This window comes from Musa acuminata, chromosome BXJ2-4 (assembly GCF_036884655.1).
Source record: "Musa acuminata AAA Group cultivar baxijiao chromosome BXJ2-4, Cavendish_Baxijiao_AAA, whole genome shotgun sequence".
Taxonomy (NCBI): Eukaryota; Viridiplantae; Streptophyta; class Magnoliopsida; order Zingiberales; family Musaceae; genus Musa; species Musa acuminata.
This window is the reverse complement of record NC_088341.1, coordinates 24329511-24401450: the sequence shown is the minus strand read 5'-3', so window position 1 is coordinate 24401450 and position 71940 is coordinate 24329511. Positions and strand designations below refer to the sequence as shown.

Genomic DNA, 71940 nt, shown 5'->3' with positions numbered 1-71940 from the left:
ATTGCATCCAAACCATTATACATAATAAAATTTTATTATACCATGCATGATCATCATCATACCTTCTCCCCCTTTATCATCAACAAAAAGGAGAAGTGCAACTAGCAAGATTTTGAGATATAATTTCAAATCATTACATTTATCATCATGCAAGCTAGCAAGTTTTTCATGTTAGGATCAAGAGCACTAAGAGGGAGGGGTGAATTAGTGTAGCGAAAAACTTTCGACGATTTAAAATGATATTTGTATGATGAAATCATTTCCGAAGTAAAACCATTTTCAGAAACTTAACTTGAAAGCGAGTTCGTAAAGGAGTGCAGCAAAAGTAATGAGGAAGTAAAGCACATATGGAGGTTTGTAGTAAGGTAAGTAGCAAGAATAAATATAAACAAGAGAGCACCGTAATTTTAGAGTAGTTCGGTCAATCTTGACCTACATCCACTTTTGGCTTCCTCCTCCGACGAGGTCACCGACATCCACTAGAGGCCTTCCTTCAATAGGCGAAGGCCAACCACTCTTTTACAGTTTTACTCCTTTTGACAGGCTTAGGAGACAACCCTTACAGAATTTTCACTCCTCTCTTGAATGATCGAAACTTGGAAGAAAAGAGGGAGGAGAACTTTTAGCTTATACAACACTTTTGAGCTCTAAAAATCACAGAGTAAGATTGTATTTTCGGTGCACTTTCATGCAGGAAAGAGTGGGGTTTATATAGGCTCCAAACTGGTTTGAATTTGGAGCTCAAAAATGTCATCTCCCGGATTTCCGGGGTCCTGGCAGTACTACTGCCATAACTGGGCAGTACTACCTCTCGGAGACCGAGCTCAAGCGATACCATTGCTTGACAGGGGCGGTACCATCACCTAGTCTCGCTCGGAGACTGAACCCAGGCGGTACCACCGCTTGACTTGGGCGGTGCTACCGCCGACCCAAGCGGTGCCACTGTCGGCCAAGAAATCTTGGTCCGAATGGGCTAATCCATTCGGCCCAATTTGGGTCTATTAAGGGCCCAATTGCCCCCAGATTAAGTTAATGGGATCACCTCCCATTCCTAGTTTAATCTACATGCTAACTACGATATTTCTTAAGACATTTACTACAACTTGCTTCGATGCGTCAATCGCTTCTTCCGATGAGCTTCTGGCGAACTTCCGGCGAACATCCGACGAACCCTCGGTAATGCTCCGGTGGACTTCTGGCAATCTCCTGGACTTGCAACGATCTACTTGGTGAGTTCCAACGAGCTTTTTTAGCAAACTCCTGGACTTCTCGGATTTATTCCCGCAGAACCTCCGACGACCGTCCGGACTTCCGTCGAACTCTCGAACCCCCAACGTGATCATGGTCTTGACTCTAGTGCAACTTTTGCTGCATGTCTTACTGCCATTGTAGTTAATCCTGCACACTTATCTCAACATAGGATTAGATAACAAATGATAATTGACTTCATTATCAAAATCTGAGATTCAACAATCTCTCCCTTTTTTATGATGATAATCAATTGATAACGGAGTTAACCTTAACTCCCCCTATCTATATGCCATACTTGAGATAAGTCATTCTTGAATTCAAAGCCTTTGAATTCAAGAGACATATTGATAAGTTAAGATTGTTTAACCTTATCAATACTCCCATCATGATTCCTATCATGATATATTTTTCTGAAAATGATGTCAATGCTTGATATCCATTTTCAGGTTTTACATTTCAAATGTGAAAGATAGAAATCGTAACAATTCATCATATGGTAAGATATCAACATGTAAAATTACGATGTAAGCTCTTGATATCTTAACATAATGTAAATATTTCAAGTGTTTAGCAATCATAGCATTTCATCACATGACAAGATATCAATTTGTAGAATTGCGATGTAAGCTCTAGATATCTTAACATAGTGCAAATATGGCAATAACATAGTGCAAATATAGCATAGTGCAAATATGACAATCATAGCAATTCTATCACCAATTTATCATATATTTCGATGCAAGCTTTTGATATCTCAACATAATTCAAAATTAAGTATGGCACTTATAGCATCAATTCATATATCATTAAATTCAAATATGGCACTCATAGCATCAATTCATATATTTCTCATTCAAATATGGCACTCATAGTATCAATTCATATATTTCTCCTCCTTTGTCATCAACAAAAAGGAGAACGATATAAGCAAATTTTAACTCAGTTTATGTCATTTTTCAACAATGAGGGATAGGATATCAATTATACAAATATCTTAAGGAAAACATGACATGGAGATAACTTTTATTACTTCTTCCTCTTTATTTGTTATTATCTTTTTGCATTAAGAAGGAAAGTCATTTATGAGCTTACCTGAATAAAGTTAAAATTGATAAGATATTAAAGCATGCTTCATTTTTACAAGGATCAAGATATGTGTGTGAATCAAATCCTTGCACATAAAACTATTTCTCAAAAGATATAAGAAGGAATCATCAAATCCATTTCTCGAAAGATATTTTTCACATGATAAGTCGATGAGAGATGCATTTGCTAGTTGATTTCATATGTCAAAAATCAATAATGTGAATCAAACTCGATATGACATATGTTTATTAAGTCTAGAAGAGAATAATAAATCGAGAAAATCCGATTGTTAGGATCAAGAAGATCCGAAAATGAAATTTAACACTCTCATGCATTCGGACAAGGTTTTGTTATAGATTTTCAAATTCAATCATGAAGATAAAACATGCTTATTATCATGAAAATTTTTGCATCTAAAACATATAATTTCCAATATGTAATTAAGGCATGTCATTGTGTAAAATCATCATGGCAATTAAATGATTTGATCATTAAATCAAAAAAGTTTAAAAAATAATCTTAACAAGTTCATGCATTCAGACATATTAATATTTCTAAATCTCTTCTAATGAAATCAAATTGTTCTTCACTTAGAGGTTTTGTAAAAATATCAGCTAGTTGATGCTTAGTATCAATTAACTCTATGATTACATCATGATTAGTGACATGATCTCGTATAAAGTGATGTCTAATATCAATATGTTATGTTCTTGAGTGTTGAATGAGATTTTTGTTAAACATATTGCACTTGTGTTATCACATTTAATGAGAATATTTTTAAGATGGACTTTATAATCTTCTAAGGTGTTTTTCATCCATACAACTTGTGCACAGCATGCACTAACTTCTAAGGTGTTTTTCATCTAGGTATTCTTTTAACCGCTTTGAGATGAGATATCTTAGGGTTCGATTGAAACCTAGCACAGAGTCCTACACTGAATATGATATCTGGTCTAGTTGCAATGAGATAAAGTAAACTTCCTATCATACCCATAAAAGTTTTTTGATCAAAGCTTTCTCCAATTTTATCAACTTCTAAATTAGTGGATGTGCTCATAGGAGTGTTAATAGCTTTTAAGCTATCCATATTAAATCTTTTTAGTAGATCTAAAGTATATTTAGTTTGACTAATAAAGATACCATTGCTTAGTTGCTTAATTTGTAGGACTACGAAAAAGGTTAATTCTCCCATCAAACTCATTTCAAATTCGAGACTCATGGTTTTAGTAAAAGATTCACAAAGAGATTCATTCGTAGAACCAAAGATAATATTATCAACATAAATATGAATAATGAGAAAATTATTTTTAAAATTCTTGATAAACAATGTAGTATCAACCTTGCCTTTTATGAAATTATTTTCAATAAGAAAAGTACTAAGTCTCTTATACCAAGCCCTTGGGGCTTGTTTTAAACCATAGAGAACTTTAGTTAATTTAAATACATGATTATGGAGGCTATTATTTTCAAATCCGGATGGTTGTTCAACATAAACTTCTTTAGAAATAAAACCATTAAGAAAAGTGCTTTTAACATCCATTTGAAACAACTTCAAATTATTATTACTAGCATAGGCAAGGAGCATCCTTATGGCTTCTAATCTAGCTACAGGAGCGAATGTTTCTTCATAATCGATACCTTCTTCTTGGTTGAAACCTTTGGCTACTAATCTAGCCTTGTTTCTAACCACGATACCATATTCATCTTGCTTATTTCTAAAGACTCATTTAGTACCAATAATTAAATGATCATTTGGGCTAGGAACAAGCTTCCACACCTTATTTATCTCAAATTGATTTAACTCATCTTGCATTGCGATAATCCATTAATCATCTTTCATGGCCTCATCAATACATTTAGGTTTAATTTGGGAGAGAAAAGCCACATTGGCACAAAAATTTTTAAGAGAAGAACGTGTTTGAACCCCCTTACATGTGTCTCCTAGAATTAGCTCCTTAGGATGAGCATCTACATACTTCCAATCCTTGGGTAAGGATATTTTGGAAGTGGATGCATCCAAGTTACTAGTTGGTGAAGGGGTTTCATTTAAATTCAAAGAATCGAAATTAACATCATCATCAAAATTATTTTTCTTGATTTTGGAAATCTCATTGAAAACAACATGAATGGATTCTTCTATAATTAAAGTTCTTTTATTGAAGATACGAAAAGCTTTAGAAACTAAAGAATAACCAAGAAAAATTCCTTCATCAGATTTAGCATCAAATTTTCCTAAGGCATCTTTTGCATTCAAGATAAAATATTTACACCCAAAAACTTTAAAATATGAAACATTGGGTTTTTTATTGTTTCATAACTCATAAGGAGTTTTGGTGAGTAAGGGTCTTATTAGAACTCTATTCAATATATAGCATGTAGTGTTTATGGCTTCGGCCCAAAAATATTTAGGTAGGCTATGTTCATTCAACATGGTTCTTGCCATTTCTTGTAAATTTCTATTCTTTCTTTCTACTATTCCATTTTGTTGAGGATTTCTTAGAGTAGAGAAGTTGTGGTTGTATCCAATAGATTCACAAAATTCTTAGAAATCACGGTTTTAAAATTCACCACCGTGATCACTTCGATTTGATAAAATCATAAAACCCTTTTAATTTTGAACAAGTTTACAAAACTTGGTGAAATATATAAAGCATTCATTTTTGTGTTTCAAGAAATAAGTCCATGTGTATCTACTATAGTCATTTACAATGACGAAGGCGTATTTGCTACCTCCTAGGCTTGATGTAAAGATTGGTCTGAACAAGTCCATATGGATCAATTGTAAGGGCTTAGAGGTGCTTATTTGATTCTTAGATTTGAAACTACCCTTAATTTGTTTTCCTAATTGACAAGCATCACACACATTATCTTTAATAAACTTGATATGAGGAATTCCTCGTACAAGTTCTTTGGATGATATTTGAGTGATTAGTTTCATGCTAGCATGACCTAATCTCCTATGCCAAAGCCAAGCATCCTCATTCAAAACCGAGAGACACATTTCATTGCAAAGATCATTGATGTGAATGGTGTATACGTTATTCTGTTTTAATGCAATCATAGATGTGTTTTTGTATGGTTTTTCAATGATGCAAGCATTAGATTCGAATTTGACGATATATCCTTTATCACATAATTGACTAATGCTCAAGAGGTTATATTTTAAACCATAAACTAACAAAACATCTTCAATAAAGAAGTTGGATTTGTAACCTATGGTTCCTTTGCCAATGATTTTACCCTTGTTGTTGTCTCCGAAGGTGACATAGCCTTCGTCTATGCCAGTGAGCTTAGAGAATTGAGATGGATCTTCGGTCATATGCCTTGAGCATCCACTATCAAGGTACCATCTCTTGCTCCTAGCTTGTGATGGTGTATATCTCTACAAGAAAAGATAACTTTTAGGTACCCATTTACTTTTGGGTGCCTCAAAAACTGATCTACATTGTTTATTATGTTGCATAGAGTTTATCATGGTTCCTTTAGGAACCCAAATCAGTTTGTTCGGTAATTTTCTTGAATGGACAATGATACGTTTTATGTCCATGTTTGTAACAAAAGTTGCATTTGCTTTGGTGCCGAACATGTAAGATAGGGCCTTTTATTAAGGTGGTTAGATTTTGGTGAGGACTTCTTACAAATCCGATTCCACTTCTTTTGGGAACGTAACCCTTATTTGTAAGGATCATGTTCAAAGACTTGCTACCAACCTCGAATTTCTTCAAGGTATCCTTAAGTAGCAAGTTCTCTTTTTGGAGAGTTTCTATATCATAGCATTTTATACACTAAGCTAAACTATCATGATATTCAGTTTTTAATTTATCGAAATTACTAATAAGACTATCATGCTCCTTTTTTAATAATTTATATTTTCTACTAATTATTTTGCATTCATCAAATAAGTCATGGAAGATATTTAATAATTCATCAAATAATAAATCTGCATCAATTAAATTTGTTACCTCCTCTCCGATGGCTATTAGGGCATAATGAGCAACTTGTTTGGTGTTGGACTCCTCTTCTTCGGACGCACTTGAGTCATCCCACGTTGCTTTGAGCGTCTTCTTCTTTGATGTTCTCTTCTTGACTTGGGGACAATCACTTTTGTAGTGTCCCTCGTAGCAAATGACTTGGTCCTTTTTAGGTTCAAATTTATTTTTTGTATCATTTTTAAACTTGTTTCTCTTAATGAATTTTTTGAATTTCCTTGTTAGAAGTGCTAAGTCATCATCACTATCCTCATCACTTGAGTTTTTTCTCAAGTGGTCATCTAAAGTTCTAAGTGTCATATCCTTTTTGTTCTTTGGAAGGATGTCTTCTTGCTCTTCATGAGCCTTGCAAGTTATTTTATAGGTCATTAATGACCCAATTAGTTCTTCAAGAGGGAAGTTATTTAAATCTTTAGCCTCTTAAATAATAGTGACTTTAGGGTCCCACCTCTTAGGAAGGGATCTTAGAATCTTATTTACGAGCTCAAAATTCGAAAAACTTTTGTTGAGTCCTTTTAGACCATTGATGACATCTGTGAAACGGGTGTACATGTCACTAATAGTCTCGCTCGGTTTCATTCGGAAAAGTTCAAAAGAATGTATCAAAAGATTGATTTTTGACTCTTTCACTCTACTTGTGCTTTCGTGAGTTACTTCGAGGGTATGCCAAATATCAAATGCGATTTCACAAACTAAAACACGATTGAACTCATTTTTATCAAGCGTACAAAATAAGGCATTCATAGCCTTTGCATTAAGAGCGAAAGTCTTCTCCAATTTATTCCAATCGATCATTGGAAGAGAAGACTTCGAAAATCCATTTTCGACAAGATTCCAAAGTTTAAAATCCATTGAAATAAGGAAGATCCTCATTCGGGTCTTCCAATAGGTATAGTCCGTCCCATTGAACATGGGTGGACGTGTAATAGAGTGGCCCTCTTGGTTTCTGGTGCTAGTCATAGGTGCCCAGCAAGTCAATCACATGAGTGATGGCACGTGTGACTTGATACAAAATCTTTTTGCTTATTATATTTTGGCGTATATCACTTTATAACTATTGCATAAATGCATATATATATATATATATATATATATATATATATATATATATATATATATATATATATATATATATATATATATATATATATATATATATATATATATTGTGATGTCCTTGGATTTATGCAATGGGAATCGGATCGTGATGAGATCATGATAATGAGATCGATTCACCTTTAAATACATATCCTAAATAATCCCGGTCATAGGTTACTCGAGAGGGACATCGTGATAACCGGACAGACCGGTGTGCTGTATACCCGTCCATATGATGGATGCAGTTGGTCTCATAGCTGCTCGTGTAGGGACACTAGGGATACAGTACAGGTGCTCATTGGAGAATGAGTTCACTGATTGATCCGCTAACGGAATGCTAGATGGTTGATGATGCCTTATTGTCAGACAGCGATTCCGTAGTCCTAGTGGTGTATTTGGTCCTTAGACTTGAGACACCAAGGATGTCCTGTATGAGTGATCCACTCTTTGATACCATACTTATAGGTTTGGCTGTCCCAGATCTAGTACAACTGGTCATTGGGAGTGGTAGTCGATCTTACGAGGGCTATTAAGTGTCGATAGAGGATCATCCACTCTCGACGTCATGAGAGGAATATCCCATGTGTTCTTGCTCAGACAAATCCCTGGCCAGAGTCATTCGGGTTGAGAGAGAAAGAGTTCTCCGAGAGAATCCGATTAGAGCGAGACTCGAGTAGAAACCGTATGGGTCTGACAGCACCTTGCTCGATATACGGTCTCTGGGATATTAGATGGATGAGGGACTATAGGTACATGGTAACTGAGGACAGATAGATCCAATGGATTGGATTCCCCTATATCGTCTAGGGACTACGGCGTAGTGGCCTAGTACGTCCGTAGTCGATGAGTCGAGTGAATTATTACAGAGATAATAATTCACTGAGTTAAAAGGAGTTCTGACAGGTATGACTCATGACCAGCTCGATATTAGGCCTAGAGGGTCACACACATATGGTAGGCATTGCGATGAGTAGAGGTTCGGATATGAGATATCCGACGGAGCCCTTGTCTTATTGGATGCAGATCCAATACCCACTAGGGGAGGACCCATTAGGGTTTGACAGGGGACCTCTATAAATAGGAGGGATTCAGAGCCTCATAGGCTAGAGTCTTTGCTTGCCTTTCCTATTCTCCTCTCCCTCTCCACCTAAGAGCAGGCCTGGAGTTTTGAGGAGCGTCGTCGCAACCCTACTGTGTGGATCGTCGCTAGAGAGTAGGACGCTTGACCTCCTTCACCCTCTCCTAAGGATCTGCAAGGAAACAGGGATATACGATCTCCCTATGTAACACAATCTACTCTATACGCAGTTTTGAATTTCGCGGATTTTGCGCACCAATCTTCGCACAACGACGAACATCATTTTGGGAATCGAGGATTTTGTTTTTTTGTTCTTCTTTTGTGCATGTGATGTCGCCCCCAAGATTTCGTATCAAAGCCAGGTTGTTTGTGCGAATGATTGGTTTTGAACTGCGTGTGTTGTGTTTAGGAAGAATTTTGATGTCAAAATCGTTGACGCAAAAACAAAGAAGGGCATCAACAGTTGATGCCCTCGATCTGCATGCGTGCAGCGCAGCCGAAGGCGGGCAGCACAGGGGCTGCGTCTGCAGCAGCCGGCCGGCTGCCTGCTTGCAGCAGGCTTGCGTCCGGCGGGGCTGGCAGCCCGCGGGCAGAGGCGCCTGCGGCCGCTTCTCCCGCGGGGTGAGACGCCGCAGGGCAGCGGCGCCTGCCGCCGCTGCTCCCGTGGGCGAAACCCCCCCCACAGGGGCGGCCGCCCGGCGGGACAGCATCGCCTGCGGGCGTTGCCTCACCGGCAGAATCGCCCGCGGAGGCAGCGGCACCCGCAGGGGCGCCTACCTGCAGCGGCAGCGCCGCCAGCGGGCGTGCCGCCTGCAGGCGAGGGCAACGCCCTCGCCCCGCCGCACAGGCCGCCGCCAGCAGGGTGGCGGCGCCGGCAGCAGTAAGAGGGAATTAGGGTTTTGGGCAAAAAGATAGTTTTGCCCCTGTGAATCTGAGAAATTCTAATTTCTGTCTTTTATCCAAATTATGAAAATACCCTTAGGAATTAAAAAATTCCCTACATGTCTCTGATTTCAAAAAATATTAATTAATTAAAAGGTTTAGTTGATTATTATTTTTATTATTATCTAGTAGTCCTACATTATAATGATTATTTATACATGTGATGTATGATGTGTGGACAGATGATCATGGACCGTGTGATGTGTGTACTTGTGATTATTATTATTGAGGTCTGCAAGCATCCATTATATTTCTTGTTTATTGTCGGGCCTGCGTGCCTATGATTAAGTTGTAATCACATGATGAGGCGCAGCGGGAGCGTGGATGCGATAGTAGGACCCACGAGATGGACGATCGTGATGCATAAAGATGCATCAAGATGTCGACGGAACCGACGAGGACGAGATGGACGATCACAGGGCATGGAGATGCACCGTTGCACACATAGATCTTGATGTGAGTGATTAGGCCTACTGGCTCGGGCCTAATCATATTAGGTTGTGGTCCATGATCATCTGACGTGATTGATTATACATATACTAGATATGTATATATATTTACATGCGATGTAGATATATATTAAATATGTATATATGTGACATGTCATATTAGGAGACCAAATCATAGAAACATCTCTCGATAATATTAAGTCGGTAAACGTGAGGCAATTAGATTGACCCACGTGGCCTTCCATCGTTATGAGTAGGAACCGATTCCCGGTGTAGGTTGAGTTTGTTAGGATCGGAGCGGCACTAAGAGGGGGGGGGGTGAATTAGTGCAGCGGATTAAAACTTCGATTTCAACAAAATCTTTCGTACGATAAGAACGGAACTTGAAAAGTTTAACTTGAAAGCGTATTCTTAAAGTTGCGCAGCAAGGGTAATAAGGAACTAAAGCAGTAAGAAGATTTGCAGTAATGTAAATGACAATAATAAAATGCAAACCAGATATTACGCCGATTTTTAGAGTGGTTCGGTCAAATGACCTACTCCACTTGCGATGCCCCTCTTCGATGAGGCTCCCACAGGTGCTGGACAGTGCAACCGCCCAGCCAAGGAGGTGTCACCGCCCAGCTCTCGGGTGCTGGGCGGTGCCACCGCCCAGCCAGGCGGTGCCACCGCCTGGCACTCCGATTTCACTAGTTTGGCTTAATTTAAGCCCAAACCATATCTGACTTTGGGCCTAGTTGGCCCCTAACCAGGATATAGGATTATCTCTTAATCCTAATCCTAATTACAAGTGAACTACATAACAAAAACACATCCTAAGTAAGCTTTCAACCGCGAACGTCGAGTCTTGTTTCGGCGAGCTTTCCGACGAGCTTCTTCCGACGGACTCCCATCAAGCTCCTGATCTTGTGATGACTTTAACGAGTAGCCGAGCCTTCTCGGTGATCTCCGTGAACCTCCGACGATCTCTTCGGCGAACTTCCGAAAATTCCGATAGGTTCCCGATTTCTTCTTGGTTGGTTCCGGTAGCATCTCCGACGATTCTTCGGACTCTTAAACGTCCATCGATCTTGACTCCGGTATTCTTGCTTTGTGTTTTCTGGTTATCGTAGTTAATCCTGGACACTTAACTCAATAATATGGATTAGATCAATTAACCCATCAATTGATTTCATCATCAAAATCTGAGATTCAGCAATCTCCCCCTTTTTTATGATGACAATCAATTGATGACGGAGTTAAACATAACTCCCCCTATCTATATGCCATATTATGAGAAGATGAAAACACTTGAATTTCATCCATTGAATTCAAGCATAAACCGATAAGTTCTAACCGTAGAGCTTATCGTTATTCTCATTAAGCAATAGTAAATGCGAAACTTCGATGAAAATCATAAGTCAAATGATATGGGACAATTTTTACTACGATAGGAGATAAAGATTTTCAACATGAATTTCATGATATCGATGTAAGGCATGCTTTCAATATGATCAATCAATCTTGTGATATTCTCAAGGATTTTGCAAGGCATATAAGACATTCATATCACACAAGCTTTTGCAATTCATATAAGTCATGCTATTAAAATGATACAAGTCATCACTTTTCTCCCCCTTTGTCATCAACAAAAAGGGAATGAGACTTGAAGCACATAATTTATCATACAAAGATTTTATCATTGATCATACATCACTCATCTATATTATCATTGATCATACAAAGATTTTATCATTCAAAATTAAGTATGCTAAAATATTTACGCAGAGTTCATCTTAAAGGAAAATTCAGCATTCATCCATATTATCAAATCTCTTCTTTTTATAAATAACAAAAATTGTAGATGTACAAAGAAGAGATTGGGATAAGAAAAAAAATTTTAAGTAGTAACTCCAATAAGTCAATATCATAATTCGAATACAAATCCATTCAAATTCAATTCGTCAACTTGAAACTCATAATCAAGCCATCAAAATCAATTTCGAGATTCAAAATATCATAAAATCATTAATCTTGATCAGATGGAAGCGGTGTTTGACTCAAGATAGGATAAGATAATTTAACAAGTCACCGAGGAACGGAGAAAGAATGAAAAATTTATGGAAAATCCATTCAAACAAGTTTATTCTTAGGGACAATTTAACATACCTAATTCCCTTCTAATGAATTCAAATTGGTCTTCATTCAAAGCTTTTGTAAATATATCTGCTAATTGATGCTTTGTGTCAATGAATTCTAGAACAACATCATTGTTAAGGACATGATCGCGTATGAAATGATGTCTAACGTCGATGTGCTTAGTTCTAGAGTGCTGAATTGGATTTTTATTAAGACATATGGCACTAGTATTATCACATTTTATGGGAATGTTTTTAAAGTGAATTCCATAGTCTTCTAATGTATTTTTCATCTAAATGACTTGTGCACAACATGCACTTGCAGCAATGTATTCGGCTTCCGCCGTAGATAGTGCAACTGAATTTTGTTTCTTGGAAGTCCAAGAAACAAGTGCATGTCCTAAAAATTGGCATGTTCCGGATGTACTTTTTCTATCTATCCTGCATCCGCCAAAATCGGCATCTGCATAAGCTATTAGATCGAATTTTTCAGATTTTGGATACCACAATCCTAAATTTAGAGTTCCTTTAAGATACCTAAATATTCTTTTAACACTCTTTAGATGAGATAATTTAGGATTAGTTGAAACCTAGCGTAAAGTCCTACACTAAACATAATATCTAGTCTAGTCGTGATGAGGTAGAGTAGACTACCTATCATTCCCCTATATGTTTTTTGATCGAAATTTTCACTATTTTCATCCATATCTAACTTAGTCGCAGTACTCATAGGGGTGTTTATTGCTTTTGAATTATCCATGTTAAATCGTTTTAACAATTCTAATGTATATTTGGATTGGTTAAGAAATATACCATCACTAAGTTGTTTGATTTGTAATCCTAAAAAGAAAGTCAATTCACCCATTAAACTCATTTCAAATTCATGACTCATACATTTGGCAAATGATTCACATAGTGATTCATCCGAAGAGCCAAAAATAATATCGTCAACATAAATTTGCACAATAAGAAAATTATTTTTGAAATGTTTAATAAACAATGTAGTATCAACCTTGCCTTTGGTAAAATTATTTAAAGTAAGAAAGGAACTAAGCCTTTCATACCAAGCTCTAGGAGTTTGTTTCAAGCCATAGAGAGCTTTAGTCAATTTGAATACATGATTAGGAAGACGAGAATTTTCAAATCCGGGAGGTTGTTCAACATATACTTCTTCGGAAATAAAACCATTCAAGAAAGCACTTTTGACATCCATTTGAAATAGTTTAAAATTATTACTACTAGCATAGGCAAGGAGCATCCTTATGGCTTCTAATCGAGCCACGGGAGCGAAGGTTTCTTTGTAATCGATACCTTCTTCTTGGTTGAAACCTTTGGCCACTAATCTAGCCTTGTTTCTAACCACGATACCATTTTCGTCTTGCTTGTTTCTAAAGACCCACTTAGTACCTATGACTAAGTGGTCACTTGGTCTAGGAACAAGCTTCCATACCTCATTCCTCTCAAATTGGTTCAATTCTTCTTGCATTGCAATGACCCAAAAATCATCTTTTAAGGCTTCGTCAATGCATTTAGGTTCAATTTGAGAAAGGAAAGCGGCGTTAGCACAAAAATTCTTGAAAGAAGAACGAGTTTGAACCCCTTTTGTTGTATCTCCTATAATTAGCTCCTTTGGATGAGCATCTACATACTTCCATTCTTTGGGTAAAGAAATTTCGGAAGAAGATGCATTCAAATGGCTATTTTGAGGAGGGGGTTCGTTTAAATTCAAATTATCAAAACCAAGATCATCATCAAAATCATTTTTCTTTAAATCAGAAATTTCATTAAAAACTACGTGAATAGACTCTTCTATTACTAAGGTCCTTTTGTTAAAGACACGAAAGGCCTTAGAAACGAAGGAGTAACCAAGAAAAATGCCTTCATCGGATTTAGCATCAAATTTACCTAGGGCATCCTTTTCATTTAAAATGAAGCATTTACAACTAAAAACTTTAAAATAAGAAATATTTGGTTTTTTGTTATTCCATAATTCATAGGGAGTTTTTGATAGAGATGGTCTTATTAGAACCCTATTCATGATGTAACAAGTCGTATTTACGGCTTCGGCCCAAAAATATTTGGGTAAACTATGTTCATTTAACATAGTTCTTGCCATTTCTTGTAGGTTTCTATTTTTCCTTTCAACTACTCCATTTTGTTGAGGATTTCTTGGAGTTGAGAAGTTATGATTGTACCCATTAACTTCGCAAAAATTTTGAAAGTCACGATTTTGGAATTCACCACCGTGATCACTCCGAATTGATGAAATCATGAAGCCTTTTTCGTTTTGAGTGAGTTTACAAAACTTAGAGAAACACTTGAAGCAATCACTTTTGTGAGCTAAGAAATAGGTCCAAGTGTATCTAGAGTACTCATCCACAATCACAAAAGCATATTTGCTTCCACCTAGACTTGTTGTATCAATTGGTCCAAATAAGTCCAAATGGATCAATTGTAATGGTCTAGTGGTGCTAATTTGATTTTTTGGTTTGAAGCTTGTTTTTATTTGTTTGCCTAGTTGACATGCATCGCATACCTTATCCTTAATAAACTTCATATTCGGAATCCCTCGTACTAATTCTTGAGATGAGATTTTAGATATTGTTTTCATGCTTGCGTGACCTAATCTCCTATGCCAAAGCCAAGCATCATTATTTACGGCGGAGAAACACACTTCATTACCTAGTTCATCAAGATTGATGGTATAGACATTATTTTGTTTTAAAGCAATCATAGTCATGTTATGATTTGGTTTTTCAATAATGCACATATTTGATTCAAATCTAACGATATAACCTTTATCACATAGTTGACTAATACTCAAGAGATTATGTTTTAATCCATCAACTAGTAAAACATCATCAATGGAAAAACTAAATTTGTTACCAATAGTTCCCTTGCCAATGATTTTGCCTTTGTTGTTGTCTCCGAAGGTGACGTACCCTTCTTCTTTGCTAGTGAGCATAGAGAAATGAGATGGATCTCCAGTCATATGTCTTGAGCATCCACTATCGAGATACCATCTCTTGCTCCTAGCTTGTGGGTTTGTCTACAAAAGAGGATGATTTTTAGGTACCCATTTGATTTTGGGTGCCTCAAAAATTGACCCACTAACCTTGTTATTTATTTTTGAATCCTTTATAGTTCCTTTAGGAACCCATATTAATTTTTGTGAACTAATTTTCCTAAATGGACATTTGTAGGCAATATGTCCGGATTTGCAACAGAAGTTGCATTTCATATAAGAGGAAACATGTAATGTAGGTCCTTTTATGAAAGTGGTAGGATTTTGATGTAATCCTTTTACAAATCCAATTCCATTTCTATTTGCGATGTGACCCTTGTGTGCAAGGATCATATCTAATCCTTTGCTACCAACCTTAAACTTGTTTAAGGTTTCCTTAAGAAGCAAATTTTCATTTTTTATAGCTTCTAAATGCTCACACTTAGAGCATGGAGGAGTTTGAAGACTATCAAACTTATCTTGTAGCAAAGCATGCTCTTTCTTTAAGATACTTAACTTCTTGCTAACAGTTCTACATTCATCAAATAATTCATGAAAAGCGATAGAGAGTTCTTCAAAAGATAAATCTTCATTAAATAAATCACATACCTCTTCTTCTAAAGCCATTAGCGCGTAATGAGCAACTTGCTCGGTGTTGGACTCCTCTTCTTCGGACGCGCTTAAATCATCCCATGTTGCCTTGAGCGCCTTCTTCTTTGATGTCCTCTTTTTGGCTTGAGGACAATCGTTCTTGTAGTGTCCCAGTTTTTTGCATTCATAGCAAATCACTTGGTCCTTCTTTTGTTCAAATTTATTTTTTATATTATTTTTAAGTTTGTTCTTTCTTAAATATTTTTTAAATTTTTGAGTCAAAAGTGCAATGTCATTGTCACTGTCCTCATCACTTGATGTTCCTTTCAAGTGGTCTTCTTGTGATTTGAGTGCCATATCCTTCCTGTTCTTTGGAAGGGGGTTCTCGAGCTCGTCATGAGCTTGACATGTCATTTCGTAGGTCATTAGAGACCCAATGAGTTCTTCAAGAGGGAATGCTTTAAGGTCTTTGGCCTCTTGAATGGCCGTAACTTTTGGATCCCAACTTTTAGGGAGGGATCTTAAGATTTTAGTTACTAGTTCAAAGTTAGTAAAATCTTTACCAAGAGCTTTGAGTCCATTGATGACATCCGTAAACCGGCTGTACATGTCTCCGATGGACTCACTTGGTTTCATTCGGAAAAGTTTGTAAGAGTGCACAAGGATGTTGATTTTGGACTCTTTCACTCGGCTAGTGCCTTCATGAGTGACCTCAAGAGTTCTCCAAATATCAAAAGCCGAATCACACATTGAAACACGATTAAATTCGTTTTTGTCTAATGCACAAAACAAGGCATTCATAGCCTTTGCATTTAAAGCAAAAACCTTCTTCTCCGATTCATTCCATTCGCTCATCGGAAGAGAAGATTTTTGAAATCCATTCTCAACAATAGACCAAAGCTCAAAGTCCATAGAAATGAGGAAGATCCTCATGCGAGTCTTCCAATATGTGTAATCCGACCCATTAAACAAAGGTGGTCGTGCAATAGAGTGGCCCTCTTGCATGCCGGAGTAAGCCATCTCTCTTGGGTATTAAACCAAATATGAGAGATAACCTGGCTCTGATACCACTTGTTAGGATCGGAGCGGCACTAAGAGGGGGGGGTGAATTAGTGCAGCGGATTAAAACTTCGATTTCAACAAAATCTTTCGTACGATAAGAATGGAACTTGAAAAGTTTAACTTGAAAGCGTATTCTTAAAGTTGCGCAGCAAGAGTAATAAGGAACTAAAGTAGTAAGAAGATTTGCAGTAATGTAAATGACAATAATAAAATGCAAACCAGAGATTACGCCGATTTTTAGAGTGGTTCGGTCAAATGACCTACTCCACTTGCGATGCCCCTCTTCGATGAGGCTCCCACCTTCCACTAGCAAATCTCTTGAAATGGAAGGGTAAACACCCCTCTTACAACCTTTTACAAGTAGCTCAACCTCTTGCAAATTTTCAATAAGAAAGGAGGAGGAGAACTCTCTAGCAAATTGAAAACAAGACTTGCTAAGACTTTCTAAGACTTTTCTCTCAATCAAAATGCTTTTCAAAAGTTGTTATCTCAGCTGAGATTTGAGGGGTATTTATAGGCCTCAAGAGGATTCAAATTTGGGCTCCAAAATTTGAATTCTCTTAGGGTTCCCGGTGCTGGAGGTGCCACCGCCCAGCCAGGCGGTGCCACCGCCCAGCCAAGCGGTGCCACCGCCCAGCGCTCGGGTGCTGGACGGTGCAACCGCCCAGCCAAGGAGGTGTCACCGCCCAGCTCTCGGGTGTTGGGCGGTGCCACCGCCCAGCCAGGCGGTGCCACCGCCTGGCACTCCGATTTCACTGGTTTGGCTTAATTTAAGCCCAAACCATATCTGACTTTGGGCCCAGTTGGCCCCTAACCAGGATATAGGATTATCTCTTAATCCTAATCCTAATTACAAGTGAACTACATAACAAAAACACATCCTAAGCAAGCTTTCAACCGCGAACGTCGAGTCTTGTTTCGGCGAGCTTTCCGACGAGCTTCTTCCGACGGACTCCCATCAAGCTCCCGATCTTGTGATGACTTTAACGAGTAGCCGAGCCTTCTCGGTGATCTCCGTGAACCTCCGACGATCTCTTCGGCGAACTTCCGAAAATTTCGATAGGTTCCCGATTTCTTCTCGGTTGGTTCCGGCAGCATCTCCGACGATTCTTTGGACTCTTAAACGTCCATCGATCTTGACTCCGGTATTCTTGCTTTGTATTTTCTGGTTATCGTAGTTAATCCTGGACACTTAACTCAATAATATGGATTAGATCAATTAACCCATCAATTGATTTCATCATCAAAATCTGAGATTCAACAGAGTTGGTCGAGTCCCTCGAGATTCACCTATATCGCGATTCGCTATCTTGCTTACGACATAGAGATGTCACCGGTGACCTGAGGGCATGGTATGCTTGGTCGAGTCCCTCGAGGGTATATCATCAAATCAGACTCATTTTGTAACGAAGGTGTTGACTTAACCGAGCATCATGGTTGGTCGAGTCCCTCGAGGCCATGGTGATTCGGAGACCAAACAGGACAGGAATCACAAGGAGTTGTGATCGGTAATTAGAAGCTATTAGGATGCTCCTTGCCTATGCTAGTAGTAATAATTTTAAGTTATTTCAAATGGATGTTAAAAGTGTTTTTCTTAACGGCTTTATTTCTAAAGAAGTTTATGTTGAACAACCTCCCGGATTTGAGAATGATAATTTCTCTAATCATGTGTTTAAATTGACTAAAGCTCTCTATGGATTGAAACAAGCCCCAAGGGCTTGGTATGAGAGACTTAGTTTATTTCTTATTCAAAATAATTTCTCTAAAGGCAAGGTCGATACCACATTATTTATTAAAAATTTTAAAAATTATTTTTTTATTGTTCAAATTTATGTTGATGATATTATTTTTAGTTCTACGAATGAATCTTTATGTGAATCGTTTGCAAAGAGTATGAGTCTAGAGTTTGAAATGAGTTTGATGGGGGAATTAACCTTCTTTTAGGTTTACAAATCAAACAACTTAATGATGGTATTTTTCTTAGTCAAACAAAGTATACATTAGATTTATTAAAACGGTGTAATATAGATAGTTCAAAGGCTATCAATACTTCTATGAGTACCTCCACTAAATTAGACATTGACGAAAATCGAGAAAGTTTTGATCAAAAAGCTTATGGGGGTATGATAGGTAGTTTACTATACCTCACTATAACTAAACCGAACATCATGTTTAGCATAGAACTTTGTGCTAGGTTTCAATATAATCCAAAGATATCTCATCTTAAAGTAGTTAAAAGAATTCTTAGATATCTTAAAGGAACCACTAATCTAGGATTATGGTATCCAAAATCCAAAAACTTTGAATTGATTGCTTATGCTGATGCAGATTTTGCTGGATGTAGATTAGATAGAAAAAATATATTCGGAATATGTCAATTCTTAGGTCATGCACTTGTCTCTTGGTCTTCCAAGAAACAAAACTCAGTTGCACTATCTACAACCAAAGCCGAATACATAGCTGCGAGTGCATATTGTGCACAAGTTGTGTGGATGAAAAACACTTTAGATGATTATAAGATTTACCTTAAGAATATTCTCATAAAATGTGATAACACAAGTATAATATGTTTAACAAAAAATCTCATTCAATACTCTAGAACTAAACATATTGACATTATCATTTTATATGAGATCATGTTTATAATCATGATGTAGTTTTAGAATTCATTGATATAAAACATCAATTGGCTGATATCTTTACAAAACCTTTAAATGAAGAATAATTTGATTTTATAAGAAGGGAGTTAGGAATGTTAAGTTGTCCAAATGCATGAATTTGATGTATATCTTTTCCGAACTTTCTCGATTCTTTAAAACTCTCCTGAAATTATTTTATAAATAAGGCTTTCATGAAATCTGATATATTAATCTACTAAGTATCAAATTTTTAGTGAGAAATGGATTTGATTTATGAAGGTTTATTAATGGAATATCTTTTTCATATGATCCTTCTTTCACATAAATTCTTCCTTACTCTTCTCATGAAAGAAGAATATTTATGAATTTTGAAGTACGAGATGATCACTTGCAAGAATGAGGATTTGATTTCACATGAATATTTTGATCCTTTTTCATGGATCCTTTCTTTTTGTCAAAATTGAAGCATGATTTAATGAAACTTATTTACTGTTTTTGACTTAATTCAAATCATTTTACAAATTTAATTCTTATTGGAGTCTCTCCTTACCTTCTTTCCTCTTCTTCATGCAAAGTTTTTGATGACAAAGGAGAAGTTGATAGAATCTATCATTTTAATGTTGATAAATTTTGATGTTGAGAATTTATGAATATTACCATGCAACGATGCAATATCAATTGGATAAATTAGTTTGATACTTGAAGTTTCTTTACCACACTTACATTATTAAATTGTTCTCCTTTTTGTTGATGACAAAGGGAGAGAAATAATACCAAAATATGGTAAATTGATGACAAATTGGCATTGTAGATATATGCAATATATCTTATCGTAAATTCTTATCATAAACACTTGTATGCTTTGTGGTATTCTTGAAATATAATTGGAATCGTCATATACATTGCAACACATCGCAAATGCTTGAAACATATCAAAATGTACTTCATATGCATTGTAGATAAATGTCTTTCATTATGATAAGATATCTTGAACTTAGCTTGCTATTTTACAATTGATATCTTGCCATGGAATGATGGATTGCTATCTTTGTCATCTTAATATGTTTCATATTTGAAATACGTATCAAACTTGAAAATGATGATTGTCTATCATTAGACTTGAAAATGGATGTCATGCCTTGATATTATTTTTATTGATAAATACGTGATATCATATTTTAAGAATATTAAATCATGATAGGAATCACGATATGCATATTGATAAATTTAAATGAACTTAACTTATCAGTTTGATACTTAAATTCAAAGGCCTTGAATTCAAGAATGTCTTTTCTCAAAGTATGACATATAGATAGGGAGAGTTAAAGATAACTCCCTCATCAATTGATTGTCATTATCAAAAAGGGGGAGATTGTTTAATCTCGGATTTTGATGATGAAATCAATTGTAAATTATTTGATCTAATCTATATATTGAGAAAAGTGTACAGGATTAACTATAATAGCAGTAAGATACAAAATAGGTGTTGTGCTGGAGTCAAGATCGAGATCTCGTTGGGAGTTCAAGAATTCGTCGGAAGTCCGGACGTTCGACAGAAGTTTTACCGGAACCAACCGAGAAGTCCAGGAGCTTGCCAAAGAGGCTCATCGGAACTCACCAAAAAGATCATCGTAAAGTTCAAGAGATTTTTGGGAGTTCGCCAGAACATTGCTGGTAGTTCGTCGGAAGTTCGCTGGAAGATCGCCAGAAGAGCAATTGACATATCGAAACAATAATGCTTTGTTAATTATCTTAATTATTGTAGTTAGTCCATAAATTGAGTTAGGATTTGGAGGTAATCTCACTAACTTAATTAGGGGCCAATTGGACCCTTAATAAGGTTGAATTGGGTCGGATTGAACAACCCATTTAGCCCCTAAATTCATGGCCAGTGGTGGCACCGCCTGGGAGACCCAATCTCCTACGTGGTTTAGGCAGTGGTACTACCCAGACTGGGCGATGGTATCATTGGCAATTAATGCTGCCAACGGTGGTACCACCCTTGTCAGGCGGTGGTATCGCTAGAGCTCAGTCTCCGAGCTTTGTTAGGCAGTCATACCGCCCAGTGTCAAGTGGCAGGCGATAGTACCGCCCAATAATGGTGGTGGTACTGTCAATACCCTGAAATCCAAGGATATACTTTTTGGCTCCAATTTTGAAGCCAATGGGGCCTATAAATACCCACCATTTTCTACATGAAAGGGCACGAAAGCATTGGAATAATCCTGAATTCTTGAGTATTAAAGTATTGTAAAAAGTGATAGAGTCGTCCTCCTCCCTTTCTAAGTATTGAGATCATTCAAGAGAGTTGTGAGACTTGTAAGGGTTGTCTCCTAAGCCCGTGAAAAAGAAAAAGCACTGTAAAAGGTGGTTGGTCTTCGCCTATTGAAGAAAGGCTATTAGTGGACACCGGTGACCTTGATAGAGGAGGAATCCGAAAGTGGATGTAGGTCACAACAGCCGAACCACTCTAAATTCTAGTTTGCATTTCGTCTTGAGCAATTTACCTTTCTTACAAGTTACTTTACCTTCTTACTACTTTCTCTACGCTCTCATATGCTTTCAAGTTAAAATCTTTACGAAATAATTTTCATCGAAATCGAGTTTAATCGAAATGAAGACTTTTGAAAACGGAAAGTTTTTCAGTTCACTAATTCACCCCCCCCCCCCCCCCTGTTAGTGCCACTCTTGATCCTAACATACACTAGCAATTCTTTCTCCCCCTTTGTTATTAGCAAGAAGAGGAGAATAATAAAACAATGATGTAATTCATTTCCCTTTATATCATTTTTAAACTATAACAAAGACAAAGTGTCATTCTAATTGCAACATATCATAATTGAGATAAATTTTGAATTCAAATTGAATTCAAGTCAAAGCAATTTTAATCATAATTCACATCATATGCAATACATCATGTACATCATCATAAGTATTGTATGTATCATTCCAAATCATAAATATTTCACATCATGATAGTATCAATTTGTCAAATTATATTATATCCTACTATGTATGATCATAACTTCTCATTTGAATACATCAACATAATATCATGCATAATTTCATACCGTCACATGAAAGATAATAAGAAAAATTTGGTGATGAGATATATTTCATGAATACAAGGAATTATAAAATACCAAGAAGTACAAAGAAGAGATCTTGAAAATTGATAAAGTAGGGATTGAGAAATTCTTTAAGAAAAATATTTTCCTTCCCTTTTTTGTTTGATTTATTTCACACAAGCATGCCCAATTTTTTTATGTCAAGTTAAAGCATGCATCATCGTTTAAGACCGAAAAATAAATTTCATCATCATGACACATTAAACATACAACTTCTTTAAACAAGAGATTTGATTTATCATTTTAATTCCAATGACGATACATTTTTCTTTTTATGTTTCATTTTAAGTGATTGATTTTATATAAATATATTTATTTTTTTATATGAAAACCATCCATCTTGTTTAAAACTGAAAAAGCAACTTTTATTGCGACAAAGATCAATAAGTCATACAGAAATCATCAAAATACACATTATTGCTTCTTATGAATATTCATAAGATTAATCTTATTTAGTGTACAAGCATTAGATTTATATCTAATATTTTGTTTATTTTCATAAAACATACAATTGTCGTTGTCATTTTCAAAATTACTAGCATGATCCCAAAAAAAATTATTTTTATTACATCATACAATTTTTTAAAAAAAATTTATATATAATTTTTCTAAACTAATTTAAAAACAACTCATGAAATGTATTATGTAATTTTGAAATAAAGCAAAGGGGTTTTGGTTACCTCGTCGTTGAAAGTCGTTAAGGCGTAGTTTTTCACCTTGTTTTCATTGGTTTGCTCCTCGTCTTCGGATGCACTCGTTTTGTCCCTAGTCACCTTGAGTGCTTTCTTGTTCTTTGACAACTTTTTCTTTTTAAGTTTATTTTTATTCTTAGCTTCATGTTTTATAAATTTTATAAATTTACTTGTAAGGAGTTCTATGTCATCATCACTTGAGCTTTCGCTCGAGTGATCTTCTTGAGTTCTAAGTGTCAAATCCTTCTTGTTCTTTAGAAAGTTGTTCTCAAATTCATCAAGTTCATCATACGTCTTGCACATTATTTCATAGGTCATTAATGACCCGATAAGTTCTTCAAGAGGAAAATAGTTCAAGTTTTTTTATTCTTGAATAGTCGTTACTTTCGAATCCTAATTTTTAGAAAGTGGTCATAAAACTTTATTCATAAGTTCAAGATTCAAAAAACTTTTTCCAAGAGCTTTGAGACTATTGACGACATCCGTAAAATGGGTGTACATGTCTCGAATAGTCTTACTTGGTTCCATATAAAATAATTCAAAATCATGCATCAAAATATTTATTTTAGAGTCTTTAACTCTACTAGTGCCTTAGTGTGTGATTTCGAGTGTGTGCCAAATGTCAAAAACCATTTTGTAAGTTGAAACTCAATTAAATTCATTTTTGTCTAAGGCGCAAAATAGAGCATTCATAGCTATAGCATTTAAAAAAAAAGTCTTCTTCTCTAAATCATTCCAATTGCTCATTGGAAAAGAAGACCTTTGAAATTTATTTTCAATGATATTCTAAATATTAAAATCTAAAGAAATCAATAAAACTCTCATTTGAGTTTTTCAATATGTGTAGTCCGTCCCATTGAACATGGGAGGATAAATGATAGAGTGACCCTCTTGAAATCTGAAAAGAGTCATTTCTCTTGGTGTTAAACCAAATGAGAAAAACCATGGCTCTGATACTACCTGTTAGGATCGTGTCAACACTAAGAGGGGGGGTGAATTAGTGTAGCAGATAAAAATCATCGGTTTCAAAAATCTTCATTTCGATTAAACCCGTTTCGGAAAGATATTAACTTGAAATCTCATTCGTAAGCATAGTGAAAGCAGTAAGTATGTAAGGTAGTTTGCAGTAAAGATAAATTTCAAGAATGAAAATGCAAACTGAGTTTTATAGTGGTTCGATCGTCGTGACCTACATCCACTCCGTCGATTCATCTTCCTTCGAGGCCGCCGGTATCTACTAATGATATTCCTTCAATGGGCGAAGATCAACTACCCTTCAACTCAATTCTCCTTTTAACAGGTTTAGGAGAGAAAATTTATAACCCCCTTCACTCCTCTCTTAAATAAGACTAACACTTAGAGTTTGAGAGGAGTTCATACAAGATTACAATAGCATTTTCTTTTCTTTTTCTCTCAGTTGTGTATTTGCTAACTAGGGATGAGATGGGTATTTATAGCTTTAAGTAGATTCAAACTTGGAGCCTAAAAATGTCTTATCTTGGGTTTCCTAGGTCTTGGCAGTACCATCACCTGTGTTGGGCGGTACCACTACCTGCAGCACTAAAACTAAGTGGTGCCACCACTTGACACCTTACCACTGGGTGGTACCACCGCTTGACAGTCTCTCAGAGATTGTGTCTGGGTGGTACCACCGCCTAGACTGGTGGTACCACCACCTAACATAGTCTCGGGGACTATGCCATAACGGTTCCACTTGTTGGGTCATTGTTTGGGCCTTTCACTTGGCCCAACACAACCTAAACTTGGGCCCAGTTGGCCCCTAATTAAGTTAGTTTAATTATATTCTAAACTGACTCAATTAGACTCTAAACTATCTCGATCTAGACATAATCGATTATAAGCCAATCCTATGTTGTCCGGCATATCATTGGTTCTTCCGGTGCTTCATCCAATCCTTCAATGCATCATCCTCTCCTTCGGCGTATTGCCCAATCAGCATGTTATCTTCTCACAACATCTGATCTCCTTGGTGCAAGTCTGATCTTCTTGGCCCGATGCCTGAATTCATGGACCGAAGCCTTCTACCGATATATCGATCGATCCTCCAGCTCGATGTCCGATCTTCTGACATGTTTGCTCCGGCCCAACATCTGATTCCTCCTGTTTTAATTGATTTACCTTTTCTGATCGAAGCTAGTTCTGCGTCACTTAAACGCATATCAGATAAACACTATCAATTGGTTTTATCATCGAAATCTGATATTCAACAGTCATTTTAGGTCTATAAATACCCCGACTATTCCTACTTGGAAAAAGCACGAATTAGAATAGAAACGGGTTGTTATTCTAGGTTGTAAAATTGCTAAGTGCCCTTCTCCTCCCTTTCTAATTTTGAGATTATTCAAGAGAGGTGTGAGGCTTATATGAATTGTCTCCTAAACCCATGAAAAGGAGAAAAAGTTGTAAGAGTGTAGTTGGTCTTCGCTAATTGAAGGAAGACCGGTAATAGAAGCTGATGGTTTCGAGTGAAGAGGAATCAGGAGTGGATGTAGGTCACGACGATCGAACCACTATAAAATCTTGTTTGCATTTACTTTATGCTTATCATTTATATTGTAAACTGATTACTTACTACTTTCACTACACTTATTACACTTTCGTACATATTATCAAGTTAACATCTTTCTTATACAAATTTTCGGGGTACTACTAGTACTGGGTGGTACCATCGCCTGCCAGACTAACAATTGTTGGGCAGTACTACCGCCTGACACATGGGAGACTATGTACTGCTAGTACCACCGTCTGACATTGGTGGTACCACCGGTGGGTCTTCCAAAAAATATAGACTTTGTACATTCCAGCTCATAGGTGATTACACCGCTTGACCTAACTTTTGGTCACTAAATGAGCCTCCCAATAGACCCAACTCAACCCTAGATCAGGCCCAATGGGCCTTTAATTGAGTTAGTAGAGTTACATATAAAACTAACTCAATTTATGACCTAACTACAATAATTAAGACCTAAACAATTACAAGACAAGAAATCTAAGTTGTCCGATATGTCATTGGTTCATCCGAACTCCGGATGAACTTTCATCATCTAAACCTTCGATGTATTGTTTGATCTATCGGCATGTTAACTCCCACAATGTCTGATCTTTGCGCAACATCCGATTCTTCCAGCCCTTTGCCCGATCTCTAACTCCGGCTCAACGTCTGATTCTTTTACTTTAATTATTTTATCTTTTCATGATCGAAGTTAATCCTGTATCACTTTTCTATGGTTAGATTATAAACTCATCAATTGATTTGATGATCAAAATCTGAGATTCAACAGGGAAAAGGTTACTCTTTGAATTGCTACCACTAGATAAAGGAAGAGGTTTAGGTAACATTATGTAGATCAACGAAAGTGATAAATTATTTTTATTTTTTTTAATAAACATTCAACAAATAAGAGGTCGATAATAGTGATCATATATTTATTCATAAAATTTAAGGTACAAATGAGGTAAAAAATATTTTAAAAAATAGTAAATATTACAAAATAATATTTTCTTATTTATAAGAAAAAAATATATTTCCATTGGAAAGTGGAGTCCTAAGAGAGAGAAACGATTTGATTACAAATTTAGACTTATGGTTACAAAACTTGTAACAAAAAAACCCGGGCGTAGTGAAAAAGAATGCGTAATTGATTAGGGCTTCAAATGATCTTAGCTGCTCACGATCAGTTCAATGGTCATTATAAAGCAAAGATTGCATCCATCGACTAAGTTGGCTTTGGAGTTCTGTGGCCCGAGGGTTCCGTTCTTGTTTCCGTTTGATCAACCTATGTTTTCTCTTATCTATGTGTTTGTACCTTTGTATGCAAATTGCTAATACTTTATAGTGAGCAGCTCCTTTCCGAATTTTGAAAGATGGGAGTGTTGTAATACTTTACTATCTTCTATTACTCTAACAATTACATGTGATGGAACCAAAAAAATAAAAATAGCATGCTGAAAATAAATGGCATACTTGACTACTTTCTATTACTCCTCTACTGGTCTTGCATGCCTAATGTTCCTTCATCACACTTCACCTACAAATTAATATTCGCTGTTACACAAGAAATGAGCCAGTAAATAAAACAAACACTTTGACCAGGAAGCAACATGATAACATAATTTACTTCATCCATTTTACATTTCTGAGTCAGTTGCACTGTTATGTGTGTGTATACTCAACACACGCACACGACACAATCTGAATTTTTAGGCATCAAAGGTCACATAGAGCAACCCTTTTTGGAGGCCATGGCTTCTTCATGGAAGGAGGTAGAAGTTCTATCCACTTGAACTGTATCATCATCATCATCGTCATCATCTTCAGCATACAAACAAGTACCTGCGGGGTTTTCGAGTGCATCACACACTCCGTTTTATCAAAGCGGTGACTTAACAATACATTAACAACAAGCATCTGCTACCTTAACCACACATCTCAAGTTCTTCTAAGAATCATCAATATAACTGGAGGTGAAAAAAAGGAATACTAATAATAATAATAAGCAAATCAAGTTTCTACCTATCTAGTTAACTCGCAATATTAATTCTAAAGAAGACAAACCACGCATACGCAAATCCAAACACCACGAAAGAAGAGTGAGATCGATCACAATAATATACAGCACACGTTCTGTACGCGGCATGGATCGGAGTCCCATCATCTCCTGGAACTGGAGCCGGGGGAGCATCCACAAACCGCAGTCACGGTTTCGACCTCTCTTCGGTGGAAGCTCCGGTGGCAGTTGCAGGCGGCGCACCTGAGGGCGTCACTCGTCCCCTCCTCTCCCGCCGCCATGAACTCCAGGCAGCCGTCGACGGCATATCCACCGACGTTAGCGGCATGGTTCTTCCTGCACTCCTTGTATCTCACCACCGATCTCTCCTTCTTCACCACCGGGCCACTAGAGGAGGTCTTCTGAGGCTCGTGTTGAAGGCCCATGCTGCTGGTTGGCTCTTTAAGCTGGTCGGCTGCAGTCGTCGCTCTTGGGTTAACAAGAAGAGAAGGGATTTGGCAGGCAAGAGTGAAGGAGGGATCGAAAGGAGTGCTGTCGCTTCACGTTATAGTGGACTTACATGGAAGTGGCGAGGCACTGAAGTAGGTCGGCTCGGTGGTTGCTTTGTCAAATTATGCTACTCTCCCTCTCTCTCTCTCTCTCTCTCTCCACACGTTGATAGACGACTTGCGATTTGGGTGATTCTCTTGGTGGCATAATCTAAAACTAGGATAGGTTTATATCACACAAGAAATGATGATGACTAGTTTGATTCCATCGTTTTTTGGTACACTTCCCATGGTATCAAATATCGCCCTTTTTTAGGGAGAAACTTAAATTATGGTCTGCTTTATCTAAAGTTAACTTTGGAACACTAATGAAGGAATTAATAATATGTTTTAGCATCAAAGGTTAACATCAAACACGGAGCTAACAACAGGAATTAGCGATGATTCGGTAACTATGGAATAATTAACTAAAAGCATCTAATCTCCGAGCTTTGGTACAATAATTTATTATCCTCTGGAACATCCTACACTCAAAACATTAGGAAAGTAAATCAACTTGCTTTTATTATCTATCTGAAAGATATGCTTTGGTAGACAGAGGAACTTATTCTTGAAACACCAACCTCGAATGCACGGTTTGGCATATATTCAACAATCATTAAGAAATAAGAGGTAAATTCAGATATTCTTGCACATACATTTAAGCCAACAAAGTCCATCGTATAGCCATTTACGTTAGACACAATGTGGTGGACACAAGTATGATGATACCTTTCCATACTTTAGCCTCACACCATCCTATTGTCAAAGTGTCGGCAATGGAGCATTGTAGTCAATAATACTACGACGAAGCACCTTAGTCAAATAGTGTGTTGCTTCGTGGACATGTAATTTAGGTCCACTCTTTACCATTCTATTTATTTGAAGATATATCAATCTTAACAATTGAAAATTGACCGCTAACAAGAACATTGATCTTCATCATTCCCGAGTCAATTTATTTTTTGTGACCTTGACTTTCTTCATTTGACCATGTGGTGAGTCTTCTAAGTATGCAAAATAAATTAATAATAATAATAATAATAATAAACGATAACACTGCATTCTTTGTTGACACACAGATCTTGTAAACTAGCAAATCCTGCTACTAAGAATCCCCAGATCCTTAGGAATACGTTTCTAATAAGAAGACAATAATGCACTTTTCTTTTATGTGTAGAGCAAGGCCACAAACATCAAAAGACATCCTAGTAATGTGTAGGAGCATGGAAAAGAAAATCAAACTAGAAGATAGATCATCATTTACCACAGAATCTAAAATAAAATATATAGCTTGTTGAAGTGTATTCATTCCTTTTTAATATAAAAATATCCCCCCCCTTTTTTTTTTTGAAGCCATGGTCCTGCAATCTACACAGTTCACAATTAGAGATGCACATTTTTATACACCAGATAAAGATAGGAATTTAGCCTTAGGACTTTGCCATTAATGCATGAGGTCTTTGCTAGCTAAGTTAACAGACACATTTTAGATGTGAAGCATTTAGTAAATAGCTCTCAATAGAAAATTTTCAGAAATTCAATCTTTATTTTGTAGGTGTGGAAACGCAATCAAACATTACCATCTGCTATGGAATTGACTAAATTATGCGTATATCTCTTCAACTACTGATGCTATTTTAAATTGGTCTTTAAACTACTTTTGGGTCAAACCGGACACTGAATTATAGCTCTCATAGCACTCGAATCCTTCCTTCGTCTGCCACAAAGTTTTTTGCTGGCTTGGCTTGGCTTCAAAAATTGGTATAGCATTCACATTTTGAAAACAAATACTTACTTTCCGAATTTTGATTTCAGAACTCTGAAAATTTGGCTTTTATTCTTTGCGTTTATTTAATTGATGATTGGCATGTCATGTGGATCGTTAAATCTAAGCCAACAAAAAAATAAAAAAGTGACCATGACATGGTAATTTAACATATAAAAGAACAAATGGAGATGACAAAATGTTAATCAATAATTTGAGGATCATTTTAGCACCAAAAATAACTAATTTGAGGATCAAATTGAAATATTATCCAGGCAAATCAGAGTACATCGATGAACACAACTAATAATGATGAAGCTAATAAGTGCATAACAAATCACAGACAGGCCAAGTGAGATAAATAAGGGACAGCAAAAATGTGAAAATTTTATACTGGTGCACTCCTCATAATAAAATAGTTTAACCATAATAAGCTATATTCGCTAGTGGGATTAACCATGATAACATAGCTTAAGAAAATCGACATAGCTAGTGGGGTGGCTTAAGACCCTAAACTCAGTTATTTATGACTTATGGGTCCTCTAAAAAGCTACTTTCCAATAAAATTAGGGGGAAAAAAAAGGAAATTTTTTGTGAAGTTTACATCATGACAATCAGTCTAGTCATGGTCGATATCTTAAAAGATTGATCGCTATTAATAAATCAGACAAAAATTTTAATGAAGATTTTTAGAGCAATAGCTAATTCAGTTTGCATGGCTTAGATCTGAGGGAATAGAAGCAGAAATGGTCTAGAATTTTGTCATCAGGATGCCAGAGTGATTTTGGGTTGCAAATAAACAATCTAAATTGTTGTGGAATTGAGAGATCAGTTTTCAGTACTTAATCCCAAATTTTGTTCTTCCTTTTGTCAATTTAACAAGCGAAAGATCAACTAGACATGGTTGGTGAGCATCCAATTGCAATGCCATAAAGGTAGTGTGGTTGGGCAGAATTAAGTACATAGATGGCCTTTGCTTGACACTTACTGCTTAGATATCCCTTACAATAACTGGTAGACTCGTTGGTAGATGGCAGTCCAGAAAGCAAAAGAAAGATTCCTCATGGAAGTGAGCATTGGAAGCAAAAGAAATTGACTTTACCAATATAAATTTTCTGGACTAGCTTAAAGCCATTAGTGTTGAGTGTCTTCTCCTATCATGCCATCAATTTGAGCAGCCAAACTCTGACAGACTAAAATCCAACCTGAGACTACATAATACACCTCCTAATTATGAAAGACACTGTTGCTACATTCACTTATGCTCCATGAGTTAATTTTATTTGGAAGAGCTTTGTGACCAAACAGACAGTACTACTGGAGCTCAGGGAAGAACAGTTCTTTAAGCATATGGTCTATAGAATACCTTTGGTAATTGAGGAAGTTGGTAAAGATTGAAGAATTAGGTTATCTTCCGTTTATATGTCCCACTTGATTGCTGTACAACCTGCGGTAGAGGACTTATGAATGACAATCAAGCATGTCATGTATTTTGAAATGGTATTATGAATTTAATTTTTAAGAATGATCATTATAGATAGGCTATATATATATACTTGAACCACTATTTCAATGCCACCAGTTTCTATGGACATCAACAAACAATGAGTCAACATGTTCTTGCCACAGCGAAGAATGAAGTCTGGAGGTCGACCAGGTCTACCCACTATGTCACGTACAAGAAATCGTTCTGCAGCTACTCTACAACATGATGTCAGTGACATTTCGCAGCAATTAAGCCCTTAGAAATTGCTTACGGAGTCAGCAGTCGCCCACCATTACTTTGCTTTGATTCCCATTGGCGCTTTAGCGATGAACTAGTTAACCTCGTAAAGGACGACCGAGTCTTAACCGTGAAGCACGTATTGGCTTCAAAGCTGAAGTTTTAGCGTCAAGCCCAGCTTAAATAGATGGACGAGATTTGTCCTGTGGCCATTAATGGGTTGGACCATCCAAATCAGCGCGGTCCCATCTTGATTACCAAGTTTTGACTCCAAAGTTCCTCGACACTGCGTGGAAGTTCACTGCTTGTTTCTCCACGATAAGACAACAAAGGACCCCTTCTCGGAAGATCGAAAAGAAAGCAATACGTACTGGTTGATTCTCTCTCTTTCCCTCTATATATATATAGATTGGCTACACAAGTCATTCATCATGCACATCTTATCCACGTTACTAGCTTGCTTAATTCTGTAACGAGAAGCATCGTAATGGTCATCTACCTGATTTTGCTGGTTGTGAATTCCGATTTCTTCTGCAACATAAGCCATATCTTCAGAGACTTCCTTCGATTTTGTGCAACCTTCATCTATCTGATGTCGTTGCTGATCAAGTTTGTCGTTCAAAGTGAGACTAGTACCAAGGAGGAAGAGGAAAAGGAAGAAAAACACAACGAAAGTCTGCCACAAGATGCAAAATGCAAATGGTGCAACAAGAAAGGAGAATTGACGTATGATGATATCCGAGTGGTGGTGTGGAGGCTCGGCATGGTGGGTCGATGGAGTAACAAAGAGGTCAAGAGTGGAGATGACTCTATCACGTGCGAAGAGTGTCGAGCGATGGAAGGAATCAACGGGCTACTGGAGGATAAGCTAGCTAGCTTGGAAGAACTGAAGGAGGCATTCTATGTGTTCGATAGGAACGAGGATGGGTTCATAAGCCCTAAGGAATTGTGGTGTGTGATGCGGAGGTTGGGCTTGCAAGAGGGACTTGGTCTATCAGACTGTGAGAGGATGATTCATGTCTTTGATGAGGACAATGACGGAAAGATAAACTTCATGGAGTTCAAGCGCTTGCTCGAGAACACTATTTAGTCTTTCTTCTTCTGCTGTTACGATGGTAGCACTTACGAAGTAGATCCAAGTTCAAAGTGTAGTGTAGTGTAGTGTTTGATCCCTCAACTTAAAGATATTTGAAGTCTGTTCATGATTGAATCGATTCTGATGTTCCTATATTATATCATATTGTCTTCCTTAATATGAAGCTCAGATTAGATTTTGAGTGGAAAGCGAAACTCTCTCAATTTGATATAAATCCGAGTGAATTACACATAAATGCATTTTAAATTAAAGAGAGAACAAAATTCCACAGACAGAAACTAATCAAATTTCAGAATTTATAAATTTTCTAATTAGTTGAACAAATTATCATTTTTGTTTTGTTTTGTTTTGAAGAACTATTCAAGTAAAAACATATACATAATTCGAATTTTTAATAATTCATGGAATTTTGCTACTATAATTAAGCGTACCTTTTAGATTTCACTAACCAAGAAGCCAACTCGCTTCTTCAATTAATATTATTTTTCGAGAAAAATAAAATAAAAAGGTGTTCCTAATTCACGGTCCAGGAATTAGTAGCTCTTGGCCTTTGAACGGTCACGATTAATCCGATGAAGGGGATCTACGGTCTAGGATGTACTAAGAAACCCTAAAAGGCTGCGAAGAGTTTGTTATATGGTTCCGCGACTTCTGTCGGCCGTCTACGTCCGCTGCTTAGGGTTCTCGGGAGGTACTCTCTGTCTTTGCCCCTGTTTCTTTGGATTCGACTCGATACATTTAGTTGTCGCTCGAGGATAATCCCTTGTTTCTCTTTTGCTTACACTCTCGTGTTTTTGGAGGATAGAACGTTATAGTGTCTCCCTCGATCTTGAAGTGGTAATGTATTTTTGCATTTATCTGTGCCGATTGCTGAACCCTGAGCGTCAAATCGCGTATTGGCTCCAAATCTAGCATTTCGATTCTTAAGTTCGTCTGCGGTTTGGTTGGCTGAGATATCGTGAGATTTTATATCCTATTAGTCGTTCGACATGCTTGAAACCCATCCGTCTCATTAAACATGTGCGCTCATTGAATTGCTATCATCGGTATCAATTAACGAGTATTATTTCTCGATATTGTTTCTTTTTCTGCTTGTTCTACTTAATCTGAGATTTGTTTCATGTTGAGACTTTACAAGGTTATATTGGTAGACTGTTGTTGGGGTTTTGTGAGGGTATGCATGCGTGCACGGGTATTTGTGCGATCATTGATTGCTGTAATGGTTACAACAGTATTGCCAATGCTTTTGGATTTGACAAGGATCTCAATATTGTGCTGCAGTTAACCTGGTCCTAGACACACTATAGTAGCTTTATTTGGTGGCCAGAGTTTGGTTTTTGTTTTGGATGCCTGCAGCCATGAACTGGATTAATTTAGTTGATGTTTGACTTTTAATTTACATTTGCTTTACAGGCAATCCATGTCATCTTTCTCCTCTGACGACTGGCTTTTGTCAGTCGATATGTTGATATGCTGTAAAATTATCTGAGATTTATTTCTTTTTGTAACTGCTACACTGAGAAATGAAGTTGCTAGGAAACTTCAAGTATATCTAATTCTTTTATAAAGTTGTTACTTTTTCTGATGGTCTTCAAGAATGAATGTCATGTTCAAAGTCTTTTTATTTCTTGCAGTGTTTGTACAATTTGATTTGAGTTTTAGTCTTTCTGTTATATGCTCTTTTTGTAATCTTTTCTGCACATCTGTTGCTGGTTATATTCTAACTACTTTTACATGTTTTCAGAATAACACGTTGAAGGAAATTCAATAAGATGGTTCTCAAGTATGTTCTGTAATTCTACCTCATGCATCATGCATTCCTTTTTTAATAGTTCATCTTGTCTTCCACATCAACATGTTCTCTACGCATGTTTTTTTCCATCGTCCACTTTTGTCCACCTTTCATCTTTCATACTTGTCCTAGATCCATGACAGTCTAATGAAGTTGGCTAACCATGTGCTATACATTTATAGGCATTATCCACATCTGATTTTCATTTGATTCTCATTTGTGATACTTGAAATCTCCTATTTCAGTTTTGACCGTTACTTTTTTCAGTATTTTCTGTATCCTAAATCCTAAAATTACACTTTCTAATGTAGACATCATGCTTTGTGCTAATGCTACAGGACTGAACTCTGCCGTTTTAGTGGTGCCAAGATATATCCAGGAAAGGGCATCAGATTTGTCCGATCTGACTCACAGGTTAGCTTGCCAGATATTATTTTGGACTCAGGTATCTAAAGGAAGTATTCATTTTTCTATATTAACTAATGCATCAATATCTTCAGGTCTTCCTTTTTGCAAATTCAAAATGCAAGCGTTACTTCCACAACCGCCTGAAACCTGCTAAGCTTACGTGGACTGCAATGTACAGAAAGCAACATAAGAAGGTTTCCTTTTTCCAGTCCACGCTCCATCTATTTGCATCCATTAATTGAAGTATATTTAATTGTATTAAATACTCTGTGATGTCCATTTGTTAGTTCACTTGATTCTTTATGCCACAGATATCTCCAGAAATGCAAGTATCATATATAACTCTGTAAACCTTGTAAACTCTCCTTTGGTGCCCTTGGTTGTTGCAACAGGTGGTAATTTGTAGGAATATTTTAGTAATTTATAGGGTGGTGATTGCATGGGTGGCAATGGGGTTATCTTACCATGGCTCCATTCACCCTTACCTTCAATTACAACAACAACAAAATCATAAGTCTCAACTATTTGGGGTTGGTTATATGGATCTTTTGCCATTATTGTCATTGGCAGAGATGTGTGTGTATATATATATGTGTAGGTATGTATGTATTTATACGCATGACACAATCTGACTTTTTAGGCATCAAAGATCACATAGGTCATATCGAGAGGAGAGGGTGATAATTTTGATTTTCTTGCCACAGGACATTCATGCTGAAGCTATAAAAAAGAAACGTCGTGCCACCAAGAAACCATATTCCAGGTCTATTGTTGGTGCTACCCTTGAGGTCATTCAGAAGAAGAGAACTGAGAAACCTGAAGTTCGGGATGCCGCAAGAGAAGCAGCTCTTCGGTACTGTTCATTTGTAGCTTTAGTTGTTTCTTATGCAATAGAAATTGGATAATTAATTGTGATGAAAAAAAATATATGGCTAGCTACTTCTATCGTCAGTGTAGTTACAGAATCTCCGGAAACCTTTGAGTAATTATACTTATTTTGCTCTTAACCTCTCAGACCATTCTTCAGCATAAGTTACCCTAAATTAGTTTGCTCCATGAAGTGATTATCTTGTAGTGTTTACGTATCTCCTAATCAGACATTCTATCCTTTGCTTTCATGATTATGGCTATTTATGAGTGCTTTGCTGTTGAATTTCTATGTCAATCATGCCTTTTTGTTTTAAATGTCTAATTTCTATATAAAATTATAGTCAATCGGGTATTAAAATATGACATTATGATACTCTAAACTTCTATCATAAATTTGTGATTGCTACGTGCGACCACAATAAGTATTATGTTGGAATATGGTTAAAAATCATAAAAATATGATATTATGTTACAGTTGTTGACCTAAATTTGTAATTGTTATGTGAGAATACAGTTGAATAGGCATTGTGATATTACAGTATGGTTCGGTGGCAATCATTTTCTTGATGACCGGTGCTCTCCTTTTGGATTTGAACTTGCAAATTATCCTGGTAAGCAACTGTTGTTAGTCATCCAGATGGTTACTGCTTGTCTGCTGCTGCAGTGAAATCAAGGAGCGTATAAAGAAAACGAAGGATGAGAAGAAAGCCAAAAAGGCTGAGATCATGGCTAAAACTCAGAAGACGCAGACAAAAGCTGGCGTCCCCAAGGGTGCCAAGGGCCCCAAGCTTGGTGGTGGTGGTGGCAAGCGTTGAAAACCTAGTTTCCCTGCTTATCCATTTCTGTTGACCGTTGAGAAATTTAGTCTGTCTGTTTACTTGTACCCTTTATGAACATTATCTGCAGCAGGTTGTTAAGTATCATATCAAACTTTATCCAACATGAGAAATTTATTAAAGACCTAGTTTTGAAGGTTGATTAATCTATTGGCCGTCATTCTGTTTTAAGATTGTGTCCTAGTTGCAGGGAAGCTTGGCTTTCTTTAATTAAATAATTAAATGGGGAAATTGTTTCTGGTCTCTAGAACTGACGGATCTGGTTGCGAAATTGCAGGTTCAGTCGAATTTGGAACCCAAATCGAACCAATTCTATATGGTTCTTCGAATGAATCAGAATCACATTTTTCTTTTTTAAATTTCTCAAAATATCTCTCTATTTTTTAAACTATTTAAGTGATGTATTAGTTATTTTTAGGGGGCATTATTTAGTTTTTTTTAATTATTTTTTGGATTGCATCGTAGACTTCGGTTCCGAGGTGATTCGATTCATCTCGGATTTGGTTCAGAATTGTCGAACCGTTAACCCAATTTGAGCTTGCTTCAAATTGGGCCGGGTTGGTTCTTTCTGATAGTTTTGTTATGAACAACAACGACACTAGATATTCTTGTGAAACATGAAATAGCTGCTCCTGATGATAACAGGTTCTTTCCTACATGAAATCTTGTTGGATAATGCTCTTGGTTGCATGCGGATTACATATGCCAGTCGATTGGTACGAATACGCAGTATGGCGAGTATGATAAGTGTAATGGCCGGTTCTCTCAGTATAAAATCAAACTAGCTGAATGATTGACTATTAGACCCGTAAACATTGGTCGGGTGTCGATCATATATAATTTTATGGTTCATTATGGATGTTTGAGTGCGATTTTCTTCTACTACATGGGATGGATTTCATCTGAGACTACCATAAATTCTTAAATCATGTTAAAAACCCTAAACCCCTCCCTCCTATCTGTGCTGTTATTTCCCATCTCCTTTTATCCTTTTCTATTCTCCCCTACTCCTTGGTACTAAATTCACTTTGTCATCATGTCATTCACAGACAGTCCTGCGAAAAAGTCGAAAGGGTTGGCTGAAGTCGATTCTCACGAAGTTTTCAACAATGACTAGTCACCTTAACAATATCTAAGGATAAAGACATAGTAAGTTCTTGTCCTTGTAAACAAGTGATCCAAATGTCAATGGGTTCATCGATTGTTGTCTTCCCTCGGTTCATCAATAGCATTTATCCATGTACCCCTAACATATATCAGTTCCTTTGTTTTCTCAAAAAGTAATGAGATCATGTTGATCCTTAATGCCATGATGTCAATAGAAAAAATCCTCAAGAGAAAGTTGGCACTCATAAAATTGCTAGCTTAGCGAAGAAACAGAAGACGATCTGATTGAAATTTAGTGATATTCCAATGTTTCTTATTCTCAAATGGCAGAAAGCTGAAGTTTATTTAAAGCAAACCTTCAATCACCAGCTCTAGATCCAAAGAAGTAGTGTTCATGGCAGGCTCCAGCAACTAAAACTGCTTGAGATTGATCTTTTCCGATGTCACAGCTTCAATGGCACTTCCCAAGGGCCATGCCGCCTCTCCAAAGAAATCAGAATCACCATATCGAACCTGCCTTACGAGTGTGATGTTTTGCCGTGGCTTCAAGCCTGTTCAGTGAAAAAACAACGACAAAAATCAGAGTCAAGTTTCATGAAATTTGAAGTACCTTCAAGGATCATGGACCGTATCTCACCAAACCCATTCACGAGCAAGGTGTACTGGTAGATGAGATCCATGCATACATATGGCAAATCATTCTTGCGAACATTAGGATACTTGGTTTCTACGGTGTTCATGGTCACTTTGCATGCATGCTTGGCAGCTTCCATGAAGTCTGAAGGTTTAGCCAGGGCAGAAGTTGCAGCAGGGTCTACGAAACCCACCTATATATATATGTATGTATGGTTATGATCAATAATTAAGATAAGAAAAAGAGTTGACCTGATACGATGTTGTTGAGTGGAGTTGAAACTTACATCAGAAGGTCTATCAAAGAAATATGATGCACCATACAGAGTTTTCTGCCCAGCTCCACCGCCTCCATTCCACACCCCTCCAAATGTACAACTTGAATATTTGCATGGTTCATCAATTTTGAGGGCCTTGATCACTTCATTCCTACATTTGGTGAAGCTAGAGCCCGAAGGGGAAGATGAAGCATTGTAGAGCTCTCCATCATAGTCATACACCCCTTCATGGAAGGAAGAAAGGAACAATGCAATTTTCAACATTGTTAATGTACACCATAGTGTATACGCTTGTTTTTATTGCTTGATGTGATGCTGCTGTAGGTTTCATTAGCCTGCTATTGTGGCTTAATAATTGTTGTGGATTTCATTGGCTGGATTTGTGTTGATATCATATGGAATTGTTCCCACTATCCTGTGGATTATACTCTTTCGACCAGCAAGGTAGGGGAAAGCATAATATTCTCAAAATACTTGATGCATGAAGGAAAATCATGATCACAGTCCTCTATGAGCAAAGTTTGGTCATTTAATGATAACTCGATCCTTCCTCCAATAGGCTTGCAAGTAGCATAGGGAAGAAAACAAAAGGAGGATCCTCAAGTAATTCATTTGTCAAGGTGGAAGCTAGTACAGAAAATGACTTGTCAAAGGGGAAAGATGTTCGTAGAGAAGATGGATCAGCCAGCAGAATGTTTGGTTAAGGTTGCAGAGAGAGGAGAACAATGAAAAATGTAGGGAGCTTCTAATTGCAATGGCAGTTGACTGAAACAAATGAAATTAAAATCCTTTGGAAAAAATCTATTGTATGTCACAATTGTTCTTTTCGAAAAATAAGGCTAGTTTCAAGTGAATTTCACAATTTACCTAGTGTGAAGATAGTAGATTTGTTTGATGATGTGTGTTATGCATGTCATAAAATATGTGTAGAAGAAAAAATCGCAGAATTAAAGCACCAACCACACAAGGTCACTCAGTCATGCTTTGAGGATCAATCTCAAGGATATTTTCTTAATTCATCAAGTAAAAAAGGAAAAAGGGTCTGGAAGACAGATGGAATTTATCAAGAAATAAGATCTCGGACATATCATTATTAAGTGATAAAAACAGGAATTATGTGCATTTAATATACAATTCATCTGTCGTCTTTAGCTGGGTTTCTGGTGACAATATTAGAAACTTTCAGAATTTGCATGTGCCAAGCAGTTTGGAACTTGAGGCTAAATGCCTACTCTGAAACTGATGTTGATCTTTGTTTGCTAAGTTAAAGAGACATTCATACAAACAAAACTATAGTAAATGAACGAACACATCAATCAGAACAGTATGATGCTCTAAATAAGTAAAAGTGAAAAATGTAAACACACAATAAGAGTGTTGGAAACAGAATAGCATACCATTGTAGCCACCCAGAATGCAGTAACTGTATGATTTAGTAGCAACTTTTAGGATTTGGGCTCGAGCAGCCAATAGTCCATAGTTCAAATAGCTGTCATGCCAAGAAGTCAGAATTAGGTTTGCAGCTTCAACATTTTAAGAGTAGAAATGCCAGAACAACTTCATTAACAGCTATCAATAATGAAAATTGGATTTTGCTGAACTTTTGAAAGTCTAAAAGAAATAAATACTCATATTCTCCATGCCACTTCTTTAAAGATAGTCTTATTTGAAAATTGCATGTCAGATCTCAGTAGATCATGTGTAAGCAAGTTGCACCTATGAACATATAAGTAGTATTTGGCTCCTTGAAGGAAGAGTTCCTTGACATATGTTTCCTCTCCACTTGGGACATTTGGAGCATTAGCAGCAGCCTTCTCAGAGATGGCATAAGCCATTTGAACAGAACCACCACCCAGATCAACCACTCCAATTGATTCAGAATATTTGTTGCCCAAGTGCCCTAACAAATAGTTTATGGCGACCTACAATGGAAAAAGAAACATAAATCATACTCGTTAAACAAATGAAAGAAAAAAAAAAAAACATGAGGCTATGGTTTTAGTTCTTGGTTAAAAGCAGTTTAACAAGATGTTACAGCAACTTGTTCTGAAGACTAGAAAGTGAATGTAACTTTTGCACAATAAACCAAAATATTAATTTAAGTTGTTTCAGGTTGTAAGGTTGTCCATCCTTTCTTGATCAAGCTAATGTTGATTATGATTCAGCCTTACATCTTGAGTTGCAAGATTTGTGTGTGTGTCGGTCTTTGGTTTCATTTAAAAGGACTAAAATGATATTATTAAACTGACAAATAATTGATCCTTGATTAATATGTTTTGCTATAAAAGACAAAACTCATATTGGAGTATTTCTTGAAATGAGTACTGATAAAGAACATTCTTTGGAAATGTTTTCCTTTCTTTTCTTGCTCTATCCAAACTAGAACGCCGTGTGCAGATAATTGAACCAAATATATCAGACATATTAAAAATATATATATTAGAATTTATTAATAAAGTAGGTCCTTTCCCAAGTCCCAACAACTTAAACCTTTGGGATATGCTGAATCCAACTAAATCTTATCAGGATACAAGAATGGGTCATGATCTTGAGTCTAACTCCTGCTTTTATTATTTTAGCCAGCGTTTGATTGCTCACAATCGGGTCTGATTGTGCAAAATTTGTTGCTATTTTGTTTATACCATCCTGCACTTGGGTCCACGTGTCAAAGTCTAATCCAGAATGCTTATAAGAGGATGTTAGAGTGATTGGGCCTTTTTATAAAGTTTATACTTATATGCCTAATCTGGCTTGTAAGCTAGGGGTGTTAGAGACGGAATTAATGGTCATCCAATCTAAGCTTTGTTTTGGTACCAGAGAAAGTAATATGTATTAGGTCCTTTCCCAACAACTTAAGATTTTAGAACTAGTAGTAGTTGTTTAATCTAAATTTTATCATGGTCAAAGTAGGTCACAACTTTAAATTATTCAACCCATGTTCGATTGTCATAGATGTGTCTATGAAGAGACATTCTAGTGGTTATGTGCAATATGCAGAGTTATGATATAAGGAATACTTATCATATTATGTAATACTTAAATGGAAAGAGTGAATTAAAAAAATGCCATAGATGTGGAAATTATAGATTGGGCCATTCATGGTCATTTTATAGCTCAAGCTTTCTTGACCATATGTCACTTGTTTTGTCTATGTTAGCAGTATATGAACTAAAAAGACAAGAAACTAGTGACTTTGAAATATTATTAGTTTGTAAAATGTACAAATTCAAATGCTATAATGCCAAAAAGCCCATCTTTAGATCCATCAAGAACTGGTTCTGCTCATCTGCTAATAAAAAATCATGAACACAACAAACTAGTGATGTTGAACTGTTATGATGCTTTTGTAAAACGAACAAGTTCAAATGTCATACCCAGAGATAAGATCCTTCTTGATATCCACTAAGAACAGTGACCCAATCATCCACAAGTTCTAGTGAGCTCTTTTCTCGAAGAAGATCCCTGACCTGTAGAATTGAAGGTATAATCGAAACAACTCAACTAAACAACTCGACTCATAAATATACATATGGAAGAACATGGAGGAAAAATGTATAATATGCTGGATGAAAATCTTATTTAGAACCTAATCCGAGGTGATACATACTGCTTGCAAAATTTGGTTGGACTTATCTGTTCCCAGAGATCTCAAACCTGCTGTAGCCTGCAAAGAGATATCAAATTTCTGAAAAATCATTGATTATTCATAGAAAAATAGCTTAAGAGGAACTTTGTATTCACGCATATTCTAGCCAAGATGGGATATGTGGTAAAGTGCAACTTAAAATTCAAGAAGACTGCACAGAAGATTGGGCAAAAATTTTATTGCTTATTGTAGTGCAAATGCCAGATAAGCAACGAATATTAAGAAAAATACAAGCCAGAGAGGAACTTGTTAAAAACACTGGATATTTGAATAGTAGAATGATATGCATCGTGGATTAGTATTTCAAACAAACTTAAACGGGTTCACAAGGAAATCCACATGTTTGATTCGCTGTTGGTCCTAAGTATGGATTAAAAATGAGTTGCATTAGGCCATTCACCGTCAATGTAGAATAATTTAGGTTTATCCTTTACTACAATAGTTATATGTCAAATGGGTTTTCTTATCGGATAACCACATCCTCTAGCAAGAGGTTTTAATATTTTTGATTATCTTTGGTTTCGTTGAACTTATTAGATCTCATAAACATGGATCTTAATGGATTCTATTATAAATATCTCTTTACAGACTATTAGTGTGAGATAAAGCATAGTATGAAAAAGAAAGGTTTACCCCCACTCTAATAGGTGTTTTGTTCCTCAACTCCTCCGGAATCACGCCTACAGCTTTTTCCAACAACGGAAGAAGTGAGTTTGCAGCTGCTTGAGGATCATCGGCATATGCACTTAACCCTGGTTTTACCTGCACAAAAATGATGCAACAAGATGAGAAGTTGAATTCAAAATGATGAGTGGTTAAATTGATCTCGGAAAAAAGAAAAGTTAATTTAAAAATGCTTCAGAAGGGGTTGAACTCTTTGTCCCTTCATTTTTCATTTTGATATATTTTATTTTGCAGTTATTGAGGACATGAAAAATTGCCTGATTCTTATCATAATAAGCTTTTGCACTACACTTTTGTAGACTTCGCAAACAATGTACTCATGACATATTCTGTCTATTAGCTTAGAATCGATAGCAATACAAAGTTACAAACCATATCAGAAGAAATTGTTAGAAAGGATTGCTGAAACTGCAAATTGTCGAACAAATACAACATGAAGGGCATGTAAGATTTGAGGACGTTTAAAAGAATTAGCTCAATGATAGAACAGCAAATGAAGATGTTATTGGCATATCCGGATTGGATCAACCTAATGTCTTCACCTAAATCTAATAAGATATTATATTGTTCAAATACAGATTCAATCCTAATAATTATTATAATGGATTCAAGTACTGGTCTTTTTGGTGATACCAAGCAAAAGAGGTCAGTATATTATAAAAAATGATAGTATTATACCAGTCCAGTAGATCATAGAAACTAGTATTGGATCGATATTTTAAATCCTCATTATTATATTCTGGCCAAAATTCAAGACAATTTTATGAATACTATTATTTAATAGACCAAGCTATAAAGCTTCATACCTGTGATGTCAGCTTAAATTTATCATTAAGTAGATTGTTGGATCCATTGGCATCCCTAACAACAAATACTAAAGGACAACTTTTTTCTTAGAAACAATCTCCTAAAGAATTCAAAGGTCTACAAATTCAAGTCTGGATCCAACATTTACCTTATCAAGAATTAGATCGAATTCCAACTAGTACCCTGTCCAATGGTTTAATGAAATATAATGTGCAAGGTTCCACTTATTACTCCTAATTGAAGCTCACACCACAGCAGATCATGACTAATCCTGGAGATGCTACATGTAGTATGTGTCACTTTGCTAAAAGTGATAATGACTTAGTAGTAATGTGCCACATGTATTTATTTTATTATTTTCACTTTTCTCACTTGTGGTTAAGATTGTGAAATTTTATCCTCCTAGATTTTGCTCCATTAACCATGTTATAGTCTGTTCACCTACATGTTATCCATTGAAGAACAACAGAAGTTATACTCTTCATTTAAAAGAACAGAATATTTCCTTCACTGATTCTTGGGATGAAACATGGATAATGTATAATACTATAGATGATTTCATTTCTCTTTATAAAAAATCTTTCTAATATTACTACAGAGAATGCTGTTATTGGTGTGAATCACTAAAAGAACTGATACCACATCAAAATTTACAAATAACCCCTGCTCTCCATAAATCTTAACATATTTTAGTTCTTTGTACGTATTCCATCAATTTATGAAATTGCATCAGAGATTTCTGATGTCAAAGTACTTTATATTTTCAAGCTTGTTTTGTTATTAGTTCGGCCAATTAGTCCTCAGCCTCACCAATATAAATTGACCACCATCGTTTTCCCCTTCCTCCTACATTGCTAACACCACCTTTATCAACATATTCATTATTATCATCCTTGTTCTCCATTATCATTAAAACTACTGTCTTGATGACTATCATCCAGCAACCCAACACCTTACTCCTATCATTTGATCATAAAAAAAAAGAAGAAATAGTTCATTTTATTTTTTAAAAAAATTGAAAGATTTTTCAGTACATTAAATAACATGCATAACGCTTACACATGGACTCGATCTTGAGATCTATCACTTGTGCAACAATACACTAACTAACACAAATGTATCAATAAAAACGATCATTTTTTTAAAAAAATTAAAATTTATTATGATTTTTGCAAAAGTTATGAAATATTCACAGAGTAATCTGTGCTAGTGACAGAAATTGATGTTAGGGGATTAATTGCAAATTTGATAAAAATTAAGTGTTCAATTGGAAATTTCTTTTTGGCCAGGCTTAAATGTCTTGTGATGTACAGAGATAGCAATGACTCCATAGATGGGTCCCACGTGGTGTCCATCATTCTCCGTTCACAAACCAGGCAGGTGATTTAGGCAACCCATAAACAGGTAAGTAAAGTATCTATCATTTTTCAATTAATTTTGTCATAAATCCAGAGGTTATATACAGCAATTCTTTATCTGTTTCCCTGTGTAATGGATTTTTCTTTTTTGTAGAGAATACAGGAAATTTCAATAGCTAGAAGTTCATCCCCCATAATTTTCAGGTTCTTATTGACTGAAAATTTTCAGTCTTTTTAATCTGCTGAACTTAACCATGACTTCTAGTGCTTATTAATTACGTACAAAAAATGAATTTCTTGGCTTCAAGAAAACAAAAACTGAGAAAGCTCCCCTGTTCTTTACTTATTAGAGAATTTTCTTCTTTGGAAAGGACACCGTTCGGAGAGAATAAAATTAACAAACTTGGGAATGCTTAACCCCCTTGTTTTCCCACTCCTTCCATGTCGAATCTCGAAGAAATAACGTGAAGATAGCATCCCTGAAACGTTAGTGGTATGAGTAACATGAAAAGAGGTCCTCCACACAATACTGGTTGTTTCAATCAACGCCCACCAAAAGAAAGAAAGAAAAAGACAAGAATCTGAGAGGAACAAGAAAGGAAAAGAAAAGAGAAGAAAGGAAACAGAAAACTCGTATATACCTTAACGAAGAGCTCAATGTCGGACCCTATATGGACGAGCTCCAACCCGTCGTCGAAGCAGTAGACATGGACTCTGCTCCCCGTGCTCCCGGCGTCGAATATTACGGCGTAGCGCCGTGACTCAACCGCCGCAGCGCCGCTGGCCACGAGCACCCGGCCGGTGGTGGCGGGCAACGAGATCACTAAGAGGAGCAAAGAGAGAAAGCCGAGGAGGCAGCGGACGCGCGCCATTCTGCCGCTGCTTCGCCGATCGCGTCTGCAGCGCGGCGGTTGGGCCTTGGATGAGCAGAGATAATAATTCATATATATATTATATGAATTATTATATGTGGTTCACTGACGTAAATGCTAATTAGTTCATTAAGTCACAAAACCCAACGTCAGTGTTGGAGCTTTTTTATGGTTTTGCTTTGGAAGATTCGGAGGAACACCGCATCCACTTTACGTGTTTAACGAGTCACCGTAGATGCGCACTTTTAGCATTCAAAGTAATTAATTATGCCAAGATGGCTTATTTATTACCCTAAGATAAAGCGGGCACACATGAATTAGGTGGACGATTAGTGTTGTCCACACATTCCATAGATTTTATTCTTTTACTATAAATTATATAAGTATAAAATTTTAATTAATCGAGGAAGCGATAATACGTATCCACATATATATTTTTCTTCTTCTTCTTTTGAATCTATTTAACCCAAATTCATGCCTGATATGATCTTAAGATCGAGGCTTTTGGTCTAAATTACAATACTGAATTTAAATGAATTTAAATTACAATTCGGACCTTATGATATCCAGAATCCAATTTTCTATGAATTCAGTTCTGCATGAGCAAATAATTTTAGATTTCAGATTATTTAATCACTGGCCTTAAGCTCTAACCCATTATATTCAAACAAATTTACAATCTCCATATCTTGATGAGGTTAACCTCCCAACCACCTCCCTTACTTAGTTTATAAATAAATCTCTCTCTTCTTTCAATTTTATTGTCTATCCTTTTTATTTTATTTTATTTTATTTCAAACAAGCAATCAAATTCTTTTACTAATGTTGGCCCATTCAATTTTTTTACTTCATTATTACTCTCTCTCAATGGAATTTAAAAGTGTTTTCTTTGGATGTCATTGACTCCGTTTCCTATGGTTTTTCTCCATGTGTTGTTTCCCATTCAGAATCAAGTCAAATCAATTCCTATGGACTCATCTTCTAGGAATTGACTATATAAAAACTGTTTGCATCCATACACTATTAACTATTCATCTTGAAAACGACCAATGCACCATTTCATTTCGTTCCTTCTCTTGATATGAATTCGATGGAGACATGATATAGTTGGTGTGTCACTTGAGATCAATGACACAAGCATAGTCACATTTGACGGTAACATTAGACCGTAGGATGTTCCAAATACACAATTACTCCATTAGTTATGGTTGTATTTTGGGCTTTAAATTTAATTAGTTTTCTGAGATATTTTTCTTAGGCTCGAGAACAGTATTTTATTTTATTTTATTTTATTTTTCATAAATTTATTATAAAATTTTCTTTAAGGCCACAAATTATTGGTATCGAATTAAAGATAATTCAAATAAACAAAAAGGCATATCATAAGATCACGAATCACGACGGTGGGTTTCTACTGTGGCCTAACCACAAATAATATTAATAAACTGGGCCACGTCAGCTCCCTGTTTCCGAATTCGACTCGAGCTCTCCGCGGCCTCCCTCCCTCCACCGAACCATAGGAGACGACGCTGATTATAAAGGCAGCGCCCCACCAACACAGAGAAACCAAGAAATCTTCTTGCTAACCCTTTCTTTCTTCTTCCTCTTCTTCTCCTTCGCCTTCTCCTACTGCTTTATCGTGAGCTGAGGGCGCTTCAGAGGGCCTTTCCTACGCAGCGGCCAAGGCGAGACAAGACGGCGACAGAGAGATCGACTAAAACCCTTGATTCCTCTTAGGCCGCTGTCGCTGCTTCTACTGCCACAACTATTTCCTTTGCCTTTCGGGCTGAGAAGCCTCGTCGACGAGGCAAGAAGAGATACGATCGATGGCACAAGAGTGTCTGCAAGAAAAGGCGTCTCTTCTGCAGACGCAGCAGCAGCACCAGAAGACAGGTGAGTCCGGAACAAGAAACCCTTCTTCTTCGTTTCTTGGGTTGTTCGTTTCTTCTCTGATTTGCCTACCATTTCGGGAATCTCAATCGACGCGGGTTTTGATCCTTTTCTCATTCAAGATTGCGTCTTTATCGCATGACATGATCACTACGGCTTCCTTTTCGTCTCCGCCTATTCGTCCAATTCACCAATTTTCGTCGGGTTTATGAATGTTTATGCTTGTATTGTCTCCTGGTAGGTTCTACGGCTAAACTAATCCGCAAATTGAAAGCGGCTGCGAAGAAAAAAAGTGAGATAACACGAAGAGCCTTCCTGAAACTTGGGAATCAACTGGTTGACAGGTGCCACTTCATTACTCGCGTTGCTTCTTGATCATTGAAATCGTTCAGGAGTGAATCTAGGGTTCGCAAATTTGACGATTTCTTCTTTCTCCCTTTTGCCCCCCTTCTAAAGTTTGGATCATCTTCCTAGGTCCATTCCCTTACAAATGCTTCCTTCTAAGATTCTGCCGAAGACACAGCTCTCCAAATTGAGAAAGGTATGATGTGGTTGCTGCTATATCCCATAGTTTTTACTTGTGTCACTGACCAGCTTTCAAAATCTTGGTGTTAGTTCCATACTGAATCTTCTATGCTTCGTGTTGTGCAGAATTTAGTGGTTCCTGCTGATGACATTGTAACAAATAAAGGATATGAGAAAGTTGTTCGGCAGAAAGATCCTGTCGCCGTCAAGTCATCTACTGATTCCACTGTGGATGAGGAAATCTCTCACACCACCTCGGTAAGAAAGTTGAACGCTTCCTTTACTTCAGCATGGACTTATCAGAACATTTGTAACCTTTTCACATTCTGTCTTTGCATAAGGTGCTAGCTCACATAATATACTTTGCTAGTGACCGCATAATACTTTTGTCTGGCTTTGATCTGTACCAAGTCCGCCACAAGTATAGCACTTCCACTGTCGTCAAGCTATGCTAGTGATGCACATACATCAACGATCTCATTGTTACAGTGGTATCTATTGAATTATCAGTTATCTTGGTTATTCTCAGTATAATCTTTTGAGTTTGAGCTGTTGGGTTTCGTTCATAAGGTCAACATTGAATATTGGATTCAGTAGACAAATAAGCGCTTGAGTTAGGTTCTTGATCTTACCGCTGTTAATTATATGTGAAACCTCATAAAATCAATTAACAGATGATAGTGATGTCCAATGTTTAAAATGATAGTAACACATGTTGAGTTCACTCAGATATCTAATTTAGCTAAACATAAACTTGTGGTTGTTCATTACCTTCCGACAGCAAGAGACAACACATTGGATAAACAACGGTATCAAAGATTTGACAGATTGCTTAAGTAGGAAAGATCATTTACATGAACTTCCCTGGTTTATTGATGTCTGAAAATGTAATGAAATGAACTAGAAAGTAACTATTGTACTTGTACCAGTTCGAGGTCTGTAATGTCATTGGGTATCTTTGAATAGGCCATAAAAAAATAGTGGACTAAACTGACTGAGGTCTTAATTTCCAGGACACATAGTCTAGAGCCTTTAAAGTAAAAGAAGCAAAGAGAAAATAATGTAATTATTTAGAAGATAAAGCAGTACAGGGTAAGAAAGACCTGATATGGTCCATTCTAGCCAAGAAGAAAGTGAATAACTTTTGTGAGCGCAATAAAGTGCATTGTTATGGAAGGTTTAATTTTGCATGAAAATGTCGACAAATGGTCTTGGGGCATGTACAAGATGTTCTATGGTTTTTGGAGGGAAGAAGAGTTTGTGCTACTTTAACCAGAATCCAACTTATAGTTCAACGAATACAAGATATCACACCATGGGCACATTCAATATCACACCTAAATTTCTGGAGGATAGCTGCCACATTTCTTATGGCATTCAAGTTTACAGAGCTTACTAAAACATAAAATTTTAGTTGTGAGAAGAAGCAAGCAGAACATAAGCAAGGCAGTGCCTGTAGAGTTTATCTTGATGGTGGTTAGGTTTATCTTTTTTATCTTCCGCCATTTTTTTATTTTTCTTTTAATTTTCACTTACGTTGTTGATGAAAGCGGAGGTTCAGGCAGAATTAATTCTTTGCACCATGTATCAATCATATATATGTGTATATATTATCAGCCAGTCGTGACAACAGGTAAACTATCTATGGAAATTTCATGTGTTAGGAGACAGCTATAAAATGATAGTTCCATAGGTAAGGTGGTTGACATAATTTTGATTAGATTTTTGCATCACAAATGTACTGCTAAAGCTGAAGTAATCATAATCTGGAAGTAATATTGGTTTAGAGCTAAAGTAACATGACCAAGTGATAGAAAACAAGGAGTCAATTGCCTAGTTATTGAGCAAACATGATCCTTCAATCACAACAAATTAGTTACAGAGGCTTACTGGAGAATGCCCTTTCTTCCATTTTGAATCATCAGATGTATTAATTTTCAAGTGCATGCTGTTGGGACTTATTTTGTAGATGCCTTGACAAGTTGGCAATATTGTTATGATCATTAGATAGCATATGACTAGACATTTTTCAATCTATAGTTACTGCTTCACATGCACTCTATTGCTGAAACTATTGATTCTTTTATGTAATTGATGTAAATAATGAGTTTAAATTTGAGCATTTTATCAGTTTTTAATAAACTGAAAGATCAATTTCCAATGTTGATGCATTGCATTCATTTTCTTGAGAGAACAGAGACTACAGTGCTCGTTACCATGCTAGTAAAGGCCTCATGTTTTGTATCTATATATTTAGGATGTCTCTGGGCTTAGCAATGATACGGAGGATCCGGATCATGTTATTGATGCATTGGATGGTGACAGCGAATTGGCTATTGTGGAATATGTGGATGATATCTATAACTTTTACAAACTTGGTGAGGTATGTATTTTCTCCATCTTAACTTCTGTTATTGTCAATAAAAATATGTTGGCTGACAATATAAATTTATTGCTTTTCTTCATATAGAAATGTGGAAGACCTCGGAAATATATGGACTTCCAGTTTGAGATCAAGGAAGAGATGAGATCTACTTTGGCTGACAGGCTGATCGACGAGTTCCACTGCTATGAATTAATACCTGAGACTTTGTATCTCACATTTTATATAGTTGATCAGTATCTGTCAAGGGAGGAAGTGATGGAGACTGACTTAATGCTTGTGGGAGTGGGTGCTATGCTCGTTGCATCTAAATATGAAGATCCATTGCCTCTTGGGGTACCAATAATTTTTCTAATCAATCTAATTCAAGTTCTTTGCCTTTTTCCCGCTTACGATGATTCAGTTAATGTCGACATATGTGCTATGCCTATGTTCAGATTGAAGACTGCATTGACATCACACATGGTGCATTTAGCAAGGAACAAATATTGTCCAAGGAGAAAGCAATTCTAGAAACACTCGAATGGAACATTACTGTTCCGACGCAATATGTATTTCTTGCGTATTTCCTGAAGGCAGCCATGTCTGACAAGGAGGTGGGTTTTCTTATGTTTGAGTTTTTTTTTTTTTTCTTCAAGATTCTCGATAGATGCTTGTGCTGATGAGTAAATTAATCCAGATGGAGGACATGGTCCTCTTCTTTTCCGAGTTAGGACTGATGCCGTATTCATTGATCACTTATTTGCCATCCTTGGTTGCTGCCTCTGCTGTCTATGCAGCAAGGTGCACCCTTAAGAAGACCCCACGTTGGACAGAAATGCTCGTGGAGTATACAGGTTACTCAGAGCAACAGTTACTGTAAGTGGTACCAAATTTGATTTCTAGATTATGATCTTTGCACGTTTATTGATCCATGAATCTCTCTACATAGCGAATGTGCACGCGAGCTGGTTAGCCTTCACTCGTCAGCAGCAGAGGGTAAGTTGATGGCGGTTTACGAGACATACTCAGACGCAGAATTTGGAGCCGTTGCGTTGTATCCTCCTGCCACGGAACTACTACAGTCGAAGAAGTCTGCTTCATCATGAGCTCCGAAGACATGGATCGAGGGGGCATCCGATAGTTGCTTTACGATAACAAGATGTAGATCCTGCATAACTTGTTGAACTGTGGACAAAATAAGAGGAGAATGGCTTTGGACAAATTCTTCCTATTGATATTATTGTATAAGTTGTTAGGTTCTCCCCAGTACTTTTTTTTTTTTTTTTGGTATATATATTCCTTGTTTTGTGTCAGTTTCTTTGTTACCCTAAAATAGGACCATCACAGTTGCTTAGCATTGTAAATCTTAACTATAAATCTTTGCCATGTTTGATAGCATTCTGATGCTACCTACTTACTAAACTGGAAGAATTTGTGCAGGAAAGGTTACTTTAGTTGATAATCCCTCTGTGACAAATGTCGTCCTATCATTGCTTAGCTATCTTTGGTGAGATTTCTTGTTTATTTGGTGATCTCTGTCAAATTAAAACTTTTGGTAATTAATTGAAAAAAATTCCAATCCGATTTTTTTCCCATGAAATAAGCCCCCTTTTTAACTGTGGAAAAACTTTTGTTTTTAAAAGTGTCTAAATTGCTTCATTTACAAAGTTGAAGCACTGTTACTGAGGTAGCCCAGCCAGACACTAATTAGCTTCGAAGCCTACTGACCAAATCTTTACCAGGTACCAATAAATCATACATATTAAGTAACATCCAGCTCGGAAATTGACATTGGCAAAAACTAAACAAACCTAACATAGGAAACGGGGATGCTAGAAGCCCAAAAAGAAATCTAAATGAAACAGTTGGGCGGGGGAAGTTACAAAATTTTGAGTCCATAAATTGCCCAGGAAAGCCAATCCAAATACTGGCACTTGAGTCCGGACAAGGGCGGCCGATAACATCGGTTCTTGGTCAAACCATGAAAACATGATGGGGCAGCGAAGTTACAACAGTTTCGGAATGCCTGCCTCGAGTGTGTGTACAGCTGCTCCCTCAGAACAAAATTGAGATATCAGCAATATTTCAGACTCAGACAAGGCTGAAACTATTTCGAATGTTCAATCATTGGGAGCTTCCATGTGTAGAACCTAAAGAAGACCAGGCAAGAACCAAGTATTACGACACAGCCTTACCATCATTAGAGAGAGCAAAAAGAGGAACCGCCGATACGAGTATGTCATAATAAACATACAAAATAATGTCGGTTCAACGATGATAGAGAATAAATCAAAAGAAAAAAACATCCTAAACTTAAATTTATTTATTTTTGCATGAGAAGCAACGAATCAGCTACACGTACAGATCTCAGGACTTTCAATTTCTAAATAGAGGTTTTATCTGAATGAGTCATATCACCTATTCTATCTTCCAAGTACAATCTATGGATTCTTAAAAATTCCTTTTGGAACTCATGCAAAAGCAAAAAAGCAATACTGAACTAAGAATTCAAACAACTAAACCTTTGAAATTTGACCCAGAAAGAACTCTAAATTTGACCCAGAAAGAGATAACATTCACAATGCAATCTTTTCAAAATTAGAGATAAAAAAAAGGGGAAACGAAAGAAAATTGACGTATTCATATAAAACCGATGACATCTCACAGAAAATCAGAAACAAATCCCTCAGGATCAATAGATTCAATTCATAATACAAAAGTCAGTCCACTACTTTAATCACGAACGATGATCATCATAGGGATTTTATAGCACGTCATTTCCTAAGCGCTTCACAAAAAAGTTCCATTTTTCCCACAAATAAAAGATGCCTGAGAGATGCAAACCACATAAACAACACCCGAAAGAAGTTGGCATAATCGGATGAATACGATTTTAAGAGTAAAAGAATCAATCGACAGGTTTCCTCAGTTCAGGTCTCCAAAAATCTTCCGCATCGTATGTAACCTCGGAAGAACGAAAGTTATTTCATCTCGATCATCCTCGGAAACCATAAGAATCAATCGAAACAACAACAAATTAACACACAAACACACACACACAAACACGAAAAAGAACTTCTTTTCCAACACCTAAAAGCAACAAGAACCAACAAAATATGCTGGTGATATAGCTTGGCATGAGAGCAGAGAGATGGCTTGCCAGATGGCCCCATTTCCGCCGCCAACGCAGCCGATGAATGCCTCTCATCACTGAGAAGACGTTAATTTATAGATGGGATGGGGTGCCCTAATTTCGACGATGAAAGAGCGCACAACGATGAAATAATGGGCCATCATGTTCGGCCCACAAAGGCGCTCGGGGGCTTTGCGGATTCATATTTAAGTCTCTTTTCCATGTATTACCTAAACAATTAATCGAGTAATTTGTGGATTCATATCTCCTCCTCTATATTTTTACCGATGAGTTAATTTGATGACGATTTGATTTTTCAAAATTTAGCATCCAAATTTTGGAAACACATTCAAATTTTATATTTAGGGTTTAATACATATTTTAAATATGAATTAATGTTTGATAATTTTATTTTGTATCATTTTTTTTTTTCAGTTATAAGGGTGTAAGCTAACACCAACCTTTTAGCATGCTAATAAAACATTTCAAAATTTATAAAAATATCTTATGATATCTAGCCTCGTCAACTCCTTCTCTCACATATTTTATTTATTTTATTTTCAAAGATTATTTTTATATTTATTTATATAATTTTTTTATTTATTATATATTTATATCATATATTTTTTATAAGACTATTTTTATTTATTTAGTTATTTATTTTATTTATTTAAATAAAAAATAATTATTCACTTAGAATAAATATTAAAGATATTAGAAGGGTAAATTTATCACATAATTTTTAATAAATTTTTAAAATATAAATTTATTAAACAATACTTGCATTAATGTATATTTAAAATATAATTTTTATCTATTGTTTATCGATGACTCAGAATATTCTACAATTACACATTCACTTAAGTAGTTTTCTTCAAATATATATTAAAAATATAAATATATTTCCCAACATATCTTTAGTATGATTATAGTTTTCAATCATGAAACACTCGGAGTCTAGACTTAGTGATCATTATTTCTATTGAAAAAAATTTAAAAAAAAACTTAAAATTTATGCTTATGTTATCTTTTTTATATCTTTGTTTTTGGACTTGGAACTTGGATGTAGCTTCGCGTTGGCAGATTTATGTTGCACATCATTTTTTGGAATATAAATTGAAAAATCAGTTCATCAATATTTTTTTTGTTTTGAAAGTTATAAACAATTCTGATTTGAAGGTATCACTCTTTTATTTAGTTAGGTGGTGTACGCCATTATCTTAATTTAAAATATATCGATCCGATTGAGTTCAAATCGTTTAATCAAATTGGCTCAAATGAAAAGCTCAAATTTATAAATAACTTGAGCTTTAATTTTATAAATATTATTATGTCATTGGATCAAGATTTCGATTTGAATTAAATCAATTCACTTAAAAAATATATATTGAATTATTTAAAATTATAAATCGATTAATCAAATCGGAGTAATCGGTTTTAAATTGATTCGATTAGATATACTCAAATCGATGTTGGTTCAAATTATTTTATTTTAATCGAACTAAATTAAAAAAAATGATTCGATTCGATCCTTACTGGTTTGGTTGGCCCTACTCCCCCTAACCAATTTTGTGAAAGTAAAGCTCACATCAAAATTTTTATCAAGATTTGGAGGGGAGATGAAGAGATAAAAGTGATTTCTCTATTCAATTTTCTTTATCAATTTCTACTTGGTGATTACTTAATCTTTTCTTCTTCCATATTTATTTTGTATCCCATCGCTATCGATCATGGTCGACATCGAGATTATATTCTATGATGGTGTTCTCGATTGAAGTTGCATGAGAAAGTACAACAGTCTTAGAAATCCTACGAGACTTTCTAAAAAGTAATGTAGATAATGTGGAATATAATGATGGATGCATACACACGCCTTGTCGTAGAAGATTTATGTGCGCAATTCAGCTGCATACCTTTCTCGTGTTTTCACGACATTTTAATCAATTTGCCAGGATCTTGGAATCAAATTCTTTAGCATTAATATGCACGGAATCGAACACTAACTTGACCCAAAAATTCAAGCTATCAAGTAAGTATTCACTAACCCTAGTGTATGTATCATACATCCGACTCGTTCATAACATGAGAATATTCACACATGCATGTTGTTTCTCTAATAGACATGAATCTTAGGCGGTACGATCGCAACCAAGAAAGATCACCATTTCTTGTCGGAGATATCGATTAGGGTGAGTCACTACGATCGCAAGATCACCATTTCTTTCTTCAGCAACCAAGAAAGCTTTCTCGACAATGGCAATACACTCGACGCAGTAGGAATCATGCCACGGCATTCACACCAAGCAGTAGCGTCGGCAGCACCACGGTGATCTCCAGAAACGATGCTTCTTTCTACGGGCACAATGGTTTCAACCCAAGACTGGTCTCTCGGATGAAAACAAATGGAGTGGATAAGCTACGAGCAGACTGATTGGACTTGGATTCCTTCCCGTTCAAGACAATAGGAAGCAACAGATGGTGACCCTGAGAACCAAATAAAATCAAATTCCAGACACAGCATCTCCGATGAAGTCTTTTCAGCTTTCAACGAGTTGAACGTTGACTGCGAATGGACCATCTGATGTGCCTTGCTTGTTCTGTCTATCCCACGCGTTAGCACCCTAAAAATGTGCTTTGTTAAAGAGTATCGGAGTTCGATGGCTTATGGCTCTCCTGCTTTATTCCTTTGGTCCCAAGCAAGACTTCAGCGATCAAAAGCAATCCACCTTAAAACTAATCCCAGGCATCTTCAAAGGTTCGATCAACACTCTTCTTCACGCTATTCTATTCTTCTCGAGCTCAGCTGACAAACGATTCCAATTTCCTACTACGAGCTCCGGTTGGCAACAAAAGTATTTTAAATGCAGCATTACTGACAAGGAATTCGGCCTTTCTATGCCTCAAGCGTCAAGTCAAACTTGATATTTTAGATACAGCACTCGCATGACCGTCTCATCTCATATGCTTCGCCCCGCCTACATGATTCGACAGCCGACGGCGTTGTCATCGTTGAAGTAGTCGCCGAATACCGTAGCCTGCGACTCCATCGGGGGCGGGCGATACGCCGGCATTTCGTAGTAGGAAGGGTGATGATGCACGTAGTGAGGCGGTGGACCGGGGTCGTAGTACGGCGTGGGAACTGCGACTGGCTCCATCGGGTAGTACACTCGCGCTTCGGACGTCATCAGCGCGGGGCTCATCATGCAGTTCACCTGCGGAATTGTTGTTGCAGTTGTCGGGTAGAAGCTCTTTGCTGCGTCGGGAGCATCGCTTCCTCCAGCATCACCGCCCTCCTTCGAGCTCTCCTGACCTTTACTGGCGTCGTCCCCGCCTCCTCTGTTGTTGCTCTCATTGCCGTCGATCGAGTTCGGGCTCTTCTCCTTCTCGGGGTTCGACTTCGCGCATCCAATCATGCCTTCTTTGTCCTTTTTTTTCTTGGTTGGCTTCTCTGTTTTCTTCTCAGAAGCTTCATTGCAGCACGTCCCCTCTCCCTGTGGTTTCTGGGACTCGTCGGACAACAACTCTGCGCTTTTTCCGACCTTTGACAACTTCTTAATGAGGATTCCGACGTCGACGTTGCCGATGACCGTGAGTTTGGGCAGAGTCGGGTGGATTTCTGTTCTCAGCACACCTGAAACCAGTATGTTCCGGTGCAGGAAAGAAGTTACACACGGCTCGCGAAGGGAGTAAAGGGACACAGAACAAGAAGTTAAATGGGAGCTCATGTTGTGCACCTTTGATGCTCAAGGCCTTCGACACTTTCCTCTTGCAGCCCTCGCAGCAGTTAACGGAAACCTTCAATTCAACTCTCTGCAGCCGATATCTTATCATTCGGACGAATGAACATGCACTCAGATAAATCAAGAGAGAGAGGAAGATCCGTGTTGCTGACCTTCAAATCGTCCTCCTTTGCCATTCTAAACTTGGTTTGCACTTGGGTGAGCAAGGAAGCGAGGCAGGGGCTCGGAGAATAGAAGGGAAAGTTGGCGGCGATGGCTGTCTGTCAGTTCATGAGGCTCGTCAGAGTCTTTATATACACCAACATCGAGGGTCATCTAGGGAATTTACAGAGACAACTCATGCAATGTACGTAAAGGGAATAGTAGAGCTTCTCCACAACCTTGCATGTTCTCCGTTGCCCGAGGCACAAAGGGCACACTGATTGAGACTTCCATCAGAATAAATATACCCCAAAAGTTGTCGTAGCAGATTCTCCTGATCACGAGCGGAAGGTCCTCTCTGCATCTAATGGCATCAGAAGAAAAGTATGGACAGACGCATGCCTTTCAGCACACCGCACTTGCTCAAATCTGACAACCGAGAGTTCGAGAACAGCTTGAGCTTTGCCTCTTCAAAGCTATACTGATACTCGTGTATCGGTACAATCAATGATCAAATGTAGTTTAATCATAGAATGCACTTTGGTATAGTATAATCATACGATGGAAGGGAAAGCGCCATGCATGCGTTAGGAGAAGCGCATATCACAGACTAGCATGCAGAAGAACATTTATAGTTTGGAATATTGCATGTTGCACGTGCCGTGGAGTTGACATCAAATCAAATTACTAATTTTTTTAAATCAAATGTTAGAAAAATTATATATAACATAAGAAATCATATATCGATAAAAAGTGATATAAATTGTGATATGACTAATATTTCAACCCAATCAAGAGTCGATATATGGAGAACAATCAGTTTGTCACGTTAACACGAGCACGAGGGAAGAATATTTTTTAAAATAATTTTAATTCTAGGAATATTATCTTCACTATTCTCTATAAATAAAAACATGGTAGGTATTGTTCTGCATCTAAAACCTTATTTTCAACTCTCATATTAATATCTCAAATTAATTTAAGTATTAGATCGATCTCGTTTAGTATATTCCAATATTAGTTTTATCGGTGATGCTCAACTTAAGGACTCGTCTTGAAGCAGCACCATAAGAAAGTGAGTCATTAAAAATATCATCAAGGCATTTCATTTCAATCTTTGAAAAAATATATATATATATATATATATCATATTTGCATAATTTTTTAAGAATGATATCAATAATTATATATATAATTATTAATTATTTAGTGGAGGAGTGCAGTTGAATCGGAGACAATTTGAAAATTCACAATCTTGTATCATATGGTGTATTTAAAATCAGATTTTTATTCAAGACATACTATTTTCTCGATCAGCAATCATAGAAGCATACACATGCGTAATCAGACAGGTTTGAATTAGGTATACATTGTCCTTCTCCATTCTTTTCCTTAAAGCATTGTTCTTTACAAGCAGATAAGTTGCAGCCACCATGATTCAAGTATTCTTGACATCTTGCTGCGTCCACCTTGGTCACAATAGCGTTGACTGCATATTCCACATAAAGAAAATACATTTGTATAAATATCATGGTATGAAGTCTTTTAAATCTAAAAAAAAAAAAAAAGAACATCCTCTATGTGCTGTGAAATAAATGTTAATGTTAATAAAAATAAGATGCATATTGGGGCTCAGAAATCGTAGAATGATTTGGCCATAGTTACTCGACGAAAGAAAGAAAAAGAAAAACTATCCGAAGGTAATCTAATAAAATTTAAGAACAAATAAAGAGAGATAATACCGGAGGCGAAGATAGTGAGCACCAAAAGGAAGGAGACGAGGGAAATTTTTGCCATCCTTCAATATGAATGATATTTACTTTTGTTGAGTAAACGACCTCAATTAAGTCATATATATATATATCTAGTTACACGGGCCATGAACAATCATTTGAATATATTATATCCTTGCATTCTTCTTTTGAAAGATATAGTCTTTATTGCATTTGCATGGTTGCAGAGAGCATGAACAATCATTTAAATAGTTTATTTCTTTCCATTCAATCATTTAAATAGTTTATTTCTTTCCATCCAATCATTTAAATAGTTTATTTCTTTCCATTCAATCATTTAAATAGTTTATTTCTTTCCATTCAATAAAAGATACAGTATTTATAGCATATTCTAATTTTTTTTACTGATTATGTATTATCTACGACCATACATATTTTTGGCTAATGTGTGACCCCAAAACCTATTTGAAAAATTAAATTGAGTTGAAATATACTACTTGGTTGATTTAAAAAATTTTGAGTTTCCATCCTATTTGGATATTATCATGAAATTTACACAAATTCGATCAAGTCAAATTAGGTACTTATTTAAAAAAATTAATCGAATTATCGATTGAATTTGTTGAGATTCGTTAAAATAATAAAAAATTTCCCTTTTTTGACTTACTTGGTGATTTTTTTTTCTTTTAGAATGTTGATGGTAAAAATTAAATGGAAGTTCTAAAGCATGAATTAAGAATGTTAGTCAAAGTTTTAAAATGGTTCAACATGGCAATACTTATTTAACCATAAAATATTTAAGGAATCTTATCATTAGTGAATTTTTTTTATTAATCGATAATCATAATCAAAATCTAATTAGATCTATAACATATCTTATTCAATTAAACATAGCCTAATACTATTACCACTAGTGTTTCTTTTCATAAGCTCATACGAAGAGTTTTGTCATTTATACAATGGGCTTTAGCTTATTTTAGGGTTAAGAATTAGAGAAGAGGTTGAAAATTTTTATGATGACGATGAAATTAATTAATGAATCTAAAACATAAATCTTATATGATAATAAGAGATATAAGAGATACTATGACTATGAATATAAACTACCAAAGGATTTAAAATTAAGTTAGAGGATTAGATGTTGAACCGTAGGATAGATCGACATGATAAGTAATCTATCGATAAATCGAAAGATGAATCGATGATTGAAAGGATCAGAAGATATATCATAGAGATATGGTCGATGTATCAAAAGGAATGGTCACATACGTTGTGTCATCGAAGCTTTGATTGAGTGCCTAATGCCTGAGTCGGGGTTTTGACCGAAGTTAATTGGGCCATAATTATGTTGCTAATAGTCTAAAATGTGACTTGATTAGGCTTTGTCGAGTGGAGGCTAACGTGGGATACAGTGTGCTGGTCAATGGGCCATATTGAGCTCTTACTAGGATATTGTGGTATTGCCTAGGCAATGAAGCACCTATATAGGTGATAGCGGTAGGACCTTTTGTCATACTTTCTTATCTTATAGAAGTCTTTATTCGGTTCATGCATGTTCTTGAGTTTGAGTAATGTCATGAATTTGTAAAAGGTGTGAACGAAATTGTAAAAGCTTAAAAATAAGGTTTAGTAAGCCTTGGAATCCCTTTTTATAAATTATTTAAAATAAAATAAAAAATATATATTAACGACATGTCCACCTACTTATAGAAATTGTTAATGAATTAAAAACTGTAAACAAAAATAACTAATATTAGATTAGTGAGTCAAATTCTTAGGAAACCTATGAGATGACTTACAAAATTTATATAAAATATATAAAATAAAGGTTTATATATTTTTTTTTGAAGAATTCATAGAAACCTATGAGATGACTTACAAAATTTATTCAAAAATGACATTGCCTTCTTAGAAGAATGTTCAAACGGGACAAGTTTGAGAAATAACCCTTCTTACAAGAGTTCATACAGGAATGTTGAAACAAGGTAAGTTCTAATTGAGAAATAACCGTTCTTACAACAAGATTCAAAAGATATATGAAGAAAAATAATCCAATAAGAAAAAATGTCAAGACCAAAAATGAGCCAAATAAAATTTAATTACATATTATGAAGATAGAGAATAAATACTCTAAACTTAACCAAACATATTATTTTCTATAGATCTCACCAACGACAAAATATCCATATAGCTATTTGTAAATAATTGTAACTTATAGTTTGGTTTTTATTGTTGTTGTTATTCAATTCATATAAAACCATTTTAATATACCATTTGTTTCTCATGTTACCCCCTATAATAAACCATTAGAAATACTCTATAGAGACCCCCTATAATTATACCTTCAAATGCCAAGTTAAAGGAGACGCTCTGTAGTTCAAAAATTAAAAATAGAAAGAAAATAGAAAAAAACATTTTGCCTTTTCCCTTTCAAAGAACCAAAAGAGACATGAAATTTGGTGGAAAGAAAACACCCGCTTTTTCTAAATAGAAGAGTTAATTGTTTCCTTCACAAAATTGTTTGGCAGTCTTCACAAAAGGTTTCTAGTAACATATATTTTCCATTGGTCTCCGTTCGACCAACAATGTAAATTTGCTAGTACTATAAGAATTATAGAATCGGACTAAAAAAAGTTATAAACAAGAGATTGTCTCTTCTTATAGATATTTTTCCATCACGTAGAAGAGTAAATGTTCTTGGAAGTTACTGAAGCAAAACTATTTCGTAATGCTATGTCACAATTCATGCCTCTGAAAAGTTTTATCACGAAAATGTTGTGGAGTTTGACATCGAATCACAATCCTTTGATCCTTTTTAATAGTGTTTGATAATGTTCATATGTTATACCTCGATTACCCTTGTGATCCTTTTAAGATTTCCTACATAATCATGATCGTATATGACCAATTTGAGTCGCTTTTGGAACTCATTCTCCTCCGACCATGACTATGAGATTGGCCAATTTCATATATATCTGTCAACTTACAGCTATTCCATCGAACATTACATTGCTTATCGAGTAGGTTAGGTTTCCACAAGAAGGCTCATTACTGCCAAGTCAAATTCCACTCAATAATCCATGTTGCTTACCATTCAAGAGTAATAAATTATACATATTTTATATACATAAATATAATATTTACTTCCATATACAATAAAACTTGTAAACATGATGAAAACAAGTATATATAGTTTTGCACAACAAAAGAATATATGGCTCAACGATGGTGAAAGGGGAAGGTTGGGTGCTTGACCTTCACATCTTAACAATGAGAAGGGGGAGGGGGGTTTCTGGAGCTCCGTGGATAAAGTGGTGGCAGAAGGGCAAGGTCAGGTTCCCGACTTCCATGTCCCAAGAACAATAAGGGGGGTCGAGCGTCCAACCCTCGTGCCTCGATGATGAGGTGGTGATCGGGTTTCCTAACCTTTGTGGCTTGACAAAAGTCAGTAACTCTAACCTCTATTGTGGCATCAATGACATGAACTTTGATCTACTATATTGTTTTAACTCATCAATGATTCTTGTTTGAGGTCAGAGTTATATTAATTCTTGTTTATTCATACAAATCCTTCGTATGAAGGAAAAAATATTCCTTATTATGCACTAGTCTCTCAAATGTCTCAGATTGCTTGAACTTGGTGGATGTCTGTTAGAACTTTAACGAACATTACCTTATAGACTTTGAAGTTTTTGGAGTCTTTCCTTCTTAAAATTTGCCCATTGATTCCTATTCTAATTAGTTGTTATCTCCGAGTATGTTCATATCATTTTCACTTTTGATTGATATTCTAATGGAAAATAAAGTAAACAGTATACTCTTGATGGTATCGATCATCATTAGTAAGGATTTGAACCTATGTAAAGCTCCTATGCTAGATAAGTAAAAAAATTGGGGTACTTGATTTCACCTATTATTTTAAGAGTTGAGAAGGCAAAGACTACTCGATTTTGCTTACCTCCTCGATTTTGCCTACTCTTTGTTTATACTTTCGAAGCACTCAAAATGTTTGCACTCGTTGTATTGAGTTAACCACTGTGATTTTCCTTTTCATTGCCATTGAACTTTTGGAATGCAAGAAGTTATACCTGAAAAAAGTAAAATTTCACCCCGACTTGGAGCAAGTCTCCAATAGTTTTGGTCGCTTTTGGGATTGTATCATCTTTTTCATCATCTCTACTGCCTATTCCTTTGAGTAGAAAAGGTATAGCATTACGTACTACCTATTTCGTTTCTTAGTCAAGTACTCCTACATCGACTTGAAGTCCTCCCACTTTTGGTTATTTTAATGGGAAACCCGTTGAAACCAGTCTTATGAAGTTTCCTATCTTCCTCCCTTTAGTATTGTCTTGATACTTGGAGTTTGTTTTTACATTCTCTACCTCCTTGGCTCATTTCATAACCAAACACTCTCCTTCCATGAGAGCAAGGGATTGATGACTCCATGGAAGTCCCGCCTCTGTGATACCATGGCACTACCATGCTCATGGCCATACTATCGGCCCTACTATCCATTGCCTCATATCTATGTCTCTTTCTTTGCGATTGGTAAATATACTTTTGTGACACTATGATACTTCTCCTAGTCCACCTCTATTTTAATCGACGCTCAGTTTTGGATAATTGAGTTCCTTTAGACTAGTCGTCGCTTCCTCGCCCCTTTCGATCCCTTACTTCAACACCTCTGTGTTTTTTGAGTCAATGGAAAGATAGTCTGTAACTCTTATGCATAACATCTACTATCATGTTGTAGGGCTCACATTAGTTCTATTCTCCTTAGCTTCCTTGGTAGCAACGTTCACTTACTCGGCTTTGCCCTCTGACTTGTCGGGATTCTTTAAGTGAATATGAGCTTTAGAGTAATCCAACTAGTACTTACACTCAGAATTCCTTCTTAGTGGTACATAGCTCCCATATGCTGATAACTAAAGCTTTTATCCAATCCAAAATTTGATACATGCATGAAAGGCTTGCCTCTATAGTACCATAGCATTCACTCATTGAATCCATAGCCCTTCTTGTCGTCGTATTATTCATTAAAGTGGAGCTCCCAATAGCTCTCAATTATAACTTCGCATGATCATGTCCCTCACAAGACATCTCTTGTGTGTGTTGCATTGCCTCGAACTATCCACCATGATCCGCTACACCATGTCATCTCTTGATGATATCTCCATTTCATTCTAATATTTATGGGAAGAACTTGGACTATAATCTCTTAATGTGTGGCCTCTGCCAGCACATCGTAGGGCCTTCACCACCTTCGATTGTATTAGCTCATTTGGAAATGATCTTCGTCCACCCACTCTCATGTCATACTCGGATGAAGCATAGTTGTAGGATACTCCGTCGCCTAGCAGCTCTCAAAGTCCACTAACTTTATTGAAATTGATGTACCATTATCTGAATCCTAGGCCTTTACCCTAGTACAATCTCTATTGCACAGCGCTTCCTGCATGGTAACTTAAATTGTAGCACTATGATATATTCTTCAAGAGTACTCACTTTCATGCCCTCTTGTCTCGTGCCAAGGCCTTTTGACCCCAACTTTACCTTCGCAAGTTGAGTTGTTGGGAAATCTTGGGGGTGACATCACATGCGTAGTGGAAGAACAAGAAAACAAAAATCACCGATTCTCAAAGAGATGTTCGTCGTCGTGCGAAGATTGGTGCGTAAAATCCACAAAACTAAAAAACTGCGTATAGAATAGATTGTGTTACCTAGGGAGATCGTATATCCCTATTTCCTTACAGATCCTCAGGAGAGGGTGAAGGAGGTCAAGTGTCCTCCTCTCTAGCGATGATCCACATAGCAGGGCTGCGACGACGCTCCTCAAAACTCCAGGCCTGCTCTGAGGTGGAGAGGGGAAGAAGAATAGGAGAGGCAAGCAAAGGCTCTAGCCTATGAGGCTCTGAATCCCTCCTATTTATAGAGGTCCCCTATCAAAACCTAATGGATCTAATAACCCAAGCCTTTTAGATTAGTGGATCTCTATCCAATAATCTCTCATGGGCTCTTATTGGATCTCATCAATGGGATCCAATAATCTCTCATGGGCTCTTATTGGATCTCGTCCATGGGATCCAATAATTCATGGGCTTATTGGATATCCAATAAGACAAGGGCTCTGTCGGATATCTCATATCCAAACCTCTACTCATCGCAATGCCTACCATATGTGTGTGACTCTCTAGGCCCAATATCGAGCTGGCCGTGAGTCATACCTGTCAGAACTCCTTCTAACTCAGTGAATTATTATCTCTATAATAATTCACTCGACACATCGACTACGAACGTACTAGGCCACTACGTCGTAGTCCCCAAACGATATAGGGGAATCCAATCCATTGGACCTGTTTATCCTCAGTTACCGTGTACCTATAGTCCCTCATCCATCTAATATCCCAGAGACCGTATATCGAGCATGGTGCTGTCAGACCCATATGGTTTCTACTCGAGTCTCGCTCTAATCGGATTCTCCCGGAGAACTCTTTCTCTCTCAACTCGAATGACCCTGGCCAGGGATTTGTCTGAGCAAGAACACATGGGATATTCCTCTCATGATGCCGAGAGTGGATGATCCTCTATCGACACTCAATAGCCCTCGTAAGGTCGACTACCATTCCCAACGACCAACTGTACTAGATCTGGGACAGCCAAACCTATAAGTCTGGTATCAAAGAGTGGAGCACTCATACAGGACATCCTTAGTGTCTCAAGTCTAAGGACCAGATATACCACTAGGACTACGGAATCGCTGTCTGACAATAAGGCATCATCAACCATCCAACATTTCGTAAGCGGATCAATCAGTGAACTCATTCTCCAATGAGCATCTATACTGTATCCCTAGTATCCCTACATGAGCAGTTATGAGACCCACTGCATCCATCATATGGACGGGTGTACAACACACCAGTCTGTCCGGTTATCACGATGTCCCTCTCGAGTAACTTATGACCGGGATTATTTAGGATATGTGTTTAAAGGTGAATCGATCTCATTTTCGTGATCTCATCACGATCCGATTCCTATTGCACAAATCCAAGGACATCACAATATATATATATATATATATATATATATATATATATATATATATATATATATATATATATATATATATATGCAATAGTTATAAAGTGATATATGCCAAAATATAATAAGCAAAAAAATTCTGTATTAAGTCACATGTGCCATCACTCACATGATTGGCCTGTTAGGCACATATGACTAGCAATCTCCCACTTGACCTAAAGCTAATCACCTATGTGTCTGATCCCCATTAGACCCCTGTGACGCTCAAAGACAATATGAGATAACAGCTTTGTCAGTGGATCTGCAATGTTATCTTCGGATGGAACTCTTTCCACTGCTACATCTCCTCGGGTTACGATCTCTCTAATAAGGTGGAACCTCCTCAGAACATGCTTAGATTTCTGATGAGACCTAGGTTCCTTCGCTTGAGCAATCGCCCCGTTGTTGTCGCAATATAAGGAGATCGACTCCTCGCTACCTAGCACGACTCCCAAATCTATGATGAACTTCTTCAACCAGACTCCCTCATTTGTTGCATATGATGCAGCAATGTACTCTGCTTCTGTGGTCGAGTCAACAATAGTATCTTGCTTGGAACTCTTCCAGCACACTGCTCCTCCATTCAAGGTGTACATATACCCTAAATTCGACTTGCTATCATTGACATCAGACTGAAAACTTGAGTCTGTGTAGCCTTCAATCTTAAGGCTATTACCTCCATATACTAGTAAAAGATCCATAGTCCTTCTCAAGTACTTAAGGATACACTTTACTGCTTTCCAATGCTCCAAGCTTGGATCCGCCTGATACCTGCTCGTGATACTCAAAGCATGCGCTATATCAGGCCTAGTATATAGTATGACATACATGATAGATCCTATTGCTGAGGCATAAGGTATCATATCCATGTTCGCCCTTTCTTCTGAAGTCTTTTAGGACATACTCGTAGAAAGCGATATCCCATGTCTCATCGGTATGAGACCTCTCTTAGAATTTTTCATGCCAAACCTTTTGACAATGGTTTCTATATACCTAGACTGGGACAAGCCAAGCATCCTCTTGGATCTATCTCTATAGATTCTAATCCCCAAGATATAGGATGCTTCCCCTAAGTCATTCGTAGAGAAGTATCTAGATAACCAAGTCTTTACTGTGGATAGCATTCCTATGTCATTCCGAATGATCAGGATGTCATCCACATATAACATCAAAAAGGTGATAGCGCTCCCACTTACCTTCCTATACACACAAAGCTCATCTTCGTTCTTAACGAAGTCATAAGATCTGATTGCCTCATCAAATCTTATGTTCCAACTTCGGGAAGCTTGCTTTAGTCCATAAATGGATCTAAGCAACCTACACACCTTATCTGGGCAGTTCTTGGACACGAATCCCTCAGGTTGCATCATATACACCTCCTCCTTAAGGTTCCCATTGAGGAATGTGGTTTTCACATCCATTTGCCAGATCTCATAATCATAGTGTGCTGCAATAGCCAATAGAATTCTGATGGATTTTAGCATTGCTACGGGTGAGAAGGTTTCGTCGTAGTCAACACCTTGCCTTTGACGATACCCCTTAGCCACTAACCTTGTTTTATAGGTCTCTACCTTTCCATCTACTTCGATCCTTTTCTTAAAGATCCACTTGCAACCGATGGGTACAATACCTTCGGGCGCATTAACTATGTTTCAAACCTTGTTGGAGTACATAGAATCCATCTCAGAATTCATGGCTTCTTACCACTTCCTGGAGTCTATACTCATAATAGCCTCCTCATAGGTCTGAGGATCAATATCCTCAACATCCTCTTCTTTAATATGTCTCACATATCTCTCAGGAGGATGGGATACTCTATTAGACCTACGTAAAGTTGAAACTTGTGTATTAGGTACTTGAATAGACTCGGGCTGTAGAGTGGTGCTTGAGCTTGGTTCTCCAACCTCGCTCAACTCTATCATTCTTTCACTATCTCCGCCAAGAATGTGTTCCTTCTCAAGAAACACTGCTCTCTTAGCTACAAAGACCTTTTGGTCCTTAAGATGATAGAAATAATACCCACAAGTTTCCTTGGGGTATCCCACAAATTTGCATCGCTCAGTCCTTGATGCTAACTTATCGGGGTTGTGTCTTTTAACGTGGGTAGGGTAGCCCCAAATCTTAACAACCTTAAGATCAGACTTCTTCCCTTTCCATATCTCATATGGTGTAGACTCTACCGACTTAGTTGAAACTCTGTTCAGAAGGTAAGCTACGGTCTCTAGGGCATATCCCTAGAATAAGATGGGTAGGTCAGTGAAACTCATCATGGACCGTACCATATCTAGCAGCGTATGATTCCTCCTTCCAGAGACACCATTGAGCTGAGGTGTATAAGGAGGTGTTCATTGGGATAATATCCCATGGTCCTTAAGGAACTGAGTAAACTCTGTACTTAAGTACTCACCTCCTCGATCTGATCGAAGAGTTTTGATACTTTTTCCAGTCTGGTTCTCCACCTCATTCTTATACTCTCTGAATTTCTCAAATGCCTTAGACTTATACTTCATTAAGTACACATATCCATACCTTGAGAAATCATCAGTAAAGGTAATGAAGTAGGAGTATCCACCAATGGCATGAGTTGACATCAGTCCACATACATCACTATGTATGAGTTCCAGCAACTTAGTGGCTCTCTCTCTAGTTCCACTAAATGGAGAGTTGGTTAGATTTTCATGAAGGCAAGGCTCGCAAGTTGTATATGACTCATAGTTGAATGAATCTAGATATCCATCATTTAGCAACTTTTGAATCATTCTCTCATGGATGTGACCTAGCCTACAATACCATAGGTATGCATTGTTCACCTCATCTCGTTTCCTCTTAGACACACTTACATTCATGATATGTGGAGTAGTGTCTAGCATAAGCAAACCTTTATGCAATATTCCTCTCGCCAATCTCCCCACGGCTTTTCTAGAATTTACAATAAATTATAGATGTGATAAGCAATACTAATATCCAATACCAATGCACTATCACAAGAATCTGACAATTGGAGATTGACCATGAATGTACCTGAAGCTTCTCCAAGCTTCTATTTCACCCTCTCTGCAAGGTACTCTTTGCAGTTCCTCTTCTAGTGCCCATCTTTGCCACAATGGAAGCATTGGCCTTTGTCTTTTGCTGGGTCTTTCTTAGCAACGTTTGCTTTACCTGGTCTACCCTTGCCCTTTCCCTTCTTTAGGAACCTTTCTACTTTCCTTTTCTTTCTGGTCTCACCAGTGTAGAGAACTGACTTCTATTTCTTAATAGTACTTTCTACCTCCCTCAACATATTGAGAAGCTCTAGGAGAGTCACCTCAAGCTTGTTCATATTAAAATTCATTATGAACTGTGAAAAGTAATCTGGTAGGGACTGAGGCACAATGTCCACACACAAGTTATCCTCTAGGATCGTTCCTAGACCTGTGAGTTTCTCTATCTACTCAATCATCTTTAGGACATGGTTCTGAACCAGTGTCCCCTTAGTCATCCTAGCGCGGAATAGGCTCTTGGATATCTCATATCGTTGAGTCCTTCCCTATTCCTCAAACAATTTGCGGACATGTAGGAGAATGGATCTGGCATCCATCTTTTCATGTTGTCTCTGTAACTCAGGAGTCATAGAGTCTAACATATAGCACTAAGCAAGAGTGGAGTCATCAATGTACTTCACGTAGTAAGTGATCTCATCGTCGCTTGCCCCTTCTTCGGGCGTAGGCATCACTGTATCAAGGACGTACACGATTTTCTCCGCCTTGAGAACAATTCTCAAGTTATGGAGCCAATCCGTATAATTTGGACTAATGAGGTGGTTGACATTAACTATGCAACATTAGGGATTTGAAAGCGATATTTTCTGAAAATAAAGATGCAGTAGAAATGAATAAAATGTAGATTTTGCAAGAAATAAACTATCAAGATATGGACTTCTATCTTAATATGCTCCCGCTATTTTACTAACGAGTCACGCAACACCATTAGCATGTGAAACGGAAGTCTCCGGCAGACTTCTAGTGGGGATCAGGATCCAATCAGCATCTTAGTGTAGCCTCGAGGGACTCGACCAATCACACTAAGCCTAAAAGGTAGGCAACTCTTGCCGATCACAGCTCCTTGTGATTCTTGTCCTGTTTGGCTTCTGAATCACCATAGTCTTGAGGGACTCGACCAACCATGATGCTTGGTTAAGTCAACACCTTCGTTACAAGATGAGTCTAATTTGATGATATACCCTCGAGAGACTCGACCAAGTATATCATGTCCTCAGGTCACCGGTGACATCTCTATGTTGTAAGCAAGATAGCGAATCGCGATATAGGTGAGTCTCGAGGGACTCGACCAACTCAACCTACACCGGGAATCGGTTCCTACTTATAACGATGGAAGGCCACGTGGGTCAATCTAATTGCCTCACGTTTACCGACTTAATATTATCGAGAGAGATGTTTCTATGATTTGGTCTCCTAATATGACATGTCACACATATATATATTTAATATATTTCTACATCGTATGCAAATATATATACATATCTAATATGTGTATAAGCAATCACACCAGATGATCATGGACCACAACCTAATATGATTAGGCTTGAGCTAGTAGGCTTAATCACTCACATCAAGATCTATGTGTGTAACGGTGCATCTCCATACCTTGTGATTGTCAATCTCGTCCTCGTCGGTTCCTTCGACATCTCGATGCATCTTCATGCATCGCGATCATCCGTCTCGTGGGTCCCGCTATCGCATCCACGCTCCCGCTGCACCTCGAAATCTCATTGGGAGTTCAAGAGTTCGACGCGGACGTTCGTCAGAAGTTCTATGAGAACCAATTGAGAAGTCCAGGAGCTTGCCAAAGAAGCTCATCGGAACTCACCAAGAAGATCGTCATAAAGTCCAAGAGCTTGCGGGGAGTCCGCCGGAACATTACCGAGAGTTCGTCGGATGTTCGCCGGAAGCTCGCCGGAAGAGCAATTGACGCATCAGAACAAGAAGCATTATAAATTATGCCTTAATTATCATAGTTAGAGCATAAATTAAGTTAAAATTGGGATGTAATCCCACTCACTTAATTATGGGCTAACTGGGCCCTTAACAGGACTGAATTGGGCCGAATTGAGCACCCAATTTAGCCCCTGAAAATATGGCCGGCGGTGGCACTGCTAGGAAGGTAGTGCCCTTGGTTTTATGGGCGATGGTATCGCCAGCAGCAGTGCTTCCAGTGGTGGTATCGCCCTTGTTCGACTGTAGTACCGCCCAATGACATATCAGTGGCGGTAGTACTGC

At 37.0% G+C, this 71940-nt stretch overlaps 5 protein-coding genes, 1 long non-coding RNA gene and 1 other non-coding gene across 8 annotated transcripts; 3 read left to right on the top strand and 4 right to left on the bottom strand.

Moving 5' to 3' along the window:
* Positions 1-27150: 27150 nt before the first annotated feature.
* Positions 27151-28329, bottom strand: LOC135609057 (uncharacterized). The gene is made up of 2 exons (XR_010485677.1): positions 27703-28329; positions 27151-27480 (listed from the first exon to the last, which is right to left on the bottom strand). It is a non-coding gene; the product is annotated as an uncharacterized LOC135609057 (long non-coding RNA).
* A 3797-nt stretch (positions 28330-32126) lies between these two features.
* On the top strand, positions 32127-32875 carry LOC135609056 (probable calcium-binding protein CML45). The gene has a single exon (XM_065102141.1). It carries the CDS (start codon positions 32161-32163, stop codon positions 32761-32763), a length of 603 nt encoding a protein of 200 aa, XP_064958213.1. The 5' UTR covers positions 32127-32160; the 3' UTR covers positions 32764-32875.
* Positions 32876-33383: 508 nt separating this feature from the next.
* Positions 33384-36846, top strand: LOC103973993 (large ribosomal subunit protein eL24). Its single transcript, XM_009388702.3, has 6 exons — positions 33384-33460; positions 34514-34552; positions 34900-34975; positions 35062-35163; positions 35674-35822; positions 36504-36846. Exons 2-6 carry the CDS (start codon positions 34542-34544, stop codon positions 36652-36654), a joined length of 489 nt encoding a protein of 162 aa, XP_009386977.1. The 5' UTR covers positions 33384-33460; positions 34514-34541; the 3' UTR covers positions 36655-36846.
* A 1194-nt stretch (positions 36847-38040) lies between these two features.
* LOC135610147 (probable apyrase 2) lies at positions 38041-46132 on the bottom strand. The gene is made up of 9 exons (XM_065104285.1): positions 45830-46132; positions 42973-43101; positions 42301-42357; positions 42068-42160; positions 40410-40615; positions 40091-40182; positions 38703-38917; positions 38420-38609; positions 38041-38333 (listed from the first exon to the last, which is right to left on the bottom strand). The coding sequence occupies exons 1-9, from the start codon at positions 46130-46132 to the stop codon at positions 38194-38196; spliced, it is 1425 nt and encodes a 474-aa protein (XP_064960357.1). The 3' UTR covers positions 38041-38193.
* A 1521-nt stretch (positions 46133-47653) lies between these two features.
* LOC135585708 (G2/mitotic-specific cyclin S13-7-like) lies at positions 47654-52233 on the top strand. 2 transcript variants are annotated; one of them, XM_065104286.1, is made up of 9 exons: positions 47654-47953; positions 48192-48294; positions 48425-48491; positions 48602-48733; positions 50733-50858; positions 50946-51194; positions 51296-51454; positions 51538-51716; positions 51790-52233. In XM_065104286.1, exons 1-9 carry the CDS (start codon positions 47887-47889, stop codon positions 51944-51946), a joined length of 1239 nt encoding a protein of 412 aa, XP_064960358.1. In that variant the 5' UTR covers positions 47654-47886; the 3' UTR covers positions 51947-52233. The 2 variants fall into 2 exon arrangements, with proteins under 2 accessions (XP_064960358.1, XP_064960359.1); XM_065104287.1 differs by having other exon boundaries at positions 51638-51716; positions 51790-51974.
* A 1526-nt stretch (positions 52234-53759) lies between these two features.
* Positions 53760-53849, bottom strand: LOC135611420 (small nucleolar RNA Z159/U59). Its single transcript, XR_010486562.1, has one exon. It is a non-coding gene; the product is annotated as a small nucleolar RNA Z159/U59 (small nucleolar RNA).
* Positions 53850-56813: 2964 nt separating this feature from the next.
* On the bottom strand, positions 56814-58022 carry LOC103973997 (heavy metal-associated isoprenylated plant protein 35-like). The gene is made up of 3 exons (XM_009388707.3): positions 57866-58022; positions 57708-57783; positions 56814-57604 (listed from the first exon to the last, which is right to left on the bottom strand). The coding sequence occupies exons 1-3, from the start codon at positions 57887-57889 to the stop codon at positions 56949-56951; spliced, it is 756 nt and encodes a 251-aa protein (XP_009386982.2). The 5' UTR covers positions 57890-58022; the 3' UTR covers positions 56814-56948.
* Positions 58023-71940: the final 13918 nt, after the last annotated feature.

What these genes read in the sequence shown, in the direction of transcription:
- LOC135609056 (XM_065102141.1), top strand. Translation starts at nt 32,161, where the DNA reads ATGGTCATCTACCTGATTTTGCTGGTTGTGAATTCCGATTTCTTCTGC.
- LOC103973993 (XM_009388702.3), top strand. An exon ending in TTGTCCGATCTGACTCACAG is followed by an intron (nt 34,976 to 35,061) that starts GTTAGCTTGCCA and finishes CAATATCTTCAG; the next exon opens with GTCTTCCTTTTTGCAAATTC. An exon ending in ACAGAAAGCAACATAAGAAG is followed by an intron (nt 35,164 to 35,673) that starts GTTTCCTTTTTC and finishes TTCTTGCCACAG; the next exon opens with GACATTCATGCTGAAGCTAT.
- LOC135610147 (XM_065104285.1), bottom strand. Translation starts at nt 46,132, where the DNA reads ATGAATTATTATCTCTGCTCATCCAAGGCCCAACCGCCGCGCTGCAGA. An exon ending in ACATTGAGCTCTTCGTTAAG is followed by an intron (nt 43,102 to 45,829) that starts GTATATACGAGT and finishes ATTTTTGTGCAG; the next exon opens with GTAAAACCAGGGTTAAGTGC. An exon ending in CTTGCTCGTGAATGGGTTTG is followed by an intron (nt 38,334 to 38,419) that starts GTGAGATACGGT and finishes TTCACTGAACAG; the next exon opens with GCTTGAAGCCACGGCAAAAC.
- LOC135585708 (XM_065104286.1), top strand. Translation starts at nt 47,887, where the DNA reads ATGGCACAAGAGTGTCTGCAAGAAAAGGCGTCTCTTCTGCAGACGCAG. An exon ending in GGGAATCAACTGGTTGACAG is followed by an intron (nt 48,295 to 48,424) that starts GTGCCACTTCAT and finishes TCATCTTCCTAG; the next exon opens with GTCCATTCCCTTACAAATGC. An exon ending in AAGATCCATTGCCTCTTGGG is followed by an intron (nt 51,195 to 51,295) that starts GTACCAATAATT and finishes GCCTATGTTCAG; the next exon opens with ATTGAAGACTGCATTGACAT.
- LOC103973997 (XM_009388707.3), bottom strand. Translation starts at nt 57,889, where the DNA reads ATGGCAAAGGAGGACGATTTGAAG. An exon ending in CAAAGGAGGACGATTTGAAG is followed by an intron (nt 57,784 to 57,865) that starts GTCAGCAACACG and finishes TATCGGCTGCAG; the next exon opens with AGAGTTGAATTGAAGGTTTC. An exon ending in GAAGGCCTTGAGCATCAAAG is followed by an intron (nt 57,605 to 57,707) that starts GTGCACAACATG and finishes TACTGGTTTCAG; the next exon opens with GTGTGCTGAGAACAGAAATC.